At 33.2% G+C, this 72089-nt stretch overlaps 1 long non-coding RNA gene across 2 annotated transcripts; it reads left to right on the top strand.

Annotated features, from left to right (window-relative positions):
- The first annotated feature begins 32939 nt into the window (after positions 1-32939).
- On the top strand, positions 32940-34079 carry LOC140695218 (uncharacterized). 2 transcript variants are annotated; one of them, XR_012070912.1, is made up of 2 exons: positions 32940-33081; positions 33997-34079. It is a non-coding gene; the product is annotated as an uncharacterized lncRNA (long non-coding RNA). The 2 variants fall into 2 exon arrangements; XR_012070913.1 differs by having other exon boundaries at positions 32963-33218.
- The last annotated feature ends 38010 nt before the right edge of the window (positions 34080-72089 follow it).

Genomic DNA, 72089 nt, shown 5'->3' with positions numbered 1-72089 from the left:
ATGTCAGTATTGAAAATCAAATATTTCTTACTATTTCTCAATCTTGAAAGAAAAAATATTTCCAAAAAAGAAAAAGAGGATTTGTTAAGGTATGTATTTACTCAAAAAGAATTTGGAAGCAAGAATAAGAGGTTTCAAGAGAGAAAGAAGTGAGAAAAAAGGAGATAATCTAGCAGGAGAGAATAATTCATGCTTAAGAATGTTTTCATGGTACCCAATGCTAACTGCCAGGTGGCTGGTTATATCAGAAAATACTGGTATAATTGATAACATGGAAAACTTTCAAAGCTTCATGCTCTTAAATTTCATTGAGGATAAAAATGTCCTGATTTTGTATATAGGCTAGATATCCTCATATGTGTGTGTGTGTGTATGTATGTGTGTGTGTGTGCACACACACATATATATATCTCCAAATTTCAGTGGATTAAACAACAAAGATTTAGAATTTACTCAAGCAAAGTCTGTATCCAGATAAGAAGCGAGATGAACTGTTCCACAACCAGAAACTCAGTGATTCAGAACAAGGAAAGTACCACCATCTTGAAGCAACATCATATGGAGCTTACTGCCTCCTCATGGGCATCTCAGAAAAAGAGGCACCTGCAGAGCCATTGCTGGGTTTTCCATGCTTTGTGCCAAAACTTACACATGTAAATTTGACTCATGGCCATTGGACAAAGCTAATTACATGACCTCAATTATCTTCAAGTGGATAAATAATATAGTCTTGCTTATGCACAGAAAGGATACTAATGAACACTGATAATAATTTTTCCATAAAGCTTAATATTTGAAATATTTGACTTTGGCATAGGGCTTTATGGTATTGGGTATATTATCTGTTAAATTATCTGTTCCTCAATTTTCTCACTAATAAAATGGAAGGCAGTAATATTCCACTATTAGAACAATTAGGGGATCAAATGCAGGCATATAGCACTCAATAATATTAAACATTATCAAAATCATCATTATCATCATCATCATTCTCTATATCTCTAGTCTTTGACAACATGTATCACTGAGGCTGATAGATTTTGACAAAAAAAAATATTAGCGTTGAAAAGAATTTTAGAAATTACGTACTCTGGTCCTGTCCTTTCATTTATGAGAAAAGAGATGTCCATCAGTTAAGTGACCTTCCTGGGCCCAAATCTCCTTAACAGCAAAATTGGAAACAGATGTCTAAGTCCAGTGTCCTTTGTTCTCAAGATAGGGAAATTAGAACTTTCTATCAAGCATAGACTGAAGATATCCAACTCTTTTGTATATTGCTAAATCTGTTCCATGTTACCTTTGCTCATTTTACTCAATCGATTAATTGACATTTTGTAATTAATGAAAATCTTCCCAAAGGTGCAAGCTTAATGACTTTATAAGCATGGCAGAAATATGTTGATATAGTAAAGTGCTTATTGCCTGAGCAAATGCATTTTCCAATTTCTAAGAACTAGTCACCCAAGGAAATTTTGCTTACTGTGCTAAAAATTAGGGATATTCATGGGGGGAAATGAACAAGAAAAAATTAAAAAGAGAAACTGTTATTAGATAAGCTTACTTAAAATATTTAATTATTGAAAGAAAGTAGTATTTGACTGATAATGATACAAATGATTTTTTATTCTCCCATTTCAACCAAAACAGAAAAAAAATGCTATTAGAATTGTATGGATCAATAAAACCTTACAGAACACAAAATAAAGAATATAACTAACATTCTTGCCATTATGAACTTTCTTTGGGGAAGAAATTTGTACCATCTGGAAATATATGAATAAGACAGAAAAGGCCAGGTGACAAAAACACATAAAATTGCTTAATAAATGGATAAAACTTAAAATGCTAAATGCCAAAATGTCAAAATTCCACTTCAAGTTTAGAAATGCTATTTTAAAAGACTTTCCAAAGCATTTTACCACTTTTATATGAAATAAAAAATTCCCTTTTAATCACCTACAGATGCACAAGAACCTCATTTAGACTTACAAAAAGACCAACCAAGAAATATGTTTGCTATATCCATGGCATGTTGCTGACACAAAAGAGAAAAAAAGAGAGAGTGTTGACTTGGTGTGTGTGTGTGTGTGTGTGTTTGTGTGTGTATGCATGTGTTTGGGGAGGGGCAGGAGGTTTGAAGGTGAAGTAGACAGGGAAAAACAGGCTTTGATTATGGTGTTTTAAACTTAAGAGATAATAAAAACACTGATGTAAATTTATTTAAATCTGCAATGTTTCATCATTACAAAAAATGGAAATCAAAATGCATTAAGATTAAAGAAACCTAGATGCTAAAAATAGATAGATGTTTTGCATAAATGAACTGCATCTAAAAACTGTTATTCTCATTAATGTGTATTAAGAATCACAATTTCAATTTATTTGTCAATTATTCATGAGTTAAATGAAAAATAAAATTAAAAAGTCACAATACACTCTGTTATATCTTTCAGAACAGAATGAGTCTTTAAACAGAACAACTTTCAAGCAATGAATTGGGGGAAGTACATAAGGCAGAAGTCAGAAATGCTAGGTAGGAAAGTACTGTAGTTGACCAGGAGAGAATGTAAAGTGTTATAAAAAGCTGGATTTATTGAAGAATTTTTAAGGAGATAGAATTGATGGGCTTATGTACTATTTAAAATTAGGACATGAAGTTGACAAATATAGATTGACCTTCATTCAAGATTCTTGCTGGAGTAACCGAGTCAAAGGAGTGACTTACAACAATAGAGAGAGTGGGGAAGAGACAAGAAGATAGGGAAATGCACCAAGTGTAGTGAATTCAGTTTAAGATATGTTGGGTAATCTGTGCCTGATTTTAGAAGGCATATGCAATTTCGGTATATAAATGAGTACTAGTTTAAACCACAGATTTTGATATTATTCTAAAACTGTATATAAAGGACGATCCTCAAGAAGACCAGTATTTTAGGCATTATAGGGGATGGTAAATTCAAATTTTTTAGAGACTCTTAAAGAATCATAATAAAGATGAAAAAGCCTGGAAAGAATAGTGGATTTGATAAAGAAAAGAAAAGGCTATATGTTAACCGATGAGGCCTGCAAAATACCACAAACTACGTGGCTTAAGCAGCAATTTATTGATTAGGATACTAAAAGTCTGAGATCTAGGTTTTAGTGGGGCTGATTCCTTCTAGGGTTTCTCCCCTAGTTTCTGGTGGTTTTCTGGCAGTCCTGAGAATTCCTTGGTGTGAAGAAGCATTGCCCCAATCTCTACCTTCATTTTCACGTGGCATTGTCCCTGTGTCCATGTGTATCCATGCTCTAATATTCCCTTATCACAGGGACTCCGGTCATATTAGGTTAGAGGCCCACACTAGTCCAGCATGATTTCATCTTCACTAATCACACCTTCAACAGCTCTATTCCATATAAGGTCACATTCTGAGGCAGCCAAATTTTAGACTTCACATACAAATTATACAGGGACACAGTTCATTCTATAACAAAATTCTTGCTCAATGGTAGAGTGCATGCTCAGTATACACAGGATCCTGGGTTCAATTCCCAGTATCTTCATTTAAAGACACAAACAAACAAACAAATGATAAATAGATAGATAGATAAACAAATAAATAAATACCTCCCCCATCAAAACAAAATTTTAAAAATATGATCACAAGGAAAGTCATTTTTACTAACCAATTTTAATTGGTGGTAGAGGCTGATGTTGAAAATCATTTACTTAGTTTAAAACATAAACTAGAGACAATAAATTTAAACTCATTTAAAAAGGCACTTGGATTTGAAGTGAAGGTCAAATATAAAGACACGGTTAGAAGAGGGAGATTGATCTTGAATTAAATATGAGAAAAAGTTAGATGTTCATTTTTTTATTTAATTTGGCCTACCTTGAAATTTCTTTTGAGAAAGTATTCTGTGGAGATAGACCTGGACTGCCGGGATCTATTTCTGGAAGTAGCATGGTCTAGCAGAATGAGTAAGAGATTTTGAGTCACAAGATTCACTGTGTGGTTCTGGATCTGAAATCTAAACTGTGCAACTTTGAACATGTTTACTGACCTCTCTCGGACTCACTTCTCTTCAATTGTAGATAATAGCATTCCTGTACCAGAATGTTATGAAAATTAAATATTATAATGTTGTCTAAATGCACTTTTATCAAAATATTATATGTGTATAATATTTTTATATTGTCAGCATCATTTTATTCTGTCTAGCTATAAAGCTTTAATAAACATTTAGAAAATGGAGAATTTGACTTCCTCTGATTGCCAGAGCATAAGAAGGATTGTTAGAAACATAACCATCTTTCCAAAATAGTACAACTTTTTGTCTTAAAATACTAAAGGAATGTATTACTATAAAAATGTGTTGTATTGTGGCAATGGCAGAAACAAATCTTAAGAAAACTTTGTGAACCTCACTCAAGACACAGAATGTGCAAACCAAATGGGCAGCAAAACAGAAATATTTTTGAATTTAATAAAATAGTACAATTGCATTCTGGTGCATGGACATCAACCCACAGGAAATATTAATAGCTATTATACTCACATTTATAATTCAATAAAATGTAATTTTATATCTTTTTTAAAATCAGAAAACACTAATAAGATGGATTGATTAAATTAGATGTGAGTAATGACTATGATGCCATTGAGAAAATGGTAAACCACAATGTTGTTTCAATCACAAAAGCCCTCGATGTTTGCTTCCCCAAAATAAAGCAGATAGTGCCCTTTAAAGATTGATATGAAAATTTTGAAATTGTGACTTTTCTCATCTTAAAGTGCTTTTTTCTATACAGTGAATTAAAGTGTGTTAAATTTATATTCTATTTACCTGTAACATCAGGTTGTCTGACAGACTATAAGACTGCATAATTTATCCAAAAGTTTAATTGAATTAAACTAAATAAGGAGATATATTATATATATCTATATATAATAATATTATATATATGTATATGTATATAAAAATACTAAAAAGTAGCTTATTTTTGGGGGGGTGCACATTGTAAGAGGAGAAGAAATCTATCGTGTCATATTCCAGAGCATTCTGTGCCCACCATCCCCTCCAGCCATCCACAGGTCGTGTGATTGCCCTGATCACCTACTCCAATTACCCCGCAAGCAAGCTGCATGTAAGGAGCATGACCTCAGTGTTTCACATACAAAAGGGAAACTTAAATCGTCTTAGTGCTGTACTTAGACATTTACACTGAATCTGTCATTCTAGCCAGTGGCAGAATTCTCCAGTTGAGTATGCTATGGAGTTTCCTATTGAAACACTCATCTTCACCCAGCATCTTCATGATGTGTTCATGTTAGTGATCAAAATGCTCAAGTACACTTCTACAAGAAAGTACATGTATTGAGGAACACATAAAAACAGAAGTACCCTAAACTCATTTGCCTTATTGATTGAGTATATTTACATGTTGTCTCTTTCCCGAAACAAGTGGAAACATTTCTTCTTCTACTTTCCCTTTGAATGCAAATTACTAAGGATTTATCTCCTGGAAAATGGGAAGAATGTATTACTCACCTCTACAGTAAAGTGTATAGTATAATACATTATAGTATAATATAATATGTAGCATATATGTTATAGCATGTATAACATAACATATTCTATATGTGGCATGTGTATGTGTGGTAAAGCTGTTCATGTTGGTTGTTGAAATACTTGTCATCTTCTCATTGTACTATGGGCGCCTGGGGGTCTGTAACACATCACAATTTTATGTATATTTTGTTCTCTCCTAAAGTAATTATCAGGACTAACACAGATCTTCATATGCATTAAGTCCGATCAAAATTTACTCAATGAATAGTATCATCCAAATATATTTAAAATAAAATACAACTACCTGTCCCATGCTCTAAGCACAGGCTTAAAGGAACCAAAAATAATTATAACAATCTCATAACATCCTGAAGGCCTTCAGTGTCGAGGACAGAGAAGTGTCTAAAGTTTCTTTAGAACACAGTTCATCTCTTTCACAATAGATCAATTTTGCTTTTGGCATATGATAGTTTCTCCTCTGAATGAGCAGCTGACTTACTGAGAGCAAGTGACGTTAGAGCAGAGGAAGGCAGGACACAAATGCTTACTCTTGATTCTGAAACTCACTTTTCTTTTCTGTGAGACAAGGGTTGAGAGTCATAAAACTACAGGTTTATGAGGATTTACACTGATTCTTTGTTAAAGGAGTTGTGGGCCAGACTGCCAGTTTTCTATCATTCAATGTCTGCTGCTCCTTTCCTGGGTAGAAATGATAGTTGTTCTTATCTGGGAACATTTCCCAGCATGACTTGTAGCTAGATTTATTGACTAAATTGTAGTCAGCCACATATAAAAGTAAGTGTTACTTGTTCTTTGAGTACAGTTTTAAAGGGTTTCAATGCCCTTCTTCATCCTTCTTCTTTTCAGCTGCCCCGGATACATATGCGCTGGCTTGAGGACCAGCATATTGAAAGAACTTGAAAATGGAATCCCACCTCCACCCTACTGCCCTCCTTAACAGAAAAGCAACAGGACTGGTTCCTGACATTGTGCCCTGTGGAGCTGTCATTACAGCTTAATCATTCCACTCACCAGAGAACTCGACATATCACATCACATGTCTTAAGACTATTTAGGATGATGGCACACATTCCAAGCCAACTTTATGATTTCCTTATTGGTGATCTCCTACTATTGAAAAGTAAAATGTCCTCCCAAAGTTTGTTTTCTGACGTTGGTAAAGTGTCCACTATCAGATTGCCATTCTCCCCTCTCTTTTCTCATGTTCTCCTCTGAATGGATAGCCATCCCTTTGTCATCATTTTGTCTAGTTTTCTAATATCCTAACCATTCTCTTAATTTGCAGTTCCATATCCTGCATACAAGGAACATTATTCTGGAAGACACTTCCCTGAAACATGAGTTTCAACAGAAACTTGGGGGCAAGGGTTCTGCCCATACAGTGAGAACAAGCAATTATAACCTTAAGAGAGCATGGGAATTCTGATGTCACTACTCCATGATTCTTTATTTTCAGTCAATAAATAACATGTACCTCTGATGATGGCTGTATGGTCAGGCAACTCAAGATGGCTGCTCTCTATACATCTCCTGCTTGACTGGTGCCTGCTTCACCTACACACAACTCACATGACTGATCTTTTTCCTTCATATTTGCCCCAGGCCCCAGCTAATGACTGTTCTAGATTTAGAGCGGAACTCACCACTATGCTTATCATAGGGGTGGTAAGAGCCATGACCCTCTGCTGATTACCCTGGTAACCAATGAGCCAACCTGACATCAACTCCCCTATAACTGGTAACCTTTTCTTCCCTAACAGGAGCAAAGACTGCCATCATGTCCTGCCCTCCAACTCCCACACATGGAAGGATTTTGCTCCAGGACTTTGCTTCAGATGTGCAAGATCACCCTAATCATTAAACTATTGATTATCTCTGTTGCTGACTCTGGGCTTTTTGTCAGGTCTTGAAGCTGGGCAAGTACAGGGCTTGTAGACCTGCAGGGTGCAGTCCAGTGCTGACATAGCTAATTAATATCCTCACATAAAACACTTTGTTTTTATAAACATAATGTAACTAGTAGCCAAATTGGGTTCAAAAGAATAGAAATACATGGAGATCAGAAGCAACCTTAGCTCTAGGGTCCCTCAGTAGGATATCATGTTACAGCACAAGGCTTGTGGGGAGAAATGAATAGCAGGCACAGCTTTGTCCATCTCTTATCTAATTCTCAATAGTTCCTTCCGCTATTGGACCAACCTGGGATGTGTCTATGTCCATCCAAATACTATCCCTTTCTGAAACTCTTATGAAAATTTCAGTGCACAGTCATGTTAATTATGATGTTTCACTCATGATGCCACTTAAACATATCATCATCTTGCATTGTTTCAAAATATTGAAAGTATGTAATTACTCTAATTATTTATGTTGCCTTATTTTAGTTGTAATGGCTATATGTTTTTCCAGGTTTATTTTCTTCAATTGTAAAACTGCTGAAGCAAAGTAGATCTACCCAGTGTTTCACAATGATACCCTGTACACTTTGCCTTCCCAAAATGTTACTTTAAATATTCTATTTGAAGAGTTTTCTCTCTCTTCACACTCTGTGTGAATAGTGTTCATCCTTCAAAACGCAGTCAATGCCGGTGACTCCAAAAGTGTCATTCCTCTCACAAAAGAGTATCTGACCTTGTGACTATGCTTTTTCTCAGAAAAAAACATGAATTTGCATAATTTGTTTGGAAGTTTCTATATACAGGTATATCTTATTTTATTGTGCTTCACTTAACGGTACTTTGCAGATATTGAGATTTTTCCTTACAAGATGAAAGATTGTGGCAACCTGGTCTCTGGAAGTCTATCACTAACATTTTTCCACATTGTATCTCTCTGTCACACTTTGGTAATTTTACCAGTATTTAAAACTATTTCATTGTTATTATATTTGTTATGGTGACCTGTGGTCTTTGATGTTACTATTGTAATTGTTTCAGGGTGCCATGAACCCCACCCACATGAGATGAAAACCAGATTCACAGATGATGTGTGTGTTCTGACTGCTCCATTGACTTGACTGTTCCCCCCTCTCTCTTTCTTTTCTTGGGCCTCACTATTCCCTGAGACACAATAATATTTAAATTAGATGTGTTGATAAACCTACAGTGGCCTCTAAGTGTTCAAGTGAAAGAGGAATCAATCAATATTTCACTATCAATTATTATTTATTGTTATTTTAAGAAATTGCCAGACATCTCAACTTTCAGCAACTGCTAGCCTGATCTGCCAGCATCGAGGCAAGACACTCCACCAGTAAAAAAATTATGATTCACTGAAGTCTCAGATGATGGTTAACAGATTTTAAAGTATTTTTAATTAAGATATGTGTATTGTTTTTTAGATATAATACTATTGCAAGCTAAATAGACTACAATGTAGTATAACATAAATTTTATATGCACTTGGAAGCCAAAAAAATTATGTGGCTCATTTTACTGTGATATGTGCTTTATTGTAGTTGTCTGGAATTGAACATGCAATATCTTTGAGATATTCCTGTATACCTTCTTCTATCATGTATCTAATTATGTCCCTATGAATCTAGTTTCATATCTACCCATATATCACTTAGTTTGTAAATGCTAAGAAAGTTAATACAATTTTAGGTACCACTTCACACCTACCAGGATGGCTATCATTAAAAAATAAAAGATAAGCAATAACAGGAAAGAATGTGAAAAAATTGGAAACATCATACATTGCTTTGAGTCAAGGGGATGTAAAATAGTGAAGCCAATTTGTAAGGCAGCTGGTTCTTCAAAAAGTTAAAGAAAGAATTATCATATGATCCAGCAACTCCACTGTTATGCCCAAGAAAATTTTAAAAATACGTTCAAAAATTTGTACACAAATATTCACAGCATCAGTATGCATGATAGCCCCAAAAAGAAAACAAGCCAAAGTCTATCAATAAGAAATTGGGTAAATAAAATGTGGTATATCCATACAATACAACATTATTTGGCCATAAAAAGAATGAAGTTCTGATTATGCTAAGTGAAAGGAGTCATACACAAAAGGCCATATATTGGATTCCATTTATATGAAATGTTTGGAATAAGTAGGACGACAGAGAGAGAAAGTAGGTCAGTGACGGTCAGGGTCAATAACCAACTGATATATGGTTAAATAGAGGACTGACTAAATTATAAATAATAAGCTAAAGTGTACTTTGAAAAAATCCAATCCAATTTTCCTTTTTTTGTTTATTATTTTTGTTGGCCTTCTTTTTCCCTTTTAAATTTTTTTAGTTTCTTTCTTTCTTTCTTTCTTTCTTTCTTTCTTTCTTTCTTTCTTTCTTTCTTTCTTTCTTTCTTTCTTTCTTTGTTTCTTTCTTTCTTTCTTTCTTTCAACTGAAGTAAAGTCAGTTTACAAAGTTGTGTCAATTTCTGGTGCACAGCATAATGTTTCTGTCATATATGTATTCATACATATATTTGTTTTCAAATTATTTTTCATTTTAGGTTGCTACAAAATACTGAATATACTTCCCTGTGCTATAGAGAAGAAGCTTGTTGCTTATCTATTATATATATAATAGTACATATATCTACAAACTCCTAATTTATTCATTCCCACCTCCTTTCACCTTAGTAACCATAAGTTTACTTTCTATGTCTGTGAGTCCATTTCTGCTTTGTAAAGAAGTTCATTTGTGTCTTTATTTTTAATTTATTTTAGATTCCACATATGAGTGATATCACATTTAATTTTTTATTTCTTTCTGGCTTACTTCACTTAGAATGATAACCTCCAGTTCCATCCATATTGCTGCAAATGACATTCTTTTATTCTTTTTATGGCTGAGTAGTTTTCCATTCTATAAATATTCCACAGTTTCTTTATCCAGCCATCTGTCAATGGACACTTAGGCTTCTTCCATGTCTTGGCTACCTATATATAGTGCTGCTATGAACACTGGGGTGCATGTATCTTTTTGAATTAGAGTTATCTCCAGATATATGCCCAGGAGTGGGATTGCTGTATAATATTGTAACTTTATTTTTAGTTTTTGTTAAGGAATCTCCATACTGTTTTCCATAATAGCTGTACCAAACTACATTCTCACCAGCAGTGTGTGAAGGCTCCCTTTTCTCCACACTCTCTCTTGCGTTTATCATTGATGGACTTTTTAATGATTGCTTTTGGTAGTGTGACCATTTTAACAATATTAATTCCTCCAATCCAAGAACATGGGATATCTTTCTATTTCTTTGAGTTATCTTTAATTCCCTTAATTAATGTTTTCTAGTTCTCCTGATAAAAATCATTCCCCTCCTTGGTCAGATTTATTCCTAAGAATTTTTTTTAATTGGATGAGATTTTAAAAGAGATTGTTTCTTTATTTTCCTTTTCTGATATTTCATTGTTAGTGTGAAGAAATGCAACTGACTTGTCTATGTTAATCTTGTATCCTGCTACCTTGCCAAATTTTTTATCAGCTTTATTAGTTTTAGTGTAGAGCCTTTAAGGTTTTTTATATGTTGTATCATGTAATCCACATTTAGTGACAATTTTACTTCTTCTCTTTGTATTTAGATTCCTTTTATTTCTTTTTCTTGTCTAATTGCTGTGGCCAGTACTTCCACTACTCTGTTGAATAAAAGTTATGAGAATGGGCATCTTTGTCTTGTTCCAGATTTTAGAGGGAAGGTTTTCACCTTTTCACTGTTGAGTATTATGCTGGCTGTGGGTTTGTTATAAATAGCTTTCATTATGTTGAGATATGTTCCTTCTATGACCACTTAGGTAAGAATTTTTATCTTAAATGATTTTTGAATTTTATCAAATGCTTTTTTTGCATATATTGAGATGATCATGTGATTTTTGTCCTTTCTTTCGTTGATGTGGTGTATCACATTGTTTGATTTGTGTATATTGAACCATCCCTGTGATGAATCCAACTTGATCATTGTATATGATCTACTTATGTGTCGTTGGAGTCTGCTAATATTTTGTGAGGGATTTTTGCATCTATGTTCATCAATGATATTGGCCTATAATTTTCTTTTTTGGTAGTATATTTACGTGGTTTTGATATTGGGGTGATGGTGTCTTTGTAGAATGAGTTTGGTAGTATTCCCTCCTCTTCAATCTTTTGGAAGATTTTGCGAAGGATCAATAGGAGTTCTTCTTTGTATGTTTGGTAGAATTCCCCAGTGAAACCAAATGTAAATTTTCTTTGCATTCTTCATAGGATGTGTTAGAGCCTTTATGACTACCACTCTAAAGCAAATAGATATACTAATGGGCTAACATAATTAAAAAACAGGGTAACCACAAATCAAAAGCAGGGTACACAGACCTACGGTTGATGCCAAACACATCCCCAATGTGCACCAAATCTCCACTCATTTGTCTTAGAGGCACAGTTCCACAAAGGCACCAGGAGAGCAAATCCACCACCTCTGCCTGGGACTGGAATGACAGTCTTGCCTGTGATGTTGCAGGGCCCCTGAGTAATGGTTCATGTTTCAGCCCCTCCTCTGCCCAGAAGACGAGCACCAGCAGTTGTACCACTCCAGAGCATGCTGAGAAGATGGCTGTGACTGAACCCCTCCTCTCTTCTCACAAGAATGCTCATCAACATTGGTGCAAAGCAACACCCTGTGCACTAGTAGAGATGGCATCTATGAAGGTTGCAATGCACCCCTCATCCCACATGCAATGGTGCTTTCTATGGAGGGACCCAGATTGATTTGCACTCTCTTCTAGCCACAGCCCGCACCACACTCCAGGCTCCTGAGGCTGCCTGTGTGCAGTCAACCCCAGTCCTCTCCCCAGGCTCATCCGTGTAAGCCTGAGTTCCAGCAGCCCAGCCCAGCCTGTCCCCACTGGCATGCATCTTAGGCTAGGATTCAAAGTGACTCTCACTGCTGGTTTCTCTTAGTTCTTTCTGCTAAGCAGCTGCTGCTGCCTCCTCTGAACCTCTGAAGCTCCTGTTCTGTCCCTGTGGATCTCCTTGCTGGAGAGGGAGCTTCCCAGGGTGAGGGCACTATTCTTTCTATGCTGCTCTCTTTCTGTGAAGAATATCATGCACCAATTTCCTTTTTCTTTCTTCTTTTTTCCTCTACCTGGTTTTGTGGGGCTTTCCTTGTATTTCCAAAGTAATAGAAATTATGTCAAATTTCAGGAGTTATTCTGTGTGAATTGTTCTGTATTTGTATATAATTTTTGGTGTGTTCATGAGACAGGGTGGGCCATGTGTCCTTCTAGTCTGTCATCTTGTCAATCCCTTTTCTGGTTTCTAATTGCCATACATTTTCTTAACAAATAACACCAAGTGTAAGTGCATAGCACTTATATGACTGTCCACTGCTGAGCTTCCCTAAAGAGTCTTAAAGAATGTGAATGGATCTACACTTAAAAGTGCAAGTTTTCAATCTTTGATCTCAATTTTTCAAAGGCATTCCTTGCAGTTGAAGTCAGTGCTTGGCTGTGTGGCTGAAATGCGTGAATTCAGTCGGTGAGTTTATTGACGTTGAACAGCAGGAACTTGTAAATACAGACAGTTGAAATTGTCAGTTTACTGATAAACCCTTGCATGGGTAAGCAGTTGAAAGTCCCCTGCAGTCAGCCTTGCAGAGCAATCTCTAGTAAAACGGTAGAATTTCTTAACTTTTTCTCCCCATTTTCTGCCCTAAAGAAGTCAAATACAATTCCTTGGTTTGACCCATTTTAATTATTCACAAGAAATACCATGCACAAAATTTTGCAAATGATGATTTAAGATTAATATAAAATAAGGAGAAACAAAATATGAGGTCAAGCTATGGCCAAAGGTGCTATTTTAAATACCAACATCTAAAATTTAATATGGAAATATCCTATCTTTTGTTTCTAAGTTATTAAATGGAAATAATTCACCTTTTCCCACAGAAAAACCACATAACATTCAGATATGAAGATACAAATATGTCTATGTCCTTTTTAAGACTCAAATAAGCTGAATCATCTATAGAAGCAAGTACTGATATTGCCAAGTACTGCACTTCTTTCCATTAAGGCTTTTTAAAATTTGCTCATGACAGGTAGCTGAAGTATATTTTAAGTTAGTGTGTTATTTTTTCTTTCTAATTTGTTGGTAGAGATTCCATATCCTTTCACTCATATCAATTTTTATTTAACATGCAAAATCATTGCAGGGGAATGAGCAAACTGCATAAATGATGGTCATTTATTTAGATGGCCAAACTCCCTTAGCCAAGCACTTCCCTTTAGCATAGTTTAATTTAGTATAGTTTAATTTTGTACTGAGAAACAAAGCTGACCTTATGCTTGTGTTTCAGAATTTGCATTTATGCAAGTTTAGTAAAACAGGAATAATTCTATTTGTATTATATTATCACAACCTTTCAAAAGTGTATCTCAAAAAAGTAACTATTTTTATTATTAAGAGATATCCCAACAAGACGTCATAAAAAATGACATGTAGAACAGACTGTGAAATAAATATTTTAAGGAACAATTAGGCCCTTTGTCCCATTCAATTTCTTGCTGATTAATTTTAACTACCATTAATTGAATTTATCTTCAGCATGCTGAGTAAAAAATATCTTAAAATCAAATGTTTTGTATAGGAAATATTTTTTCTATTTCTACTGTTACAATGGTGAGATAAAGAGACATTACATCCTGAGTTTTTGCTGGTGATTATCATAGTTACAGGAAAGTGGGTAAATGATAAAAATAAATAGTAGTAAATATTTGTTTAATCAGTCTATGTTTAAGTAACTTTTGTTGTCCAGATATAATAAAAAGTCAATAGTTTAAAGTACTGTTTCTTCCTTCATTATTTATGTATTCACAGAAAGTTTATTTAATATTCTTAAGCCTTGATGTTTTCACCTTGGGAAAAAAAAGCTAAAATAAATTCTGGGTACAATAGAACCAGTGTTGGAGAATTAAGGAAAGAATTTATTTTAGGGCCTGACATGTAACAATTTGACTACAAATCGTTCCTTCCTTACCTTCTTTTCCTCTTTAACTCCCTCTCATCTTCCTCTTTCCCTCTCTTCCCTACTTTCTTCTTCCTTCCTGAATTTAATAATCAGATTTACTAGCTAGCAGGACCATTTTACTACCTCTGTAGATCCAGTCATCCACAATTATAGCCATCTTATTCCACATTATATTAGTGTGATAAGCACACATATAGATTACTTTTATCAAATATGCAACTTATAGTTTTGATTTTAAGTTAATTAGCTATTTAATTCAGATTGTCCATCATTTCTTAGAAGTCACTGAGTATTCTTTCCAACACTTAAATGAGATATGTAACCAATGGAATTTTTTCAACAGAATAGTGAAATTGAATTTTAACAGTGACATGCAATAGTTTTGTGGATATTTATTGGTAGAATTTTGTAAGATCTCTTCTGTAATGTATACAGTATTTACATTTTTCCACCTGTCAAAGAACTCCAGGATTTGATAAGAGAGGTTCTAATGGATCATGTGTTAAACTGCATTGGTTGCTTGATCCTTATAAAAGCATGTTTAGTCATTGCTGTTTTTGGTAGTGGCTTTACCAAAAATTCTGACAAATTTAATTGTGATAGTTAACAAATAATTGATATATTATGTGTTAACATATAACATAGAATGAATAATTGAATACAAAAAATTCAACATGACTACTTCTACTCTATTGAAGTGTTCATATTGACAACTACCATCTCCTTACACAATAGTTGCATTTAGTTAAATGTCTTGAAAAACATTATTTGGAAAACTCAAGGTCGTCGGGAGCCAGAAACTTTAATGTGCAATTCATTTTCACAATTTATGGTTCTAATAGAGTTGCTCCAAGTCAAGATGAGGGAATCTGTTAATCAAAATTGGCAGAGAGGTACAGAGAGGATTGCTTCCAGGTAGTTTTCTTTTTTCAAAGACACACAGGCATTGTGTGAACAAGACACTACTGTTGTATTTGTTTTTGAGTTAAGATTTTATTGATGAATTCTGATCAAAATAATTTATACATTTTAAACTTGCACTGAATGAAGGGAAAATCTGCACAAGATGGATTGGTTAGATTGAACTTTGTATTCTCTTTTGACAAGTGTGTGTCCCTATACTTTTGCATATAGATCAAGAACAATATTTCAAGGCATTCTCACCAACAGCAAGCAGATCTCCAATTTAGAGTGTCTTGTCTTGCTTTTAACTTGCGTTTAGAGTGTACATTATTCTAGTTGGGAAGTTGTAGTCTCACTTCTGTAAGTGGAATAGTGAAGCTGTTTATATATCTGAACTTGTTATATGTTGGTATCATTGTGTCTGTTGGGGCCTGGGAAATAAATAAGCTTAATAAATTGATTCAATTTTGAGTGTGTTTGAATTTAATGAAACCTAAATTGTACTGATTAATTTTCAACACTATAATTACAGGTTAATTTCAGATCACTGAATTGTTTTACTTACATCAGTGCATCACAGATAGGCTAGAATTATATGTTGTAATATTTTGGATACAGTTATTTTGGTTTTCACACTAATTAAAAGTTTTACCTCCATCTCTGCCAAGGACAAAGGGACAAGAATACAGTTGTTTAGAAAATGATACATTTGTATACCATCTGATGTTTCCATAGAACTGCATGAGCATTTGCTTATAAGAAGGAATTATGCCCCTCTTTTTACTGTACAGGTTAAAGACAAATCAGGAGAGAAAATATTAACACAGACAATGAGAGGGCAAAAGCAATATGATTTGTTAATTACTACAGGAATGTAAAATAAAGGTGAAAAGGTACATCAGTGAAGGTTAACCTAAATCTTGAATTGTGAAACAAGCTATAACCATGTAATTAAGCTGAACTATTTACAATTGTTCAAATGCTTTAAATTTTTTTAATCTCAAAATCTTTGCTCAGAATGTTCTTGCCTGTTTCCTATTAGCTTGTTATTTATTTTGAAGATTTTTCAGAATTGCTCCATATTATCCTACTGTAACTCTCCTCTGAACTACCCTCAGTAGAGTTAAATGTTTCTTCCATTGTGCTCCCTTAGTAGCTAGTACATACCTTTATCATATAACTATTCAGATACTTGTTTATCTCTTCAGCTTGACCTTAATCCCCTAGAAGTCAAAGCTTTGTTCTATTTTTTCCATATCTCCATTTCCTAGTGCATGCTCCCAGATTTTATTCCTCTACTCAAACCTTACTATTGAATCTATACTGGAAGTATCTTCTCTAGACACTCTTTGGGGAGCCTGATTTTATGACTTATACTATCAGCCCAAGACATCTCTCATTTTACCTCTAACTTCAATCTGATCACCTCCTCTGAAGTTTGACCTATACTCAGCTTTCCACCTGACATCTCTGCTTTAGTGCCAGAAAAGGTGTCTCTAACACACTTTGCAAACTCATCTCATTCCTTCCATAAACTATGTCCCCTGTTTTGCTGCTTAAGCTCAGGTTTAGGGGTCATCCTTGATACTTCTGTATTCCTTAGTCCTCACATAAAAAATACCACCAATTCCTGATAATTATATTTCCAAAAAACACCTTCTTGATCTTCAACATCATGGCCACCACCCAGCATCTTCTAATATCTTTCTCTCCTTTTATTCACTGAATTTCAGTTGCACTGGACTCTGGTGTACTGAAGACTGTGACTTTTACCCATCTCAGTACTTAAATGTGATGATATTCTATCAGAAAAACATGAATTTGAATTCTTGGGCATGGCTATATCCTACTCTTCACTCAGCTCTCAGGTTGATTTACTTCTTTTAAGGACAATACTGGGCTACATATTCTATACAAGAATCTGCTACCCTGATTGTTTTCTTACAGAGAATTTGTCTCTTTCTTAGTGCTTAAAATCTCATTATTTTGTATTCAGGTCTGCCTTTATTATATAATATTCATTTCCCCATTCTAACTTAAAAAACACGAAGATAGTAATCATCTCACCATTATGTACCAAACATGTAGAACAAAGCCAAGCACATAAGAACACCATAAATATTTGTTAAAAAGATGAATACATAGATTGAGAAAGAATCAAGAGAAACACCATAATCAGAAGGATAGAGGATGCTATAATACAAGCTTCATGGAGGGAAGCATATTTTGTTTTAAACATTATATCCCTTTGTCTAAGGACATCCTGATGTGTTATATGTATTCAATATTTGTTGAATAAATGTAAGAATTTAGAAAGCAATGCTTAAAGCAGTTTTGAATGACAACATCAATGTCAGGATATAGATTCAAGAAAAATAAAATTAAATTCTTCCACATACATGAGACACTTCAGTTTTTACAAAATTTCTGCTAACTATATTCACTGCCTTATCAATCAGTGAATAAAAGGGGTAACAGCAGTTTTTTGTGTCACGGTATAAGATAATGTAATCAAGATAATGAAGAAGCAGAAACAACTTAAAATCTAGGAACACAGTAATAAATGGACTAATTATCAAAATGACTTTCATGGAGAAGAAAAAATAACAAAAAGCACTCATTTTAAATTTTGATCTGTAAGTAACAAAAGCAAAAACAAGAATTTAAAGAAAAAAATTAAGTATGCATTTAATGGTGTAAAACTTCTATTAATATTGGTTTTCTGTCATTTCATACAGTAGTTATCCAACATAAATTTGGAAAAGCCAAAAAACAGTTGTTGCATTACTGATTACAGACAAAAGTTTCTTTAAAACAAAGACCATAAAGAAAGAAAAGGAAGGACATTTTATAATGATTGAAAGAGTGATACAATATGAGGATAGCACAATCATTAATACTTATGCACCAAATAAAGGAGCACCTAAGTACATAAAATAATTACCAACAGATATAAAGGGGGAGTCATATTTGTAGATTTCAACACTGCATTAACATCACTAGATAGATCATCGAGACAGAAAATTAATTAGGCAACAGAAAAATTAAATAATACAATAGAAATTTTACACTTGGTGGATATTTTCAGAGCATTACAACCCCCAAAATAGGATATAAATTCTTTTCAAGTACACGAGGAACATTTTCCAGGATTCATGATGTACTTGGGCACAAAAGAAACCTCAGCAATTTTAAGAAGATAGAAATTACCTCAAGCAACTTTACTGACCAAAATGCCATGAAGTAAGAAATCAACAACAGAGAAACAAAGGAGAACAAAGGAAAAAATGGGGATTAAACAATATGTTAGTAAAAACCCAATGGGTCAATGAAGATATCAAAGCTGAAATGAAAAAGTACCTTGAAACAAAAGAAAATGAAAGCAAAACCATACAAAATTTATGGGACACAGTAAAAGCAGTGCTGAGAGGGGAGTTTGTAGTGATACAGGCGTTCCTCAAAAATGGACATCCACAAATAAACAATTTAACCCACCAGCAGAATGAACTAGATAAAGAAGAACACACAACCTAAAAGGCAGCACAAGGAATGAAATCATCAATAATGGGGAGGAAATAAATAAAATAGAGATTAAAAACACCATAGGAAAAAGTCAACAAATCCAAAAGCTGGTTTTTCCAAAAAGTAAGTAAAATCGACAAACCTCTGTCCAAACTCAAAAAGAAGAACAGAGAGAGAGCACAAATTAGCAAAATAAGAAAGGAGAATGGAGAAATTACAACAAAAAATAGAAATATAGTATATCATATGAGAATATTTTGAAGAGTATATGGAATCAAACTGTATAACCTAGAAGAGATGGACAAGTTTCTGGAAACATACTGTCCAGCAAGACAGACTGAAGATGAAACTGACCACTTGAACAAACAGAGCACAAGAAATGAAATCAAAATAGCAATATAAAACCTCCCAACAAATAACAGTCCAGCAGCGGATGGATTCACAGCGGAATTCTACCAAACAAAAAAACTCATACCAGTCCTTCTCAAATTTTTCCAGAAGATTGAAAAGGAAGGAATACTCCCAAAGACATTCTATAAAGCCACAATCACCCTGATACCACAACCAGGCAAAGAAACAATCAAAAAAGAGGATTATAGGCCAATATCACTGATGAACACAGACGCCAAAATCCTCACCAAAATAGTAGCAAATACAACCCAAGAACACAGAAAAAAATATTATGTATCATGACCAAGTGGGGATCATGCCAGGGACACAGGGGTGGTTTACTTAAGCAAATCAATGTAATACAGCACATCCACAAGAGAAAGAACCAAAACCACATGATCATCTCAATAGATGCAGGAAAAGCATTTGATAAAATTCAACACCCACGTATGATAAGAACTCTCACCAAAGTGGGCATAGAGGGAATATATCTCAGCATCATGAAAGCTATAGATATCAAACCTACAGCCAGCATAGTATTCAAAGTTGAGAAAGTCAAATCCTTCCTACTAAAATCTGGGACAGTAAATGGATGCACACTATCACGACTCCTACTCAAGATAGTCTTGGAAGTCCTAGCCACAGCAATCAAACAAGAGAGACAGGTAAAAGGGATGAAAATTGAAAAGGAAGAGATAAATGTCAAACTATATGCAGATAATATGTTACTATTTATAGAAAACCCTACAAGATCCAGAATGAATTTACTACAGCTGATCAAAGAATTCAGCAAGATAGCAGGTTACAAGATTAAGGTTCAGATATCAGTGGCATTTCTTAAAGCTAATGATTCAGATAATACTATAGAGCTACAGTCAACATGACAGCACTGTATTGGTAGTTAAACATACATATAGGCCAATGGCACAGAATAGAGAGCCCAGAAATGAAACCGAAAATGGTGAATTAATCTTAGACAAAGGAGGCAAGAAATTACAATGGAAAAGAGATAGTCTCTTCAGCAACTGGTATTTGGAAAACTGGACAGCAGCATATAATTCAATGAAGCTAGAACACCATGCACAAAAATAAACTCAGAATGGATCAAAGACTTAAACATAAGGCAAAATACAATAAACCACCAAGAGGAAAATATAGGCAAAACGTTATCTGACAAAAGTCTCGAAAATTTTCTCATAGAAGAAATAAAAGCAAGAATAAACAAATGAGACCTCATGAAACTTACAAGCTTCTGCACAGTAAAGAAACCGGAAGTAAAACAGAAAGACAACCTACGGAATGGGAAAAAATTTGCATATGAAACCGTCAAAGAGTTGATCTCCAGATTATATAAGCAGCTCATCCAACTGAAGAAGAGAAAATAAACAACCCAATGCAAAATTGGGCAGAAGACCTAAACAAGCAATTCTCCAAGGAAGGCAAACAAATGATCAAAAAGCACAACAGAAAATGCTCAATATCACTTATTATCAAAGAAATGCAAATCAAAACTGCAATGAGGTATCACCTCACACCAGTCAGAATGGCCATCACTGAAAAATCCACAAATGACAAATACTGCAGAGGCTTTGTAGAACAGGGTACCTTCCTTCATTGCTGGTGGCAATGCAGCTTGGTGCAGCAACTGTGCAAAACAGAATGGAGATTCCTTAAAAGCCTAGGAATAGACTTATCATATAACCCAAATCCCGCTCCTGGGCATAAATCCACAAGAAACCCTAATTCAGGATGACACCTGCACACCAATGTTCATAGCCAGCACTATTTACAATAGCCAAGACATGGAAATACCCTAAATGTCCATCGAAAGTTGACTAGATAAAGAAGAGGTGGTATATTTATACAATGGAATAGTAGTCAGACTTATAAACTGACAACATAACGCCATTTTCAGCAACATGGGTGCTCCTGGAGAAAATCAGTCTACGTGAAGTAAGCCAGAAAGAGAAAGAAAAATACCATATGAGAATGCTCATTTGTGGAATCTAAAAACAAAACAAAACCAAACAAAAAACGCAAAATACAAAAGAGAAATAGACTTACAGGCAGAGAATACAAAGTTTTGGTTGCCAAGTGGGTGTGGTGTGGGAATAGATAGGCTTGGAGTTCAAAATTGTAAGATTGATAAACAGGATTGTACTGTATAGGACAGGGAAATATATAAAAGATCTTACGGCAGCTCACAAGGAAAGAAATGGGACAACAAATGTATATATGTTCATTGTAAATAAATAATTGTGCTCTACAATGGAATTTGAGACAACTTTGCAAAATGATTAAAAGTCAATAAAAATGTTAAAAAAGAAAAATACATGAACCTAAATATTACAGGTGTAAATATATATTAGAGAGAAATACAACTATGCAAAAGAGTAGTAAAACCAAAAATTTTGTTTTTGTTTTCTTTTAAAGATAAGCAAAATCAAAAAACCTCAAGCCAGGTGCATCATGAAGAAAAAAGAGATGCTCCAAAGAAATAAAGTCAGAAATAAATGTGGAGAAATAACAATTGTTCCAACAGATATACAATAAAGGGATTATTTTGTCAACACTTACATGCCAATAAACTGGACAACTTAGAAGAAATAGACAAATGTCTAGAAAGAGACAGGGATAAGAAGAAACAAATAATTTGAACAAACTGTTTACTAGAAGAATGAAAGAATCTGCATTTAAAAAAATCATTAAAAGTTAGTGCAGATTTAAACAGCTCCCGTGGAAAACTGTACAAAAATTCAAAGCAGAACTTATGCTCTTCAAACTATTCAAAAACAGTGAAGATGTGGGAAACTCACAAATTAATTCTATGAAGCTTTCATCACCCTGATAGCAAAGCCAACAAACAAAGTACAGGCAAAGTGAATTTCAAGCCAATATCTTTGATTGATATAGATGTAAAAATTCTTAAAAATATTATTAGCAAGCTAAATCCAGCAATACCTAAAATGAATTATACACCATGATCAACTTTAATTCATTGCAGGATCATAAGAGAGGTGGAACACACATGAAATCAATCAGTTTGATACATCACATTCACAACAGAAAAAGGGAAAGTGACGTGGTCATCCCAATAAATCCATAAAAACAGTTCAAAAACTTCAACTTTTCCTCATTGAAAAAGCAGCAACAATAGCAACAACAAAAAACAACAGAAACAACAACAACAGAAACCTCTTACCAAAGTAGGATTCAGGAAATATATCTCAACATAACTAAAGTCATAAATAACAGACACACAGACAACATAATATGCAAATGTGAATAACTGAAAGCCAAATTAAGGAATAAGACAAGGATGCCCACACTCACCATTTCTATTAAACACAGTATGGGAAGTCCTTGCAACAGCAATCGGAATAGAAATAAATTTATTCAAGTTGGATTGAATGAAGTAAAACTGTAATTATTTTAGATGACATAATAACCTATATAGAGAACCCTAAAGATTCTCCAACCCAAAACAAATAAAACTAATAAAGACACTTAGCAAAGTAGCATGATTCATGATTTATATACAAAAACTGTCACATTTCTTTACACTAACAATTAAATATTCCATAATTTTAAAAAGTCCATATGATATCAGGTCAAAAATGAAAAACCTATTAATAGGTTTGAATGAACCAAGATAATAATATCAATAGGACACTGATAAATAAATTTGAAGATGATGCAAAACATAGAAAGAAATCTCAAGGTCTCAGTTTAGAGGAAATAATATTGTTAAAATATACATAAAACAATGATATCCTCAAATATAAAGTGATTCATATCGAAATACATGATATATTCCACAGAAATTAGAAAAGTCCTAACATTTGTATGGAACAGCAAAAGTACCAGAACTTCAAAAGAAACAATGAGGAAATAGAAGAAAGTTGGAGTCACAACCCATAACCCTCCCAGATATCAGACTCTATTACAAAAAAAGTAATCAATACAGCACAATACTGGAAAATGAACAAACGTGTATATCACTGGAACAGAACACAGAGGCAGAAATAAAACATCACACCTATGGTCAAATAAATTATGACAAAGGAAACAAAAATATACAATGCCTATAAGACAGTTTTCAGCAAGTGATTTTGAGAAAGCTACACAGCTACATGTAAATCAATGAAATTAGAACACTCCCTCACACTGTACAAAAATATACTCAAAATGTTTTAAATATCTGAATCTAATACATGACACAATAAAACTCCTGGAATCTAACATAGGCAAAACAAGACATAAATTGTAGCGAAATTTTCTTATGTCAATCTCCCAAGCTGAAAACAATAAAAGCAAAATAAACAAATAGGTCCTAATTAAACTTAAAACCTTCTACATAGCAAAATAAACAGAATGAAAATATGAACTTCCAAATGGGAGAAAACATTAGGAAACAGTGCAATCAACAAGAGGCTAATTTCTAAAATACACAAATCATTCATATAACTCCATTTCAAAAATCTACAAACAACTGAGCCAGAAAATGAGCAGAAGACAATTCCCTAAAGAAGACACACAGATGACAATCAGAAACATAAAAACATGCTCACATAGCTAATCATTATACAAATGCAAGACAAAAATTTAATAATGTTTTAACTCACACTAGTGAGAAGGGCTGTCATCAAAATGTCTACAAATAATAAACACTGGGGAAGTTGTGGAGAAAAAGGGACTCTCCAACCCTGTTGGTGGGAATGAATATTGGTGCATCAACTTTGGAAACAGTATGGAAGTTCCTTTAAATAATTAAAATAGACCTATCATATGACACAGCAATCCCACTCCTGGGTACATAAAGCATAAAACATGAAAACAAAGAATCCTAGGGTAAAATATAAGAAGTACACTCTGACATTGGACTTAAATTGATTCTGCATGTCTCCTCTGGCAAGGGAATCAGAAGCAAAACTAACAAATTATGATTGTATCACTCTAAATAGATTTACACTGCAGAAGAAATGATCAATAAAATGAAAAGTCAACCAACACATTGGGAGAATATATTTGAAAGTGATATTTTTCAATTAAGTGTTAATATCCAAATATATGGCAAACTCTTATCGCACAACAGTGACAAAAACCAATCTATTAAAAAAAGTCCATAGGAAGTGAATAGATATATCTGAATCAATTATCTGTAGAAAACATACCGTTGGCTAAATGACACATGTAAATATGTTCATAGTTATAAATTATTAGGAAAGTCATAAACCAAAAATTAGACAAGACCTCACAATTTTCAGAAGGTTCTCATCAAAAAGATAAGAAATAGATTTTGGTGAGGTTGTGAAGAAAAAGGAACACCGTGGGCACTCTTGATAGGAATGAAATGTATTGATTCCATTGCATATATACATCAAATTTTGTTCATCTATTTTTCTGTCAAGGAATGTTTGGTTTGCAGGCTCCAGTCTGAAGGCTCTAGAGGATAAGCCCATGGGCTGAACTGATAAACAAGCTGTGAGGAATGTCACATATCCAGGCTGGATAAGAAATGGCCTGCTCATTGCATGGCTGGAGAGCCTATGCTGGATAAGATCCTCATAGGGGGACAACCTAAGACAGGCACAGCCAGCTGGATAAGAGATGGCCTACTTAATGAAGTTCCGTGATGAACTTTAAAACAATCCTTGATCATTTCACATCCTGTGCTTACTGCAGGAGCATGGGGACATAAATAGCTAAAGATTATTAACATTGTTATAACTTAGATGATATGTGAGGCATTGTGCATGTCATATATAAACCCTTTCTCTAAGAATCAATAAAAAGAGAAATGCTCCGCTTCTCTCCGCACAGTGTTTGTGTGTATTTGATATCGTGCCACTGACATGGTTAATTTAATTTGTTGGGAGTATCTTAAAAGGATGTTGCATTGTATACAATGCTCTTTTTGCACCTGTTGAAATGATTATGTGAGTTTTATTTCTCATTCTATTAGTGTGGCATGTCACCTTTATTGATCTGAGTATTTTGAAGTATCTTAAACCAAGGGATAAATCCCTTTACTCATATATGTGTATGATACATTAAATGTGTTGTTGAATTCATTTTCCTTCTGTTTTGTTGAGAATTTTGACACATATTTTCATCAGGGATAATATTCCATATTTTGCATCTAATGTCCGTTCTAACATTGTTATGCAAATAAACCAGGCATCATAAAAGAAGTTTGGAAACTTTCACCCCTTCAAATTCTTGGAAGATTTTTGGAAGAATTAGTGAAAAATTGTCTTCAAATACATGACAGAATTCACCGGTAAAGTCAACTTGTAAATTTTTTCTGGTTTGTGAGGTTTGGATTACTGATTTACTCATACACACTTTTGCCTTATTTAACTTTCTAATTTCTTCTTGATTCAGTATTGGAAGACATATGTTTCTGGGAATTTGTCTTTTGTTCTAGGTCATTCAAATTGTTGGCTAGTGTTAATTTCTTATGTGCTATGCATCTCTACAACATCAGTGGTAATATCTTCTCTATTATTTCTAATTTTATTTAAGTTTTTATTTTCTTAGACAACCTAAACGTTTGTCTACTTTATCTTTAAAAGAAACAGACTTTGGTATTTATGTTATCTTTTGAATTGTTTCTCTTGTTATTTGCCTTACTCTCATTGATTCAATTTTCTTCTTTATTCTTTCTGTTTTCTCCTAGATTCTTGATGTGTAAAGTTAAGTAGTGTGAATATTTGTATTTCTTTTATTACATTATTAATTAATTAATCTATTTATTTATTTACATATTTATTTTTTTATTTATCATTGAAAAATGCCATTTATAATGCGTCAATCTGTGGTGTATAGCATAGTATCCCTGTAGATGCATATATTTCTGTGCCTATAAAACATTACTTCACAATATTTAACATACTGCCCTGTGTCATACAAAAGAAATTTTAGAAAATATCTATTTTTATATATAGTGGATAAATTTATAAATCTACTGCTCCCAAATATATCCTCTAGCAGCCCCTTTCCGCAGTAATCATAAAATTGTTTAGTAGATCTGCGAGTGTATTTCAGTTTTGTAGATGAAATCATTGTGTTCTTATCCAAATAATTTTTTAAGCTTCTTCATATGTAATGTCATGTATTATATTTCTTTCTTTTTCTGGCTTACTTCAATTAGATTGACACTTTTTGTGGACATCCATTTTGCTGCAAATGTCATTGTTTTATCATTTTTTATTGCAGAATATTATTCCATTGTGTAAATACGGCATAACATCTGAATTATGTCATCTGTTTTTGGACAATTAGGTTACTTCCATATTGTGGCTGTTGTATACAGCACTGCTAAGGACATTGTGGTGCAGGTGGCTTCTTGAAATAGGGTTCCCTTTGATATATACCCAGAAGTGTGATTGCTTGTTCGTATTTTAAGTTTATTTCTATCCATTAGAGGAAACTCCATCCTGGTTTCAAAAATGACTGCACCAAACTACATTCTACCAGCAGTGTAGGAAGGTTCCATTTCTCCACAGCTTCCCCAGCATTTATTGTTTGTGGACTTTTGAATGATGACCATTGTTACTACTGGGAAGTGATATATCATTATAGTTTTGAATTGCCCTTCTCTGATAATGATAGCAATTTTTTTTCCATATATCTGTGTGGCATTTGAATGGCTCTATTGGAGAATTGCTTGTTTAGGGATTCTGCACATTTTCAGATTGGGTTTCTTGTTTTTTTTAATATTATTAGGTTGTATGAAGTCTTTATATTTTGGAAATTAAGACTTTGTCAGTTGCATCACTTCTAAATATTTTCTTTAATCCTGTAGTTTGTCATTTTGTTTGGTTTTGGTTCCCTTTGCTGTGCAAAACGTTATAAGTTTTATTAGGTCCCATTTATTAATTTTGCTCTTACATCCATTACCTGAGTAGGCTGTTATAGGAGATCATTGCTGCTATTTATGTCAGAGTGTTTTGCCCATGTTTTCTTCAAGGAGATTTACTGTGTCTTACCTTACATTTAATTCTTCAAGATATTTTGAGTTTATTCTTGTGTATGGATTCAAGGAGTGCTCTAACTCCATTTCTCTGCATGCTGCTATCCAGTTTTCCCACAAGTTGGTGAAGAGATGGTCTTTTCTCTGTCATATTCCTGGCTACTCTGTCAAAGATTAATTGAACAAAGGCCTGTAGATTTATTCCTAGGCTCTCTACTCTCTTCCATTGGTCCATATGCCTGTTTCTGTACCAATATCATGTCAATGTCATTATTGTAGCTCTGCAATAGTGTATGGAGACCTGATGGATTATTCCTGAAGCCTCTTTTTTTTACTTTAATATTGTTTTGGAAACTATGGTTTTTTATGGCTCTATTTAAATCTTAGGATCATTTGTTTCAGTCCTAAAAAGAAATGTTTTGCATAATTTGATAGGAAATGAAATTTTCTTGCCTGATCATTGTGGCTAGGACTTCCAAGACAATATTGAATTGAAATTGTGAGAATTGGCAACCTTGTCTTGTCTCAGGTTTTTGTGAGAAGGGTTACAGTTTTTAACCATTGAGTATTTTGCTGGCTATATATTTGTCATAAATAGCTATTATTATGTTGAGATATGGTCCCTCTGTACCCACTGTGATAAGAATATTTTTTGCAGATAGGTGTTAAATGTTATCAAATGTTTTTTCTGCATCTACTTAGATTATCATATGGTTTCATGTCCTCTGTTTAGTTGATAAGTTGTATCACTATTGATTGATTGATTTGCATATGTTACACCATCCTTGTGTTCCTGGGATGAACCTAACTTGATAATGGTGTATGATTTTTTTTTACTTGATGTTGGATTCTGTTTGTTAATAATTTCTTAAGGACTTTTACATCTATGTCTATCAATGATATTGGCCTATAGTTTTCTTTTTAGGTAGTGTCTTTGTCTCGTTTTGTTATCAGGTTGATGTTGGCCTTAAGGTGTGAGTTTGGGTGTACTCTATCCATATGAATCTTTTGGAAATGTTTGAGGAGGACTGGTATGGATTTTTCTTTGTATGTTTGGTGAAATTCCCCAGTGAAGCTATTTGGGTCTTAATTATTGTTTGCAGGGATTTTTTATTTTATTGATAATTGTATTCCATTCTGGTGATCTGTCTGTTCAAATGATCATTTTCTTCTTGATGCAATAATGGTGGGCTGAATGTTTCCAGAAACTTCTCCATTTCTTCTAGGTTATCAAGTTTGTTTTCATGCAGTTGCTCATGGTATTACCTTATGATATTTTGCAAATTTGATGTACTCTTTTAGTTTCTAAATTTTCATTTCTTATGTTTTTTGTGTTCTCTCTCTTTTCTTGTTGGTGAGCCTGTTCTGAGTTTTGTCAATTTTGTTGACTATTTCAAAAAACAGTTTGATTGATTTTTTTCTATTTTTTAATCTTTATTTCAATTCTTTCTCCTTTGATCTTTATTTTCCCACTTTCTGCTGACTTTTGGTTTTGTTTGCTCTTCTCTTCGTGATTAGTTTAAGTAGAACTTTAGATTAGTTATTTTAAATTGCTCTTATACTTTGAGGCTGACATTGTCAGAGTGAACTTCCCTCTTAAGACTGCTTTAACTGTATTCCATAGACTTTGTGTAGTGTTGTGTCATATTTCTCAAGATATTTCTTAATTTCTTCTTTAAAATCCTCACCTCCCCAACTTTTTATAGTACCATTTTTTTAATTTACATGCTGTCATTTTTTCTCCCTGTTTTTCTGTGATTGATTTCTAGTTTCATGGTATTATACTCAGAAAAGATGCTTGAAATAATTTTTATCTTGTTAAATTTGTTGAGGCTTTTCCTGTGCCTCAGTACATAAACTTTCCTAGAAAATGTTCCATGTGTTCTGGAAAAGAATATATATTCTGTTTTGGGGAAAAGTAGTGTTTTGAAAATATCAACCAAATCCAATTATTTTATCATATCTTTTGGTATCTTTGTTCCCTTATTAATTTTCTGTCTGAAAGACCAGTCTAGTTATGGTAATGGGGAGTTATATTCTCCTACTGTGATTGTGCTCCCATCGATTTCTTCCTTTTCATCTATTAGTGTTTGCTTTATGTATTTAGGTGCTCTTATATTGAGTGCATATATATTAATGAGTATAATACCCTCATTGTGTGTTGCTCCTTTAATCATTATATCATGTCCTTGTTTATCATTCTCTATGGCCTTTGTTGTAAAGCCTATTTTGTGTGAAGTCAGTACTGCTAGTCCTGCCTTCTTGTCATGGCCATTTGCATGGAATATATTTTTCCATCTTCTGACTTTGAATTGATGTGTGTTCCTCTTTCTAAATTGGGTCTCTTGTATGCTTCATAATGTAGGGTCCTGTTATATTATCCAATCTGGCAATATATATCTTTTGATTGAAGCACTAATTCCAATATCATTTGTAAAAATTATTGATAAACTGGTGTTTATTTCCATTTTGAACTTCATTTTCCAGTTGATTTGGTATTTCCTTTATGTTCATTTCTTTATCTTTCTGTGGCTTTATAAGTTTTCTTTTATTATCTTGGTTTTTTTCTGGCTTTGTGACTTCATTGTAAGATTTTGACTTATGGTTACCCTGTTTTGTATGTATATTGACCCATTACTATATCTGTTTATATTAACTGAAATGAATACAAACTCAAACGCATCATACAGAGAACAGAAACAAGAAGAAAATACTCTGTTTTGTCCTGTTTCATGCTCTGACACATAAAAATTTTGATGTCCTTTTTTACATCATATTTATACTGCTGTAAGTCATTATATCTATTGCCTTTCTAATTATGCCTTTCTCCTTTCTATAGCATCCTGCTTCTTTATTTTTAGAGTAGATGTTTCATTATTTCTTTTTCTGTTACCGAATAGTTTTAGTATTTGCTTTTGTGGAGATTATTTAACTCTCCTTCTATTCTAATGGATACCTTGCTTGATATGTTATATTAGATATCAGATTTCTTTCATTCTGGACTTTGAATTTGTCTTGCCACTGCCTTCTGCCTGTTGTATTTGTGTGGGAAACATTTTTCAAAATATAATGTATATAATTATATGTATGTAAAGAATAAGTTCAAATGAAGTAAACAAATTAGGAGAAAACCTATACGTTAAAAAACAGAAAACATTGATGAAGGAAATTAAAATTGATCCAAAGAAATGAAAAGATCTCTTATGTTAATGATGTGAAACAATGTGGTTGAAACAACCATACTTCCCAAATGAATCTACATTTAGTATGATTCATGTCAAAATACCCATGAGATTTTTCCATTAAATAGAAGAAATAATTTCAAAATTTATATGTAACCACAAAGATCTTCAGTTGCCAAAATAATCTTGAAAAAGAATTTAAATATAGTAGTGTAAAGTTCTCTGATGTTAAACAGTCCTACAAAGCTTTAGTAACTTAAACTACATGATACTCGCTCAAAAACTGACACCAATCAAAAGAAGAGAATAGAGTAACCAGATATATTCCCTCACACCTATGATCAATTAACCCATGAAAACGGAAGCAAGAGAATGAATTGAAGAAATGAGATTCTCCTCAATAAGTAGTGCTGGGCAGATTGAACAAGTGAAAGATAGATTAGAGTATTTCCTCACATTGTATACAATCAGTAAGCACAGAATTCCTTTCATTTATTAAGTTTACTTATATTCCTTGCACCTGTAATTTATAGATCTATGTTTAGAACTGTTGTTTCACTTATCAAATATATTCCTATTTTATTCTTTTTGGTATAAATTTACACACAATTGTTTTCCTAATTTCTCTTTCTGATAATGTTCTGTTCCTATATAAAAATGCAATTGATATTTGTTTATTGATTTTGTATTCTGCAAGTTTACTAAGTTTGTTCATTATTTCTAACAGTCACTGGAGGAGTGTATGGAGCTTTCTATCTAGGTATATTTAAGTCATCTGTAAAAATTTTACTGCTTGTTTACCAGTTGAATGCCTTTTATATTTTTTCTTGACTAGTTATTCTTGCTAGAACTTCTAGTAGTGTAATTTAGGACTTGTGAAATTGAGGTACTTTTCTTATTACTGGACCAGAGGAAAAATTTCCTGTATGTTAATATTGAACTTGAAGATAGTCATGAGTTTTTAATATATGGCTTTTATTATGTCTTGTCATATTCTATCTAGAGCGAATTAGTTAAGAATTTTTTTAAAAGTTAAGATCAGATCTGTTAATAATTTTCCTACATATTTTGAGATTGTTATTTTCCAATTATTTGTTATTTAACAGATGGTATCACATTTATTGATTTGTGTATGTTAAATAAAATTTATGAATCAGGATTAAGTCCAACTTAACTATACTTTATAATACTTATAATATGCCATGAATTCAACTTGCTAATATTTACACAGAATGGAATATACAAATACTGAAGGAAAAATTTACATTGTAAATTGAGTGAATATTTATTTATTTCAAAATTTTATCTCTCATTTTGAATTTGGCTTATGTTTAATGAAATTTATGTCTAAATAAAGAATACAAATTTTGGTAGAGCTGGATTTACTACAGTTTAGTGATACAAAACCTAGCTTTTATTAACAATTAGTGTACAAAACACTTGCCTTAAAATGCCGCATTATGCTAACAATGCCAACTGTTTCAGGTCTGAGAAACATATTGCTTCCTATAATGCATTACCTGGTCTTTTCCACCGAAACCCACATATACTGTTATTTCTTTGTTTTTGATTGTTTGTTTTCCCCTTAATGAAGGCACTGTTTATTGAACCCAGGATCTTGTTTATAAGTGTATTTATCAACCTCATTTTGGAACACTTAACAGAAGCCCCAAGAGTATGGATTATAAAGATGACAAGAAAATTTATTCCTTCTAGGACTGAAAAACTTCTGAGTGAAAGAATGGCAAAAGGTGATAATTCATGAATTACAAACAAAATAAATATGTTATTTGTTTTACTTATAGCACTGAATTACAATTTAAAACAAAAATTACCCCCTTAGGGATTTCTCAAGTTTGATTGATTACTTTAATCTATTTTTATTTCATAAATATTTACCATTTATTAATAAACATACCAAATACACTGATAATTATTCTGCTCATGTTTTGAATATAGAGCTACTTATTGTAAAGTAAACAGATAAATAACTACTTCCATTTCCAAATAAAATTGTTTCACTTTAATTACAAATTATAATGTAATAGGTATAAATTTTCTGTACAGGCTTAACACAAATTTCACTTTAAATTCCATAACTTTAAAATTATTTTATATATTTTGTGCATTATTTATACTCTGTTCATAAATCTGTTATAAATTTGTGTACAAAAGTATGGAGATTGGTTTTATTTCATAGACCCAAAAAATTAAATTATTTAAAAAGATTTTGTGGGGATAATATTTGCAGATCACACTATAAAAATAAGTATCCTATATGTTTCATTTTAACTGGATGAATGAGAAATAAACACTGGCTTAATGTTACACTTGAGTTGCTAGGAGACCAGTCGTTTTGTGATGTCGCATTTTCTCAAGTTGAGAACCATTGTGATGGCCTAGCAGTTTATCTGTGCAGGCCTGCCAGAACAGCATTTGTAGCTGCAGTGCTCAAAAACATGCAGATTAGAAAAGTAGCAGTAGAAAAAGTTATTTGAGATGACACCTGTTTCTTCAGAAATTCAAGATGTGTCTCATAAAGACGGACCAACTGGTTCAGGAAACTCTGGTAGATCTCTATTGTGTGATCAAACAATCTCTGGGGACTTGTCTTGAAGTCTATGTTTGAAGAAAATGCTTTTCAGACTTTGTCTGAAGAATCCTTGATAAAAAGACAATGTTACATACATTGTGTCTCAGAATCAGGTGAAGATAATGATTTTCGTTCTCTGACATTTCCAGGAAAACTCTGGAAAATGGCTGGGAGTGACCAATTTAAATCCATCTGGTGGGGTTATACTGGATCTTCCATAGTGATTGGTGAAGCTGTCTTTAAGAAGGAAGTGTTGGAACGATAGGCCCCTTTCAGATTATTTGAAACTGGAAGTATGAAAAGTTTACTTAGACAGCTTAACATTTATGGGTTTAGTAAATTGCGGCAGAATTTGCAAAAATCTTCTTGTCTAGCTGACTTTCTGGCAGAAGAGAAAGAAGTCTCTGTTTTAAGCAAGGAATTCAGTAATTGTAGTTATGACTTGGTAACGTATATATAAAATTTTATTTTGTATATCAAAATATGGTAATATAAATGTAAAGCAAGATTTTGAAATTCTATAAAACTACAAAGGCTGAAATTCTTTATTTTTTCTAAAAATTAAGACAGTGCCTTAACTATTCAAGATTATGCAAAACGTTCCTAGCAACTATGAATCTTAAAAGAAATCTAAATGAAGGTATTAAAGCTTTTTTTTAAAAAGTTGCTTTCACCGTTGCTGCAACTGCTAACTTCTTAAATTTGATGACTATTCTATTTAAATGTGTATATTCCAAATATGGAATTTCAAAATATAGTCAGCATTGTACACATTTTTATGATAATATCATTGCATAGTAAACGTGAAATCTGAGATTTTATAGGTTAGGCTTAATATAGTCTTGTGTTTTGTTTTAAAATATTACTAAAATTTTTCTCCTTTGGTTTTAGCTACAGTTCTGCCATAATCGAAATCTTAAACGAGGTTGTCCCCAGGTTTTAGTGAGAATAAAAAGAAGAGTTGTGAATAAAAATGGCTCTCTGGTATTTTCATTGGCTTAAGATTTCAAAAAGAAGCACTTTAAAGCAGAGGGTAATGTGCATAACCATAATTCTGGTTTTGTGGCTGACACTAGTGTAGAAAGTTCATTTTTACTTTCTGCAAATTTAAACATGCCTCTAATAAGAAAGCCGTCTACTAGCCACGTACTTGGTGATACAACTAACCTGATCAGAGGTGATTTTTCTCCTCCATCATCAATGTCATTTAGACCACCAGAACAATATTGCAGTGGATCAACGTGCTATTTTAAATCAGTTGACCACTGTCCACGGGCACTCTCAAAGCAGCTACAATGAAGCAAATGGCTGTGGTGTGAACTTCATTACAACTACAACTTCTAGTTCTCAGTAAAGCATCTTGTCTCCCATACAGAGCAATTATTTTGGACTAATGGTGGAGCCTTCTACTTTTCCAAAAAGATATCACAACATATCTGCCAATGAAGGTCTTTTCCTAAACTTCAACTGGGCGTACCCCACGGTTTCCAGTGCCAGTGATAGCTGATACATCAGCTACCTCTCTTTCAAGGCCAACTTATCAGCCAACCTCAGTTTATGAATGTCATGCTAATTACAACTGATCTAACAGAGGACTACCAGATTATGCAGGATAACAAAGATTAATATTGATTTGGCATATGTCAACAAATATCTGCAATTTTCTTATTTGAACAACAAACATAGATGTGTACCTGTATTTTCCTTATTTTTTTTAAAATAGAGTAAAGAGTTATACTGGAGACTAAGATAACATTTAAAGAAAAAAAGAGATATTTGATTGATATGATCATTTGATGGAACAATATGGGTATAATTTTAAATAATTTCTTGGAAGGAAGAATAGAAAATGGAAGAATTTGGAAAAAGAATATAACATGGAGAGAGGTAAAAGTACTAAGTGATTTCTGGTTCATCCTGGAAAGTATTAAAAGTGTAAAGTCAGGGTAGTTTGGAACGGATGATAAATGCAGGAACCGGCCCAGGGATCATGGTCTCTTTTATGTGAATCTTGGAATCATAAAGGTCACATGATGTAGTCTCGGATGGCACAATCAGAATGTGGTAGAATTTAAGAAGTAATTTTATCTATGGTCTTCTTTGTGCTGTTCTCAAAGCATTCCAATTGATGCTTTTTTTCCTGTCCTGAAGAATCTATGCTCTATTTTATAGTCAATAATTTATGTTGCTTTTATGTTCCAGCCAAAGGCAAGCTTACATCCTCAGGGTGGCAGTTAATGCCTTTCCAACTCTAAGCACACAAACTAAACATAATTTAGTCATTCCTTTATAGATCTGGCATCTGACTACCTTAGCATTTCTTTATGTTTCACTATTTCTGGAGATACATCGATTGAAACACTTGTCAAGAGAGTTAGCTCCAAACTCACAACTTTTGCTCCAGCTAATCCTTGGAGTTAGGATGTACTCCTTTTACCTACTAAGATTTTCCCAGTCCCAGCACAAAAACCACCTCCTCCAGATGTTTTCTGTCTATCCCCCTTTCCTTGTCTAACTTGGATAATAACACAGTAAGCAAAGCACATGCCACAGGATGAGTTTTAGTACTTAGTGAATGAAAAATACATGTTGAATTTAAGCAAAATCTACTTTCCTGAAACAACAAAACTCTCATAGTTTTCAAACTATTTCGTTATGGTCTATACACTTCACCAAAAACTAGCTGTTTTCATAGCACAAGGACTATTCATTCAAGACAGTAAGTTGAGGTAGGTACAAGAGGTAAAGTATTATTTTCCTTTTAATTCATGCCTCCAGAGACCTAAAGCATTCCATTCTCATTTGCTGGATTTTTTTCCTGTCTCTTCATCACCCACCCACACAAAAGCGCTGATTCTCTTCCCCTTACCAATAAGTATACTGCCTTCTAATTAATTTACTTCTTAGAATCAGAGCATTGTCCAGAAGAGACCGTGTCATTGCAAACATTTAATGCAGGAATATACACCCCACATAAATTGTGTCCTTTCTAACCTTCACACAGGAAGTACCTAAGTGGTACTAGACCCTTGGTTGGGGTGGTCGCATTCAGTAACCAAATTGCAATCTAAAATGTGTGGACTAGAACAAGGTGAGGGTGGTAGAATTAAAAATTTGTCCAACTGCAAGAATACCAAATGTATACAGATTTTAGGAAATATAAAATATTCATGGAAGACTTTGACTATTTCCCATTAATTTAAAATAAAAGGTGAAGCATTTTCAGAATGTGAAATACCCTGAAATGCTGGAAAATTGTTGGCAAGGTCAGGGAGCCTAAGGCTTCTGCTCACAATCATGCAGAAAGTGTCAGCTGATAAGACTGGAATGGCAACATTGAGTCCTGAAAATGTGTCACCATATGTGAATAAGCCTTTGATAATCTGGAGAATGGGCAAATGAGCCAGGGTAAGCTCTAGCAACATCTCACCAATATGACATCTACCAAGAGAAGAAAAGAGCCCATTTGCAGCAGGAGATCTGTGTCTGGACAGCAGTGGTTTCTCCTGAAATGAAACATCAAGCTTTTAAGTTTGTCAGCTGAACTATGATGGTGATTATTTTGTTGCTTACATTAGCAGTCTGGGGTTCAGATTGTCTGGTTCAGCAGGTAGTTTCCAGCTCTATTATCACACAGTGGGTCTTAATGTTATCATCATGACAAGTTTCTATACTGGTAAGTCAAAAGCTACACTTTAATTTCAAAATTAGAAATCCTAAAGAAGAATATTGTTTGTCCATCTGTAGTTTTCTACCTGGGAAAATCTAGACTATTGGCAAAAGTACAAAAGTTGACTGGTGTTTGAAAACTATACTCTGATCTCTGCCCACTGAATTCTTCATACTAAATACTACAAATATTTGTACCACTGTGTGTGTGTGTGATGATGGATTGTTAAGCTGTAACTAAGTTTGTCTTAGTTGAGTCATCAGTGAATTATTCCTCTGCATCTGGCAGAATCTCTGTGAATTAAGAATTTCATTGATCCACCAGGTTTTCTCCTGATCAGAGAGAGGTAGATTATCTTTCTCCCAGTATACTATTTGTTACATGTTTATTGAAACCCAAGCTAATGCTAGGGCCAAGCCACTGAACCCTTGAATTGGACAGAGGCATATACAAACTCCAGTCCCCAGAGCCCAGCACAGGACTGTGTCCCCCTTTTAATTTAAGCTTATATCAAATTTTTTTTTAATTCTCATTGTTGACACAACTTATTTTGTCTTTGAACACCCCTTGAATAATTTATAGAGACTGAACCGCTGATTTATTCCCTTTAAGCTACAAATTGCAATAACCTTTCTTTCCTTGGACTACCTGGATTAGAGTGAGTGTAGTCATCATTTTGAAAGCAGTCCTCAGTCCTGATAATGCAGAACCTTTACATTCTTTGCCCAGCGCTTGAGCGATAATGTATGTTGTGGATCTCAGTTATTATCCTCACATCCCATAATGCAACCATGAGAAAACAGCACATTGTTATCCAAAATCAAGTTTTTGTCAGTATTGCATTCCCATTGAAAAACAGTTAAGAATTGTAGGAGTTCTGAGATTTTAACATTCTGAGATTTTTAGCAACCTAGCATGTTCATTTCTTACAGATGCTCTTGTGGAAATGAGACTTTCGGTCTGAGACAGTGAACTTTATCACTCACAGTAAGAGCAGTCAGTTTTAAATTTGTATCCATTCCCTAATCTCAGATGAATACACGAAATGAAATGTTGTTGCCTACAGAAGCAGTGGGCTGTTAACATGAAGAAAGTTTAAGGCATGGCAAACACTAATTTTATTGGTATCCTTATGTATAATTTATTAGAATCACTTATTTATTAGTATCTTTACCTAGGATAAGTATATCATTACTAAAGTTTACTTGATGCAAAAAGAATCATGAGAAATGACATGGGAAAAAGTGACAATTGACTTTCCTTTTTTTCTTCCACTTTTATTGAGATATAAATTGCTTAAAACATTGTGCAAGTTTAGGTGCACAGGATAGTGATTTGATTTACAAGTATCATGAAATAAATATCATAGCAACTTTAGGGAGAATTCATTATCTCATATAGATAAAATTGTAAAGTAATACAATGTGTCTTTTGGTTGTGATGAGAAACATTATGGTCTACTCTCTTAACAACATTGATATAGAACATAAAGCAGTATTAATTTTAATTTTCATGTTATTACGGTGCATCCCTAGAACACGATTATTTTACGGCTGGATGTTTATAGCTTTTGAGTACATTAATCAAATCCTCCTTTCCCAAACCCTGCCTCTGTTAAATACAAATCTAATTTTTTTCTATGTGTATGTTTGTTTGTTTTTGAAGTGTATTTTAATCTAAAACACTGTGTTAGTTTCTCTTACACAACATACTCTTTGCTGTTTTTAATATAATTCAAACAGATCACCAGAATATATCTAGATATGTTATGTTGCTATTTAAAATATTCAATAGTTATTGGCTATTTCCCATATAGTACATTTCTTGTCCCTGACTCATTTAATTTGCAACTGGAATATTTTCTTTCTTAATTTCCTCAAATTTTCTTTTCCACACCCCATTTCCCTCCTTCTTGTGAACAACCTCTTTCTTTCTATATCTATAATTCCTTTTCTGTGTTGTTATGTTCATTTGTTATAAATTCCAAATATGAGTAAAATCATTCACCATTTGTCATTCAATTTCTGACTTAATTCACTTAGCATATTATCCTCTTGGTCAACCCATTTGTTGCAAATGGCAAGAACTTATTTTTACAGCTGAGTAATAACCCATTGTATTTTTATGTGTGTGTGCATATATATATATATATATATATATATATAAATTTTGTGTGTGTATATATATATATAAATTAATCTGTACTTAAGATGGGTAGATATATATAGTATAAACACACATCTTCTTTATCCATCATCTATTGATGAGCAATTAATTTGCTTCTATATCCTGTCTATTGAGGATAATGCTGCAGTGAATATAGGGTTGAATTTATCTTTTCTAATTCGTGTTTTATTTTCTTGGAATAAGTATCCCGATATGTATATTTTGGATTATATTTCATTATTACTTTTTATTTAAAGCTCCATGTTGTTTTCCACAGTGGCATCAGATATTTACATTCACACCAGCAGTGTATCAGGGTTGTTTCTCTTACATCCTAACCAACAGTTAAGTTTGTTATCTTTTTGATAATAGTCATTCTGCCAGGAGCAACATAAAATCTCACTGTGTTTTGGACTTGCATTTTTCTGATGTTTAGTGATGTTGAGTAGTTTCATGTGCCCGGTGGTTACCTTTCGCCCACTGTATATTCATTTTTTGTAATGGGCTTAATGACCATAATTGTCTGATTTCATTTTCAGGCATTCTGTTGTGTTCCATTATTCTGTATGTTCTGTGCCACTACCATATTCGTTTTAATACTGCAGCTTTGTATTATAGTTTAAAATCAGGGACAGTGATACATCTTCTTTGTTTTTGTTAAAGTTGTTTCTCTTTTTAGTTTGTTTCTTTTCTTTCCTTTTTTTTTAAGTGATTTCATCTCTTTTGGGTTTACATGTAAATTTTAGAATTATTTTTTGTAAGTTTCTGAAAATGCCCTTGGTATTTTGAAAGGCACTGAATTTAATTTGTGTATTTCCATGGCTTATTCTGTCATTTAAACAATATTATTTCCTCATCTATGAACAAAGTATATTCTTTCATCTGTTTGCATTATCTTCAATTTCTGTTATAAATATTTTATAGATTTCTGAGTACAGGTCTTTTACCTCCTTGGTTGGATACATTTCTTGATTTTTTTTTTTGTAATGCAGTTGTAAATGTGATAGTTCCCTCACTTTCTCTATCTGTTAGCTTGTTGTTAGTGTGTAGAAATGCAAGATTTCTGTATGTTAAATTTACATACGGAAAGCTTACCAAATGCAATGATAAGCCCTAGTTGTTTTGTGGCATCTTCTTTAAGATTTCTGTTTAAAGTATGTAATCTGCAAACAGACACTTTTGCTCCTATTCCTAATTAGCTATATTTTATTTACTTTTATTTTGGATAGCTATGGCTAGAATTTCCATACTATACTGAATTAAAGTGGTAAGAGTGTGCATTCTTGTCTTCTTCCTGCTTTTATTGGAGATGCTTTCAGCTTTTAATCAGTGAGTGTCATGTTAGCGGAGTTCTTGTCATATATGACCTTAACTGTGTTGAGGTGTGTTTCCTCATGTCCACTTTGAGGAGGAATATATTCATAAATAGATACTGAATTTGTCAAAACATTTTATGACTCTATTTAGGTGACCATATAATTTTTATTCTTCAGGTTGTTTGTGTGGTGTATCATACTCATTAATTTGTGGGTATTGAATCACTTTGCATCCCTGAAATAAATGGACTTAATCATAATGCATAATCCTCTTAATGTATTGTTTGATTTGCTAACAATTTAGTGGTGTTTTTGCATCTATGGTTACTAGTAGTATGTAACCTGTAATTTTTGGAGATATTTGTTCCAGTTCTAGCAGAAGTGTGATACAGAAATGTGGGATAGAAAGCCTCCCATCCTCTCGAAATTTTTGGAATACGCTGAGAAGTATAGTTAATAGCTCTTCTCTAAATGTTTGTCAGAAATCATCTGTGAAGCTGTCTAGGCCTGGAATTTTGTTTCTACAGAGATTTTTTTAAATACTTATTCAATTTCATTAGTGATAAACTGTTCATGTTTTCTTTCTCATTCCATTCTGGAGATTAAGTCTTTCTAAGAAATGGTCCGTTTATTCTAGGGTTGCCATTTTATTGGTATATAATATGTTGTATCATCATATGATGTTTTCTATTTCTTTGATATAAGTTGTAATTTCTCATTAATTTCTGAGCTTATTAATCTGTAACTCTCTTTTATGCTCATGTGTCTGGTTAAAGTTTATCAACATTATTTATGTTTCAAAAGCCATTATTTAGATTGATTAAATGTTTATATTTTTAATCATTATTTTATTTAATTATATTCTGTCCTTTCAGCTGGCTTTCCTTCTACTAACAAGTTTCTTTTTATTATATTGATATGTCTTTTGGTGGTAAGAATATGTTATAAGAGAGAGATGTTTCTTATTTATATAAGTGGGATTATTTTGCTATAAACATCCCTATTAATACTGTTTTTGTTATACCCCATGGATTTTGTTTTTGCTGTCATTTATCTTTATATATTTTTTATTTGATTTCTACAACAATCCAGTTGTTGTTAATAATGTTTGTTTTACCCTCCACACTTTAGTATTTTTCTCAGGTTTTTTCTTTTTATAAATTTCTATTTTCACAGAATCCATAAGTTTCTTCACAAAGCAATGAGAAAAATAATAAAATTTGAACATATATCTGAAAGTCCCAAATTTTCTAAAATTATTTTGAAAAATGAATGAAGCTGTAGGTATTACCCTCCCTGAGTTTAGAACATACTACAAAGTTACAGTAATCAATTCATCAAAATATGGCACTTATAGAAACACAGAGATCAATGGAACAAAATAAAGAGTCTGAAAATAAACCCACACACTATGATCAGTTAGTCTATAATGAAGGAGAAAAGAGTATAAAATGGAAAAAAGGCAGTCTCTTCAAAAAGTAGTTCTGAGAAAACTGGACTGTACATGTAAAAGGAAGATGAAAAAGTACTTCCTTCAATAGTACAAAAGAATGAGATAAAAATGGATTAATTACCTAAATGTAAAGCATGAAACTATAAAATATTTGACCAAGAACAGGAACAGAACTGACTTTGAGATAAATCATAGCAATCTTTATTTTTGATCTGTCTCCAAATTAAAAAAAAAAGGAAAACTAACAATTACAGTTTTTAGTTTACTGAGGAAAAAATAGATGTATTCTGCGATAAAGGGATTCTATTTCTTTTATAAGTGTGAAATGCAAAAACTTTTGCAGAGCAAAGGAAAACATCAACAAGACATATGATAACAGACAGAATAGAAGGAAAAATTTCAGACAATGAGAACAATAAGATGTTAAAATCCATAATATATATAGCATATTAGACTCAATATTTAAAAATTAAAGACCTCAAATTAAAAACAGTTGAAGAATCTTCATGGAAACTTTTCAAAAATAGACATGTGGATGATTTTTAGACTGATATAAAGAAACATAACTTTGCTATTCATTAGGAAACCATAAATCAAAACCAGAATGAAATAATCTTACAGCAACCAAAATGGCTATTAACAAAATATCTACAAATGACAAATATTAATAAGAATGTCTATAAGAGGGAACCCAGGAACAATGATGGTGGAAATATAAATTGATGCATCCACTAGTGTAAAAGTGAGGACGGTGCACAGAAAACTAGAAAAAGAAGCATTATATTTTGCAGCAATTCCAGTTTTTGGTATAAATCTGAAAAAAATGTAAACATTAACTTAAAGGATATATTACCCCCAGTGTTCTTAACATCATCATTTATAGTAGTCAGGGGTAGAAGCACAACTCAACTGCCCATCAACAGATGATTGGCTGAAATAGATGTGAGATATAGATAACATAATAAATACTTCATCATTGTATAATAAAAAGTAAAATTCTGCCATTTGGAACAATGTGACTGGACCCAGAGGGTGTTGCACATAGGAAAATAAGTCATACAGGGAAAAACACTCTACGTTGTAACTTAAATTAGGAAAATAAAGATATAAGTGAAACAATCATAAGAAAACAAAAAAAGAATCACATATATATGTGTAGTGTACCAAGTAGTGGTTTCCTGTGGGGAAAGGGTAGAAGGATGGAGAAGACAGAAATGTTGAAGCTACAATTAATAAATTAGAGAACCAAAAGTACTATATTTACAGCACAGAGAATTATTTTAATAATTTAATTGATTTTAAAGAGATTATAGGGATATATTTTAGTAAAATGTGCATGTAGGTTGGTAAAACATTGAAGAAAAGAACCCAGGAAATTCAAAATATTTTGTAGTACTATGATATTAAGGGAAGTGATTTGTTCACTTTCTTTAGTGTTCTTATAATTTCCTAATTAGAATTTAAGCTTTTAGTTGTAAAACTATATAATTTCAAATGTGACACTAGTTGAAACTATTTTTGTCTCTCCCCTTACATCTACAGTCAGTAAAACGTTCACATCTGAACAAAAATAACTTCAACACAAAACAATACTCCAGAACGCATGTGAACAGGTGAAGTTCGGTGGACTAAAACACACAAAGGAGGCTGAACTGAGGGAAGACCAGAGTTGGTGTCTGCAACCAAGGCCCCCTGAATAGGATATCTGAGTCCATAAATTCAAAGAACCCAGTAGAAACAGGATCTCAGTGGATCACGCAGATTCGGCCTCCAAATGCACCAGTACTCATGGTCACAGTTAATTAGGAGGGAGCCACAATGGAGACAGAATTTCCATCTTTCGGACACTGAGAGATTCATGAAACTGTCCCTACTCTCCATTCACAGTGGTGGAGACAAGTTACCTTGCAACACTGGACATGGCAAAGGCACTTGCCTGATTCCAAATACCCACCTTTCTTTACACCTTTCCTCAATGTGTACACTGATTCTCAAGGGATATCAGATAAAAGGAAGGGTTCTCCTTCCCAGTGACAACAGTGGCATTAACTATCAGAGAATTCTAAGAAGTGACAATGAAAGCACATCTTTTATCCACACAGTAGCGTCAGGAAAGTGCTATTTTAAAATGTTATCAGAGGTAGCTCAGGTTAGTAAAACCAATAATTGTACAATATTGCAAGCTACCAGAAAACAAAACAAGGACTCCAACTCCCAATCTGTTATTTAGTGTCATCAGAGCAATAATCTATCAAGATCAAGACCAATCACAGTAACTTTATAGGGCACGCTAACACAGATAGACACACACAGACACCGTCACAGACACAGACACAGAAGCACAAGCACACACACCTGCACACACACACACACACACACAATGTCAATCCTGCAGGAAACAAAGTTAAAGTAATTGTCTATTGCCATATAATCAATAGAGAATCCAAATAGCTGTCATACAGAATCTCAATACAACAAACAAAACTGAGAAAGCAATTTAGTGAGCTCAGGAATAAATGAAATGATGAAAAGAAATACATTACCAAAGAGACTGAAAATATAAAATAATCAAACATTATTGGAGGACCTGGAGAACTTAATAAATGAGATGAAGGATGCAACAGAAAGCATTCGAGGTAGAATGTCTTTGTGGAAGAGAGATTAGCAAACTCACCAATGAAAAACTAGAAATGATAGGAGAGGGCAGAGATTCAAGATATTTAAAAGTGGGGAAATTCTACAGTAGCCATTGTCTTCCTCAGGAAGTGCACATTAGTGTGGAATCCTGGAGGGGGTAGAAAGTTAGAAGGCAGCTGATGGTTTATTAAAAGAAGTAAAATTGATAACTTCCCGAACCTGTGCAAGGAACTGATATACAAGTCCATGAACCAACAAAACACCAATAACTTTAAGACAAAGGGACCTCCTTCAAGATACGTCATATGCAAATTGACAAGACAATGTCAGAGTGAAATTTTAAAGGCAGCCAAAAAAAGTTATGATAATCTACTAAGGAACCCCCATTAGGCTATCAGCAGATTTCTGAGCAAAAAACATACGCCAAGCGTAAATAAGATTGTATTTTCAAACTACTGGAATAAGAAATCACTCACCCAATAATACTTACACTGTTATCACTTACATATAAAGTGAAAGTAAAGACTTTAACTAACAAACCTGAATGAGATGAAAAAGCAAAACCGAGACACCTTATAAGAGGTGTAGAATAGAAGTCTTCTAAGAAATATAAAATGGCAAAAATATGCAAAACATTGACCAAATGCTAAGGAGAGACCACGAGAAACTTTCAACACTTTCTTTGGGTATGTTCTTAAATGCTACTATACTATATGGATTAAAGAGTGAAAAAGAGGTAATCAGGGGCAATAAATATAGATACTTCAAACTGGTAGCATGTTCACAAGAGTAAAAGAAATAATTTGAAACAGTAGTCATAAAAATTAAAGTGTAAAATAAAACAATATTAAAGGAAGATGCTATCAGCGGAAAAAGGACTAAATTATACAGGATATGTTTTATTTTTATTTGAATTACAGTAGATGTAAAATATTGTGTAGTTTCAGATGTACAGTGTGGTGATCCCAACCACTTTGTAGATTATATTGCACTATGAATTATTACAGTAATTGTAACTTACAATTATTTTAAGCTATTGTATATAATTCCATATTCTATACAGATTATCCTTCTTGCTTCTCTATTAATGTATACTTCTTTGTATCTGTCAATGTCCTACCATTGAATTCTCTTTCCCTTCCATTTTGGTAAACATAAAATTTTTCCCATATCTTTGAGTCTGCTTAAGTCTTGTCTATCTAATCTCTTTACCACTCGATCATGTCTCTATCTATCTATCTATCTATCTATCTATCTATGTATCTATCTATCTATCTATCATGTACGTATGTATCTATACTTCTATTTTTCTGTCATCTGTCAATAGATAGCTATACAAAGATGTACACAGATATTTGTTATACTTTAGACTCCACGTATAAATTAAAATATATAGTTTTGTCTTCGTCTAAGTTACTTCACTAAGCACAACATTTACTAAGTCCTCTCATGATGCTGAAATAGCTATGTGTTATAGATTTTCATGGCTGAGAAATATTTATTGCATATTTACAGAAACATCATTTCTTCTTAAGTCCATAGTCTGCTGTGGACTCTTGGATTTCTTCCCTGTCTTGCATATTATAAACAGTACTGCTTTGAAAATTGGTTTTTCTAAATTTAGGGTGTTTTTTTCCCAGATATTTCCTAGGAGAGGTATTACTGGGTCATATGGTAGTTAACTTCTTAGTTTTTAAACAAATCTGAATACTGTTTACCTTAGAAGTTGTACCAATTTACATTACTACCAAGAGTATACAAGAGATTTCTTACCTCCACATCATCTCCAACACTTACTATTTGTAGACTTTTTGATAATAGCCGTTTGACCAGTGTGAAGTTATACCTCATTGTGGTTTGATTTGCAATTATGTAATAATTAGTAATGTTGTGAAATTTTATCACTTGCCTGTTACTCATCTGAATGTTTTCTTTGGAAAAATATTAACTCAGGTACTCTGCTCTTGTTTTTGATTGGGTTTTTGTTTTTCACCTTGAGTTATGTAACATAAATCAATGTTACATCTATTAACCTACATCTACTAACCCATGGTCACTTGCATTGTTTGCAAATATGTTCTCCAATTACACAGGCAGTGTTTTCATTTCATTGATAGTGTCCTTATCTGTGCAGAATTTTTCAAGATTCTTTAGGTCCCACTTGCTTATATTTGCTTTTATTTCTTTTGCCTTAGGAGACTGATACAAGAAAATATTCCTATGATGTATATACAATAGTGTATCACCTATATTCCCATCTAGCAGTTTTATAGTATCATAGTTTCTCCTTTTTCATTTATTATATTGTTTGTGTTCTCTCTCTTTTCTTGTTGGTGAGTCTGTCCAGAGATATGTCAATTTTGTTTACTATTTCAAAAAAAGATTGATTGATTTTTCTATTTTTTAATCTCTATTTCAATTATTTCTTCCTTGATCTTTACTTTTTCCTTCTTTCTTTTGACTTTTGATTTTGTTTGTTCTTCTTTTCCTGATTTGTTTACATAGAACGTTTGATTATATATTTGAAATTTTTCTTCTAATTTGAGGATGGCCTTGCCACTATGAACTTCACTCTTAAGCCTGCTTTAACAGTATTCCATAGACTTTGTGTAGTGTATGTCATATCTCTCAAGATATTTTTTAATTTCTTCTTTTACTTCAGCACCTGACCCCCTTGTTTAAGTACCATGTTTTTTCATCTGGATTCTGTTATTTTTTCTCCCTGCTTTTCTGTGATTGTTTTCTAGTTTCATGGTATTATACTCAGAAAAGATGCTTAAATTAATTTTTATCTAATTAAATTTTTTGAGGCTTCTTGAGTGCCTGAGTATGTAATCTTTCATAGAAAATATTCCTTGTGAACAGGAAAAAAATGTATATTCAGTTTTGGGGAGAAGAACTGTTTTGAAAATATCAATCATCTCCAAATATTTTATTATGTATTTTAGTATCTTTGTCCCCTTATTAATTTTCTGTGTGAAAGGCCAGTCCAGTGATGATAATGGGGAGTTATAAACTCCTACATTGATTCTGTTCCCAGAGATTTCTCTATTTTATATATTAGTGTTTCTTTTATGTATTTAGGTTCTCCTATACAGAGTGCATATATCTTAATGATTATAATATCCCCATTTTGATTTGCTCCTTTAATCATTATATCATGTCCTTTTTTATCTTTCTCTATGGCCTTTTTTGTAAAGTCTCATTGTGTGAAGTCAGTACTGCTTGTCCTGTTTCTTGTCATGTGCATTTGCATGGAATATATTTTTCTACCTTCTGACTTTCAATTGATGTGTGTTCCTCTTACTATAGTGGGTCTCCTCTATGCTTCATAATGTAGGGTCTTGTTATATTATCCCATCTGACAATAAATATCTTTTGATTGAAGCACTAAGTCCATTAACATTTGTGATAATTATTGATAGACATGTTTATTTCCATACTGAACTTCATTCTCTAGTTGATTTGGTATTTTCTTTTTGTTCATTTGTTTTTGTTTTTGTGGCTTGATAAGTTTTCTTTTATAATCTTGGGTTCTTTTTGGCTTTGTGACTTCATTGTATGCTTTTGACTTATAGTTACCTTGTTTTGTATGCATATTGACTTGTAATATATTTGTTTAATTTAACTGATAAGAATACAAATACAAACCCATACAACAGAAAACAGAAACAAGAAGAAAACACTCTTTATTTTCCTGTTTCATTCTGTGACCCTTAAAAATTTTGATCTCTTCTTTTACAACACCATATTTATTCTGTTGTAAGTCATTATAGATATTGCCTATATAATTATGACTTCCTCTTTTCTATAGCATACTGCTTCTTTTTTATTTATAGTAGATCTTTCTTATTTCTTTTTCTCTTGCTAAATTCTTTAAGTATTTGCTTGTGTGGAAGTTATTTATCTCTCCTTCTTCTAAAAGATAGCCTTGCTTGGTAAAGTATCTTAGATTACAGATTTCTTTCATTCAGGATTTTGAATCTGTCTTGCCACTACCTTCTGCCTGCTGTGTTTGTGTAGGAAACGAGGTTACAAATATTATGTATATAATAATATATATATGTAAAGAACACATATAAATGAAGTTAACAAATATGGTGAAAACCTATACGTTAAAAAACAGAAAACATTGATAAAGGAAATTAAAACAGATCCAAAGGAATGAAATGATCTCTTATGTTAATGATGTGAAACAATGTGTTTGAAACAACCATGCTACCCAAAGGAATCTACATTTTGTGTGATTCATGTGAAAATACCAATGAGATTTTTCCAATAAATTGAACAAATAATTTTAAAATTTATATGTAACCACAAAGATCTTGAGTTGCCAAAATAATCCTGAAAAAGTTTATTAAATCTAATGGTGTAAAATTCTCTGATGTTAAGCAGTCCTACAAAACTTTAGTAATTAAAACAAAATGATACTGGCTCAAAAACAGACACCAATCAATAGAAGAGAATCGAGCAACCAGATATAATCCCTCACACCTATGATCAATTAACCCATGAAAAAGGAAGCAAGAGTATAAAATTAAGAAATGACATTCTCCTCAATAATTACTGATGGGGAGATTGAACATGTAAAAGATTGATTAGAATATTTCCTCACATTGTATACAATCCATGAGCACACAATATCTTTCTATTTATTTTGTTTACTTATATTTCTTGCACCTGTAATATATAGATCTTTGTTTAGAACTTTTATTTCACTTATCAAATTTATTCCTATTTTATTCTTTTTGGTATTAATTTACACACAATAGTTTTCCTAATTTCTATTTCTGATAATGTTTTGTTACTATACAAATATGCAATGAATATTTGTATATTGATTTTGTATTCTGCAAGTTTACTAAGTTTGTTCATTATTTCTAACAGTCACTAGAGGAGTCTACGGAGTTTTCTATGTATGCATAATTATGTCATCTGTAAAAACTTCACTCTTTTATTACAAGTTGAGTTAATTTTATATTTTTTCTTGACTAGTAAGTCTTCCGAGGACTTCTAGTAGTGTAATTTAGGACTTGTGAAAATGAGCTACTTTTTCTTATTACTGGACCAGAGGAAAAGTTTCCTGTATGGTAACATTGAATTTGATTTAAGTCATGGGTATTTCATGTATGGCTTTTATTATGCTTTGTTACATTCTATCTAAATCGAATTAAATAATATTTTTATAAAAATTTAAAGATCAGATCTGTCAATAATTTTCCTATATATTTGGTGATTGTTATATTTGAATTCTTTTTTTTTAAAAGGATAGTATCACATATGTAAATTCGTGTATATTAAATAATATTTATGGATCTGGTCAAAATCCAACTTAACTATAGTTTATAATACTTATTATATGCCATGTATTCAGGTTGCTAATATTTATATAGAATGGGATTTACAGACACTGAATGAAAAATTTACATTGTAGCTTTAGGGTACATTTATTTATTTAAATATTTTATCTCTCATTTTGAACTGGGCTTATGTTTAATGGAATTTATTTCTAAATAAAGAATATAACTTTTGGTAGAACTGGATTTACTACTCTTTTTTGATACAGAACATAGCTATTATTTACAATTAGTGCAAAAGACACTTGCCTTAAAATGCCGTAAAATAATAAAAATGCCAACCGTTTCAGGACTGAGAAACATATTGCTTCCTAAAATGAATTACCTGGTCTTTTACACCCCAAATGACACATAGGATTATATCTTTGTTTTCTGATTGTTTGTTTGTTTGCCCCTTAATGGAGGCAATGCTTATTGAACCCAGGATCTTGTGCATAAGTTTATTTATCAACATCATTTTGGAACAATTAACAGAAGCCACAAGAGTATGGATTATAAAGAAGACAAGAAAATTTATTACTTCTAGGGACTGATAAACCTCAGAGTGACAGAATGGCAAAAATAAACATTTGTAAATTTACAATAAGATTCTCTCTTTTGAAATAATATTGTAGAATATTAAATTACTTTTGCTTCAATTAAACCATTGAATTACAATTTAAAACAAAAGTTCCCCCTTTGGGATTTCTTAAATTAGATTGATTATTTTAATATTTTATTTCATAAATATTAACCATTTTTATATACATACCATATAAACACATATTTATTCTTCTGATGTTTTGAATATAGAGGTACATATTCTAAAGTACACAGATAAATACCTGCTTCCAATACCAAATCAAATTATGTTTCACTTTAATTACAAATGATATTGAAATCGTTATACATTTTCTGTACATGTTTTAGGCAAATTTCAGTTAAAATTCCTAAACTTTAAAATTATTTTATATATTTTCTGCATTATTTATACTCTGTTCACTAATCTGTTATAAATTTGTGTACAAAAGGAAGGAGATTGGTTTTATTTAATAAACCCCAAAATTAAATTTTATAAAAAGATTTTTTTGAGATAATATTTGCAGATTACTCTATAAAAATAAGCGTCTTATATGTTTCATTTTAACTGGATGAGTGAGAAGTAAACACTGGCTGAATGTTACACTTGAGTTGCTAGGAGACCAGTTGTTTTGTGATGTCACAGCTACTCAGGTTGAGAACCACTCTGATGGCCTAACAGTTTATCTGTGTAGGATTGCCAAAGCAGTATTTGAAGCTGCAGTGCTCAAAATCATTCAGATTAGAAAAGTACCTGTAGAAAAAGTTATATGAAATGGCACATGTTTCTTCAGAAATTCAAGAGGTGTCTCATAAAGATGGACCAACTGGTCAAGGAAACTCCGGTAGATCTTTATTTTGTTATCAAACATTCTCTGGGGATTTGGACTTGAGGTCTATGATTGAAAAAAATGCTTTTTAGACTTTGTCTGAAGAATCCTTGATTTAAAGGCCATGTTACATACATTGTGTCTCTGAACCAGATGAAGATAATGATTTTCGTTCTCTGACATTTCCAAGAAAACTCTGGAAAATGGCTGGGAGTGACCAATATAAACCCATCTGAAGGGATGATAATGGAACTTCCATAGTGATTGATGAAGATGTCTTTAAGAAGGAAGTTTTGGAAATAAAGGCCCCTTTCAGAACATTTGAAACTGGAAGAATGAAAAGTTTACTTAGACAGCTTAACCTTTATGGGTTTAGTAAATTGCGGCAGAATTTACAAAGATCGGTATTTCTAGCAGACTTTCTGGCAGAAGAAAAAGAAGTCTCTGTTTTAAGCAAGGTATTCAGAAACTTTAGTTACCACTTCGTAACTTATATATAAAATTTTATTTTATACATCAATCTATGGTAATATAAATGTAAAGCTAGATTTTGAAAATTGTATAAAACTACTAAGGCTAAAATTCTTTATTTATTCTAAAAAATGAGGACAGTGACTTAAGCATTCACATTATAAGAAACATTGCTTGCAACTATGAATTTTATCAGAAATCTAAATAAAGGTATTAAAGCTGCTTTTCAAAAGTGGCATTCACCATTACTGCAAAAGCTTGTTTCTTAAATTTGATGACTATACTATTTAAATGTGTATTTTCCAAATAAGGAACTTCAAAATATTGTCAGTAATGTTCATATTTTGATGATATTATCTTTGCATAGTAAATGTGAAATCTGAGGTTTTATAGGTTAGGCTTATTATACTGATGTATTTTGGTATAAATTATTACTGAAATCTTTCTACTTTGGTTGTAGCTGCAGTTCTATCATAATCCAAATGTTAAACGAGGCTGTCCCCAGGTTTTAGTGAGAATAAAAAGAAGAGTTGTGATTAAAAATGCCTCTCTGATATCTTCATTGGCTGAAGATTTCAACAAGAAACACTATAAAGCAGTGGGTAATGTGGATAAACATAGTTCTGATTTTGTGGGTGACACTACTGGAGACAGTAAATTTTTACCTTCTGTAAATTTAAACATGCCTCTAATAAGAAAGCCCTCTACCAGCCACATAATTGGTGACACAACTACCCCGATCAGAGGTGATTTTTCTCCTCCATCATCAGTGTCAGTTAGACCACCAGAACAAATTGCAGTGAATCAACGTGCTATTTTAAATCAGTTGACCACTGTCCACGGGCACTCTCAAAGCAGCTACATTGAAGCAAATAGCCGTGTTGTGAACTTCATTATAACTACAACTACTACTTCTCAGTACAGCATCTTTTATCACATACAAAGGAATTATATTGGACAGATGATGGAACCTTCTATTTTTTCAAATAGATATTACAACATATCTGCCAATGAAGGTCGTTTTTCTAAACTTCATCCAGGGAGCAACCCACGGTTTCCAGTGCCATTGATTGCTGATACATCAGCAAAATCTCTTTCAAGGCCAACTCATCAGACATATTCAGTTTATGAACGTCATCCTAGTCACAACTGATCTACCAAAGGACTATCAGATTATTAAGGATAAAAAAGATTAAAATTGATGTTGAACAAATATCTGCAATTTTATTATTTCAACAATATACATAGATGTCTGCCTCTAATTATCTTATTTTTTTAAATAGTGTTAAGAGATAAATGGGAGACTAAGCTACAATTTAAAGATAAAAAGAGATACTTGATTGATATGATCATTTAATGGAACAATATGGTAGTTAATTTAAAAAAATTCTTGTAAGGAAGAAGAGAAAATGGAAGAATTTGGAGGAAGACTATAACATGGAGAGAGGGAAAAGTACTAAGTGGCTTCTGGTTCATCCTGGAAAGTATTAAAAGTGTTAAGTTAGGATTGGGTGGAAGGAGATAAATTCAGAAACCAGCCCAGGGATCATGGTGTCTATTATGTCATCCCTGGAATTATTAATGTCACATGATGTAGTCTCAGTTGGCACATTCAGCATGTGGTTGAATTTAAGATGAAATTTTATCTATTGTCTTCTTTGTTCTGTTCTCAAAGCATTCCAATTGTTGCTTTCATTCCCTGCCCTCAAGAGTCTACACTATATTTTCAGTCGATACTTTATTTTGTTTTTATGTTCCATCCAAAGACAAGCTTACGTCCTCAGGGTGGCTCTTAATGCCTTTCCAACTCTACGCACACAAACTGAACTTAGTTTAGTCATTCCTTTATAAATCTAGCATCTGACTACCTTGGCATATCTTTATGTTTCACTGTATATGGAGATAAATCCAGGCAAACGCTTGTCAAGTATGTTAGCTGCAACCTCACCACTTTTGCTGCAGCTCATCCTTGGAATTTGGATGTCCTCCTTTAACCTACTTAGACTTTGCCAGTCTCAGTACAGAAACTACCTTCTTCAGAAGATTTCTGTCTATCCCCCTTTCCTTGTCTAACTGGGATACCAGCACAGTAAGCACAGCATTTGCCACAGGATGCATTTTAGTATTTAGTGAATGAAAAATACATGTTGAATTTAAGCAAAATCTACTTTCCTGAAACAACAAATCTCTCATGGTTTCCACAATATTTCGTTATGGTCTTTACTCTTCACCACAAACTAGCTCTTTCCATAGACCATGGACTAGTCACTCAAGACAGTAAGTGGAGGTAGCTACAGGAAACAAAGTATTATTTCCTTCTTAATTCATGCCTCCTGAGGCCTAAAGCATTCCATTCCCATTTGCTGGATTTTTTCCTGACTCTTCATCACCCACCCAACCCATAATAGCTGATTCTCTTCATCATTTTAATAACTATACTGACTTCTAATTAATTTACTTCTTAGAATCAGAGCTTTGCCCAGAAGAGACAGTGCTAATGCAAACATTTAATGTAGGTTTATGCACCCCACATAACTTGTGCCCCTTCCAACCTTCACACAGGAAGTATCAAAGAGGTACTAGACCCTTGGTTGAGGTGGTCGTATTCAGTAACCAAATTGCAACCTAAAATGTGTGGACTAGAAGGAGGTGAGGGTGGTGGATTTAAAAATTTGTCCAACTGCATGAGTACCAATTTTCTGCAGATATTAGGAAATATAAAATATTCATGGAAGAATTTGTCTATTTCCTATTAATTTAAAATAAAAGGTGAAGGATTTATAGAATGTGAAATGCCCTGAAATGCTGGAAAAATTGTAGGCAGTGTCTGAGTGTCTAAGTCTTCTGCTCATAATCATGCAGCCAGTGTCAACTGATGACTGGAATGGCAACATTGAGTCCTGAAAATATGTCACCAGTTGTGAAGAAAGCCTTTGATAATCTGGAGAAAAGGCAAATTTGCCAGGGTAACCTCTTGCAACATCCCACCAATATGACCGTTTCCAAGAGAAGAAAAGAGACCACTTGCAGCAGGAGATCTGTGTCTGTACAGCAGTGTTTGTTCCTACAACAGAATCATCAAGCTTTTAAATTTGTCAGCACATCTCTGACCGTGGCTATGTTGTTGCTTACATTAAACGGCTGGGGTTCAGTTGGACTGGTTCAGCAACTATTTTCCACCTCTCTTATCAGACAGTGGGTCTTACAATGATCATCTTAACAAGGTTCTATACTGATAAGTCAAAAGCTACAGTTTACTTTTAAAATTAGAAGTCCTAAAGAAGAATATTGTTGGTTTCTCCATCTATAGTTTTCTACCTTGGAAAAGCTAGACTATTGGCAAAAGTAGAAATGTTGTCTGGTGTTTGAAATCTATCCTCTGAGCTCTGCCCACAGAATTCTTACCACTAAATACTACAAATCTGTCTGCCACTGTGTGTGTGTGTGAAGATGGATTGTTAAGCAGTAACTGAGTTTGTCTTAGTTAGGTCATCAGTAAATTATTATTCTGCAGCTTGCAGAATTTCTGTGAATTAATAGTTTCATTGAGCCACCAGATTTTCTTCTGATCAGGGAGAGGTAGATGATATTTCACTCAATATACTAATTGTTAACTGTTTATTGAATCCCGAGCTGATGCTAGGGCCAAGCCACTGAACCCTTGAATGGGACTGAGGCAAATATATTCTCCAGTCCCCAGAGCCCAGCACAGGACTGTGTCTCCTTTTTAATTTATGCTTATGTCTAATTTCTTTGTTCTTCTAATTCTCATTGTTGACACAACTTATTTTGGCTTTGATCACCCCTTGAATAATTTATAGAGACTGAACCACTGACTTATACCCGTTCACCTAGAATTTGTAATAACCTTTCTTTCCTTGGACTACCTGGAATAAAGTGAGCGTAGTCATCATTTTGAAAGCAGTCCTCAGTCCTAATAATGCAGAACCTTTACACTTCTTTGCCCAGAACTTGAGCAAGAATATTTGTTGTGGATCTCAGGGATTATCCTCTCATCCCCTAATGCAACCATGAGAAAACACCACATTGTTATCCAAAATCAAGGCTTTGTCAGTATTGCATTCCAATTGTAAAACAGTTAAGAATTGTAGGAGTTCTGAGATTTTACCATGCTGAGATTTTTAGCAATCTAGCATGTTCATTTCTTACAGGTGCTGTCGGGAGATGAGACCATCGGTAAGAGGCAGTGAACTATATCACTCACAGCAAGAGCAGCCAGTTTTAAATTTGTATCCATTCCCTAATCTCAGATGAATACACTGAGTGAAATTTTGATACCTGCAGAAGCAGTGGGCTGTTAACATGAAGAAAGTTTAAGGCATGGTAAAACACTAATTTTATTAGTATCTTTATGTATTATTTATTAGAATCACTTATTTATTAGTATCTTTACCTAGGATAAGTATATCATGACTCAGGTTTACTTGCTGCAGAAACAATTATATGAAATGACATGAGAAAAATTGAATATTGACATTCCATTTTTATTTCCACTTCAATTGAGATATAATTGGTGAGGAATATTGTGTAAGTTTAGGTGCACAGGATAGTGATTTGATTTACAAGTATCATGAAAGAAATATCATAGCAACTTTAAGGAGAATTCATTATCTCATTTAGATACAATATTAAAGAGATACAATTTGCCTTTTTGTTGTGATGAGAAAACTAAGGGTCTACTCCCTTAACAACATTCATATATAACATAAAGCTTTATTAATTGTAGTTTTCATGTTCTTATGGGGCATCCCGAAGACACATTTATTTTATGGCTGGAGATTTGTAGGTTTTGAGTGCATTAATGAAATCCTCCTTTCCCAACCCCTGCCTCTGTTAACTACAAGTCTAATTTTTTTTCTATAAGTATGTTTGTCTTTGAAGTGTACTTTTATCTATAAACTGTGTTAGTTCCTCTTACACAACGTACTGTTTGCTATTTTTAGTACATTTCAAACTGATCACCAGAATATATCTAGTTATGATATGTTGCTATTTAAAGATATTTCACAGTTATTTACTATTCCCCATACAGCACATTTCTAGCCCCTGACTCATTTAATTTGCAACTGGAAAATTTTCTCTTAATTTTCGTCAAATATTTCTTTTTCCTCACACCGTTTCCCTCCTTCTTGTGAACAACCTGTTTCTTTGTATATCTATATCTCCTTTTCTGTTGTGGTATGTTCATTTCTTTTAAATTCCAAATGTGAATAAAATCATACAGCATTTGTCGATCTCTTTTTGACTTATATCACTTAGCATATTACCGTCTTGGTCTATACCCAATTGTTGCAAATGAAGAACTTATTCTTTTTATTGCTGAGTAAAACTCATTTTATTTTTATCTGTGTGTGTGTACATATATATAATGCTGCAGTGAATATATGTTTGAATTTATCCTTTCTCATTTGTGTTTTTATTTTCTTGGAATAAGTATCCAGATATGGAAATGTTGGATTATATTTCATTTTTAATTTTTAGATAAAACTGCATTCTGTTTTCCACAGTGGCAGCACAAATTTACATTCACTCCAGCAGTGCCTAAGGGTTGTTTTTCTTACATCCTCACCAACTGTTATATTAGATATCTTTTTGGTAATATTCATTCTGACAGGACTGACAGAAACTCTTATTGTGTTTTGGACTTGCATTTTTCTGATGGTTAGTGATGTTGACTTGTTTCATATGCCTGATGATTACTTTTCCCTACTGTATATTCATTTTTTGTAATGGGCTAAATGTCCATAACTGTCTGATTTCATTTTCAGACTTTCTTTGTGTTCCATTATTTTCTTTGTTCTGTGCCACTACCATATTCTTTTTATTACTGTAGCTTTGTATTATAGTTTTAAATCAGGGAAAGTGATACGTCCTCTTTGTTCTTTGTCAGATATATTTGTGTTTATTGTTTGTTTTCTTTTCTTTTCTTTTTTTAGTGATTTCAACACTTTTGTGTTTACATGTAAATTTTATTATTATTTATTGTAAATTCTGAAAATGCCCTTGGTATTTTGATATGCACTGAATATAATTAATGTATTTTCTTGGCTAGTACTGTCATTTAAATAATATTACTTTCCTCATCAATGAACACAGTATATCCTTTTGTCTGTTTGCATTATCTTCAATTTCTGTTATAAATATTTTATAGTTTTCTGTGTACAGTTCTTTTACCTCCTTGTTTGGATATATTTGAAGATTTTTGTTTTGCAATGTAACTGTAAATGAGACAGTTCCTTCACTTTCTCTATCTGTTAGCTTGTTGTTAGTGTGCAGAAATGCAAGATTTGTGTATGTTAATATTACATTCTGAAATTTTAACAAATGCACTGAAAAGTCCTAGCAGTTTTGAGGTGCCATCTATAGGATTTCTGTTTAAAGTATGTCATCTGCAAACAGATACTTTTACTCCTATTCTTAATTAGCTGTATTATATTTCCATTTATTTTGGATAGCTATGGCTAGAATTTCCAATACTATACTGAATATCAGTGGTAAAAGTTAGCATTCTTGCCTTCTTCCTGCTCTTACAGGAGATGCTTTCAGCTTTTAATCAGTGAGTGTCATGTTAGTTGAGTTCTTGTCATATATGACCTTAACTGTGTTGAGGTATGTTTCCTCATGCCCAATTTGAGGAGAAATATAATCTTAAATAGTTAATGATTTTTCAAAACATTTTATGACTCTTTTGATGTGACTATATTATTTTTATTCTTTAATTTGTTAGTGTGGTGTATCATATTGATTAATTTGTAGGTAATGAATCACTTTTACATCCCTGGATTAAAATGGACTTAATCATAATATATAATCCTGTTAACGTATTTTTTGCTTTGCTAACATTTCAGTGATGATTTTTACATCAATGCTTATCAGTAGTATTTAACCTGCAATTTTTTGAGGTATTTGTTCCAGTTTTAGTAGTAGTGTGATAAAGAAAGATGGGGGAGGAAGCCTTCCATCCTCTTGAAATTTTTGGAAATCTCTGAGAATTATAGGTGATAGCTCTTCTCTAAATATTTGGCAGAATTCACATGTGAAGCTGTCTAGGCCTGGAATTGTATTTCTTGGGAAATTTTGTTTAATGAGTTATTCAAATTCATTAGTGGTTATCTGTTCATATTTTCTATTTATCATTCCATCATGGAGATTATGTCTTTCTCAGAAATTGTATATTTCTTCTAGGGTTTCCATTTTATTTACATGTAATTTGTTGCATCTTCTTATGATGCTTTGTATTTCTTTGATATAAACTGTAACTTCTCATTTATTTCTGAGCTTATTAATCTGTACTCTTTTTTCTCATAAGTCTGGTTAAATTTTATCAACTTTATTTATCTTTCAAAAACCATTATTTAGTTTGATTGAATGTTTCTATTTTTAATCATTATTTTATTTATTTATGTTCTGACCTTTCAGCTGTCTTTCTTTCTACTAACAAATTTTTTCTTATTTTGCTATAACTGTTGTTTGTAAGATTATGTTATAAGAGAGAGATGTTTCATATTTGTATAAGTGGGGTTACTTTTTATAAGCATCCCTATTAATACTGCTTTTGCTATACCCCATGGACTTTGTATTTGTTGTCATATTCTCTATACATGTTTCCTTTGATTTTTACAGCAATCCATTGTTTGTTTAATATTGTATGATTTATCCTCTGCATTTTACTATTTTTCTTATGGTTTTACATTTAATAAATTTCTATTCTCACAGAATCCATATGTTTCTTCCCAAACAGGGAAAAAGTAATAAAATTTATACAAAAATAGGAAAGAACCAAATTTTCTAAAATTATCTTTGAAAAATAAAACTGTGGATATTATCCTCCCTGAATTTATAAAGTACTAGAAAGCTACAGTAATCAAAGCATCATAATTTATCACTAAAAGAGACACATAGATCAATGGAACAAAATAAAGAGTCCGAAAATAAACCCACAAACATATGGTCAATTAGTCTACAATGAAGGAGGCAAAAGTATACAATGGAAATAAGGCAGTCTCTTCAACAATAGTTCTGGGAAAACTGGACAGTACATGTAAAAGTAAGATGTATGATCACTTCCTTCCATAGAATACAAAATAAGATAAAAAATGATTAATTTCCTAAATGTAAAACCTGAAAATGTACAATTTCTGACCAAAAACATGAGGAGAACTTTCTTTGAGATAAATTGTAGCAATATTTATTGGTGATATGTCTCCTAATTAAAAATAAAGGAAAATTATCAACAATAGTTTTAAGTTTATGTAGAAAAATTTAGATGTACTACATGATACAGGGATTCTACTTCTTGTATAAGTGTGAAGTGTAAAACCTTTTGCAGAGCAAAGGAAACCTTATACAACACATATGACAACACACAGAATAGAAGGAAAAATTTCAGACAATGAGACCAACAAGGTGATAATATCCATAATATATATGTAGCATATTAGACTCAATATTTTAAAACACAGGCACCAACTTTAAAACAGTTAAAGGATCTTCATGGAAAGTTTTCAAAAACAGACATGTGGATGAATTTCATTCACATAAAAAGAAACATAATGTTCCTATACATTAGGAAATCTTAAATCAAAACCTGAATGAAATATAATCTCACAGCAACCAAAAGGGCTATTAAAAAATGCTTCTAATGACAAACATTAATAAGAATGTTAATAAAAGGGAACCAAGGTACACTCGTGGTGGAAACATATATTGATGTATCCACTATTATAAAAGTGTAAACAGTGTACAGAAAACTAGAAATAGAAGCATTATATATTACAGCAATTCCAGTTTTTGATATAAATCTTTAAAAACATGAAAACATTAACTTTCAAGGATATATTACCCACAATGTTCTTAACATCATCATTTAAAATAGCCAAGGATAGATGCACAACTCAACTGCCCATCAACAGATGATTGGCTGAAGTAGATGTGAGATATAGATAACATAATAAATACTTAGTCATTGTCATATCAAAAAATAAATTTCTTCCATTTGGAAAAATGTGACTGGACCCAGAGAGGGTTGTACATATGAAAATAAGTCATAGTGAGAAAAACACTCTAAGTTATCACTTATATGAGGAAACTAAAAATATAAGAGAAATAATCATAAAGAAACAGGAACAGAATCACATATATATGTGTAGTGTACCAAGTAGTGGTTTCCTTTGGGGACAGACAAGAAGGAGGGTGAAGACAGAAATATGCAAGCTACCAGTTATTAATTAGAGAAGAAACAGGGCTACATTTACAGCACAGAGAAATATTTTAATAATTTAAATGATTTTAAAGAGATTATAGGCATATATTTTAGTAAAATGTGCATGTATGTGGGAAAACAATGAAGAAAATAACCCAGGAAATTCAAAATATTTTGTAGTACTATGACATTAAGGGAGGTGATTTGTTCACTTTCTTTAGTGTTCTTATAATGTCCTAATTAGAATTTAAGATTTAAAATGAAAAAGTATATACTTTGAAAAAAGTGACATAAGTTTAAACTATTTTTGTCTCTCCCCTAAAATCTTCGGTCTTTAAAACGTTCACATCTCAACAAGTATAACTAAAATTCAAAACAATACTCCAGAACACATGTGTAAAGCTGAGGTTGTTGGGCTAAAACACATAAAGGAGGCTCAACTGAGGGAAGAGCAGATTTGGTGCCTGCAACCAAGGCCCAGTTACTAGGGTATCTGAGCCCACAGGCTCAGAGAACCCAGTAGAAACAGGGTCACAGTGGTTCACACAGCTTCAGCCTCCAACTGCACCAGCACTTATGGTCACAGGTAACTAGGAGGGAGCCACAATGGAGACAGAAATTCCATCCTTCAGACACTCAGACATTCATGACACTGTCCTAACTCCCCATTCACATTGGTGGAGAAAAGTTACCTTGTAAAACTGGACATGGGAAAGGCACTTGCCTGATTCCAAATACCCACCTATATTTACACCTTTCCTCAATGTGTAAACTGAGTCTCAAGCGATATCAGATAAAAGGAAGGGATTGCCGTCCCAGTAACAACAGTGGCATTAACTACCCGAGAAGTCTAAGAAGTGACAATGAAAGCACATCTTTTATGCAGACAGTAGCGACTGGAAAGTGCCATTTTGAAATACTATCAGAGGTAGCTCCGGTAAGTAAAACCAAAAATTCTGCAATATTGCAACCTACCAGAAAAGAAAAGCAAGGGCTCCTACTCCACATCTGTTATTTAGTGTCCTCACAACAATAATTTACCAAGATCATGACCAATCACAGTAACATTATAGTGCACGCACACACACAGTTGCCAAGAAACAGACACCGAAACAGACACAGACACACACGAATACGCACACGCACACACACACACAAAATGTTTACCCTGCAGCAAACAAACCTAAAGTCATGGTATATTGCTATATAATTAACAGAGAATACAAATAAGTGTCATACAGAAATTCAAAACAAAAACAAAACTCAGATAGCAGTTTAGTGAGCTTAGGAATAAATTAAATGCTGATAAGGAATACATTACCAAAGAGACTGAAACTATAAAATAACCAAACATTATTGGAGAACCATATGAACTTAATAACTGAGATGAAGAATGCAACATAAAGCATTGGGAGCAGACTGCCTTTGTGGAAGAGTATCTAGCAAACTCACCAATACAAAACTAGAAATGATAGAGGAGTGCAGAGATGCAAGATATTAAAAAGTGAGGAAATTCTACAACAGCATTCAGACTTCTTCAGGAAGTGCACTTTAGAGTGAAATGCAGGAGGGAGAAGAAATTTAGAAGGTAGCTGATGGTTTATTTAAAGAAATAATAGTTGATAACTTCCTGAACCTATGTAAGGAACTGATATTCAAGTCCGTGTGCCAACAAAACACCATTAACTTTAAGGCAAAGAGACCTCCTTCAAGATATGTCATATGCAAATTGGCTAGTCAATGACAGAGTAAAATTTTAAAGGCACCCAAAAAATATTATGATAATCTACAAAGGAACCCCCATTAGACTTTCAGCAGATTTCTCAGCAGAAAACATAGGCCAAGGGTAAATTAGATGGCATTTTTAAACTAATGAGAAAAGAAATCTCTCACCCAAGAATACTCTACCTTGCACAGTTATAACTTAGCTATAAAGTGAAAATAAAGACTTTACCAGACAAACAAAACCTGAATGAGATGAAAAAAACAAACCTGAGACACCTTACACGGGGTACAGAAAAGAACTCTTCTAAGAAATATAAAATGGCAAAAATATGCAAAACATTGAATAAAATGCTTAGCAGACACCATGAGAAATTTGCAAATGTTTCTTTGGATATGTTCTTAAATGCTACTATACTATATGGATTTAAAAGGGAAAAATATGAAATCAGGGGTAATAAATATATATACATCAATCTGGTAACATGTTCACAAGAGTAAAAGAAATTATTTGAGACAGTAATCATAAAAGGTAAAGAGCAAAAATAAATCAATATTAAAGAAAGCTTCTATCAGCAGAAAAATTACTAAATTATACATGAGATGTTTTATTTTTAATTGTAGTACAGTAGATGTACTATATTGTGTAGTTTCAGATGTACAGCATCGAGATTCCAACCACTTTGTGGATTATATTGCATTATAAATTATTACAATACTTTTAACATTCAATTATTATAAGTTATTGTGTATAATTCCCTGATCTATACAAATTATCCTTGTTGCTTCTATCCTTTATGCATACTACATTATATCTCTCAATATCGTAACATAAAATTGTCCTTCCCTTCCACTTTGGTAAACATAAATTTTTTCCCATATCTTTCAGTCTGTTTCAGTCTTTTCTATCTAATCTCTCTATCTCTCTACCATGTCTCTATCAATCAATCAATCAATCTATCTATCTATCTATCTATCTATCTATCTATCTATCTATCTATCTATCTATCAATCTATCTACCATGTATCTATGTATCTATCCTATTTATCTGTCATCTATCAATAGATATCGATAGATAGATGTACATAGATATTTGTTATTCTTTAGACTCCACATATAAATTTTGTTATATAATTTTGTCTTTGTCTAAGTTACTTGACTAAGCACAATATTTACTAGGTCCATTCAGGATGCTGAAATAGCAATGTGTTATACTTTTTCAAGGCTGACTAATATTCCATTGCATATTTATAGAATCATCATTTCTTTTTAAGTCCATACTCTACTGCGGACTCTTAGATTGCTTCCCAGGCTTGCATGTTATAAACAATGCTGTTGTGAACTATTGTTCTTCACAATTTAGGGTTTTTTCCCCAGATTTTTCCTAGGAGAGGTATTATTGTTTCATATGGTAGTTATGTTTTAGGTTTTAAAGGAATCTGAATACTGTTTTCCATAGAAGCTGTACCAATTTACATTCCTACCAAGTGTAAAAACAGATTTTCTACCTCCACATCATCTCCAACACTTTCCATTAGTAGACATTTTTATAATATCGATTTGAAGAGTGTGAAGTGATACCTCATTGTGGTTTTGATTTGCAATTACCTAATAATTAGTAATGTTGAGCAATTTTATCATCTACCCGTTACTCATCTGTAAATTTTCTTTGGAAAAATACTATCTCAGTTACTCTGCTCTTGTTGTTGATTGGGTTTTTGCTTTTCACATTGAGTTGTATAACCTAAATCCATGTTACATCTACTAACCTACATCTATTAAACCCTGGTCACTTGCATTGTTTGCCAATATGTTCTCCAATTACACAGGCAGTGTTTTCATGTCATTGATTGTGTCCTTAACTGTGCAGAAGTTTTCAAGTTTGTTTAGGTCTCACCTGCTTATTATTGCTTTTATTTCTTTTGCATTTGGAGACTGATTTAAGAAAATATTCCTATGATATGTATATATATAGGGTATCACATATATTCCCTTCTAGCAGTTTTATACTATCAGGTCTTACATTTAGGTCCTTAATAAACTTGTAGTTTATTTGTGTAAATGATGTCAGGGAATGCTCTCATTTCACTGTTTTACATGTAGATGTCCAGCTTTCCCAACACAAAACTTTGATGAGACTGTCGTTTCTCCATTGGGTACTTTTGCCTCTTTTATCAAAGATACATTGCTCATAGGTGTGTGGAATTGTTTCTAGGCTCTCTATTTTTATTAGTTATATCTCTGTGCCAATGCCATGTTGTTTTTATTACTATAAGTTTGTAGTAGAGTAAGGTATCTGGGAGGGTTATATCTCCATATTTGTTGTTTTTCTCATGATCATTTTGGCAATTTTTAATGGTTTTATGTAAAACTTAGAGTCACTTTTTCTGCTTCTTTGGAAAATTCTACACCTTTGTAACATTAATTACATTAAATCTGTTGGTTTCTTTGTGTAGTATGGCCATATTCACAATATGAACTCTTTCAATCCAAGAGCACAGGACATCTTTCCATTTCTTTGAATCATTTTTATATACTTTGTCAATGTTTTATAATTTTCAGTGTGTAGATCTTTCACATATGTGGTTACATTTATTCCAATATATTCCAGGGAATGTGATTATAAATAGAATTGCTTTCAACGTCCATTTTAGGATATCTCATGATTAATGTGTTGAAATGCATCAGATTTCTTTACATTAAACTTGTACCCTGCTCCCTTGATGAAATTATTTATTGTTCATTACAGTCAGTGTGGAGACTTTAGGACTCTCTGTGTAGATTGTTATGCCATTAGTACTGGTGACAATTTTGCTTCTTTCTTTCCATTTTGTATTTCTTTTACTTCTTTTTCTTTTCCTTTTCCTTCTTGTATTACTATGGAACAGATTTGGTGAGAGTAGGAGTCCCTGTCTTCTTCCTAAATTTACCCAGAAGGCTTTCAGCTTTTTCCCCTGATTATTATAATTTGTTATAAATGGCCTTTACTGTGCTGAGAGATATTCCCATTATACTCACTTTCATGAGAGTTCTGGTCATGAATGTATGCTGAATTTTGTCAAATCCTTTTTCTATGTGTATTAACATGGTGCTGTGAATTTTGTCTTTCCTTTATTAGATATGTGGCATGCTGATTGTGCATGTTGAACCATCCTTGTGACTCTGGAAGGACTCCAACCGATCATCATGTGTAATCATTTCTATGTATTGCTGGATTAATTTGTTGATGTTTTTTTGAGGATTTTTGAATGAATATTCATCAAGGATAATGGTTTTTCATTTTCTTTTCTTTTTTTGTTAGTGGTTGGTTTGTTATCAGGTTAATGGTGGCCTCATGAAATAACTTTGGGAATTGTCGTTCCTTTTTCATTTTTCACAATAGTTGATGGGAAAGAGCTTTTATTGAAGGCATCCAGACATTTTGTTCAAGGGATGTTTTTAAAATTATACATTGTATTTAGCTTATATTGATTGCCCTTTTCAAGTTTTCTGTTTTCTCTTTTTTCAGTGTTGGCAGGCTGCACGTATCTAGAAATGTGTCCATTATTTTTAGGTCATCCAATTGGTTGTCACGTAACTACTCATAGTCCTTTCATAATCTTTTTTTTGTATTTCTGTAATATCAGATATTATTTATACTCTTTCATTTCTTATTTTGTTTGGGTCCACTCTGTGTATTTCTTGACAAGCCTGGCTAAATGCTTACTAGTTTGTTAATATTTTTAAGAGAAAATATAGCTCATGATTTTAGGACTTTAAACTTATTTTTTGAATTTTTTCATTTATTTTCAAACTACTAATTAAAGATTCCTCATTCTAATGCCTTTGGGTTTTGTTTGTTCTTATTTCAAGTTATTTTGTGTGGTATGCTTGGTCCTATGTGTGAGGTTTTCTTGTTCTTTGTAGAAGGCCTTAATTGTTCATAACTTCCCTCATAGATTGGTCTTTGCTGCATCCCATACATTTTATGAAGCTGTGTTTTCATTGTAATTTGTCTCTAGGTATGATTTTATTACTTCTTTGATTTCATCATCGACCTTGTTTTATTTTATTCTTTATAAGGATGTCGTTTGAACTCATGTTTGTGCTTTTCCGATTCTTCTTTCTAGAGTTGATGCATTGTTTCATACTTATGTGTATGGAAAAATAATTGCTGTAATCTATATTTGCTTAAAGTTCCTGAGGCATTTTTCATTACATAATTTGTGGTTTTTTCCTTACATAACATCCAGTGCACACTTCAAAAGTTAATGTGTTCTGCTTTTCTGATGCAGTGTCCAGTAACCCAGTTATGCTCAAATAATCTAATATACTATTAAGACCTCTATTTCCTTACAGATATTCTTTCTGGATGATATGGCTATCAGAATAATTAGGTGTTAAATTCATCTACAATTATTGTTTTATAATCAGTTAATTCCTTCATGTCTACTAATATTTCTTAATATAATTAAGATCTATGGTTTTCGGTCCATATAAAATTTAATGAGTGTAATACCCTATTTGAATATTGATCTCTTTTTCATTATATAATTTCATATATATGTTTCATTGTGGCCCTTATTTTGATATGTATTTTGTATGAGTTGAGCATTGCAATATGTACTTTCTTATCATTTCCATGAAATATCTCTTCCATTTATTTCAAGTCTGTGTTTATCTTCCACTATAAAGTGAGATTTTTGGGGGTGGAGACCAAGATGGTGGAGTTGAAGGATGCTCGATACTCACCCTTTCCCACAAATGCACCAAGACTCACATCCACAGACCCACTCAGCTAAACAGAGAACCTGCAGAACACTGGCAGAACATTGTCCTCTTCAATAGGTAAAGATACGTAAAATTTGGAAGGAGAAAAGGAAGAAAGAAAGAAGAAATGGCAAAACAGAGTGGACCAGGTCCCACAGGGAGGGAGCTGCAAAGATGGACTGGCGCTCATTTACTGGGTCTCCCCTCTCCAACTGAGAGTTCGGCAGGATGGATGGGGAGCGTCCAAGGTTTGGATCTGTACAGAGAATAAGTTGACTGACAGAGGTAAGTTAAACAGGCACAGACAACCAGCCCAAGATGCAGCCCAGAGGCTGGGGGCAGGGCCAAGCTGCACGAGCTGGGTTGAAGTTAGGAATATCTGCACTGAGGCAGTCCAGGGGAATGGAGGCTGCTGTGTGTCATTTCTGTGGGTGCACAGGGCAGAACAACCTGGGCCCTCTATCAAACCACAGAGCAGATTTTCCCTGTGGGTGGAAGGGTGCATACCCATGTCTGAATATCCACAAAAGTTTCTAGGTGAAGAGAACTGGGGTCAGACACAGCCACCATACCCTCTGATTCTTTGCACTCAGGCAGTAGTGGGGGCAAAATCTGCATTCATGTTTAAGTACTTAGCAGCCTTATGGGTCTGATGGAGACTTTACAGCCTGAGACAGATAGGATACTTCTGTCCTGGTTCCTCGGAGAACTTGCTTCACCAAGACAAACAAGGAGCTGGATTTTGGGCCAGATCAGGGACAGGGCTGTTCCTCAGTCTTCCCTGAGCCCACTTCTGGTGTGCAAACCCGAGGCAGACCATATAGTGGCACAGAGCAGCGTAGTGACTGGCACCCTGAGGGGGCGTGTGGCCCCCAGCTTTTCTGCTGAAATGCAGCCCCTGACCATGGTGCTAGGAGAGGGCATGATGTCCACTCCTGCCTGGTCAGCCTGCAACATCTCACTGCAACATCGGGCAGGGCAGTGACAAGCCAGCCCTAAGTAAAGAGATCTGCCCTGGACTCTGTGTTTGGGGTAGGAGTGATCTGCTTGCTGACAGGCAATGGGAGTGGCACAGATGAGGTCTCCAGTGGAGGGCCTCCGAAAATAGGAAGATGAGCTTCCAAATAAGGATGAATACAGAAAGATTCACATTAAATATACACAGTTTCCAGGAAGACATAGACCGCCCCATTGTTTTAATCTGTTTTAACCTGTTCCATTTTCTGTTACCCTAAAATTTTCACTTCTTAGGCAATTATACATACCCCTATTTTCATCCCTTTGAAATATTTAAAAATATTTTTATTATTATTATTTTTCAACACTCTGCTTCAACTTGCTCTTCTATTATGCATAATAAAATGTCTTCAAAAATTTATTTTCCCCTTCTTTAAAATTCCTTGTCTCTCTCTCTCTCTTTTCTCTTTTCTAAGTTGTATTACTACATAGACACTAGGTAGAGAAACTCCCTTAGGACCACAGTAGATAACTAATATGCCAAAAACCACAGTGCCCGAGAGGTAGGAGCAAGATGAAGAGGAAGAGAAACCATTCACAATTAAAAGAACAAGAGAAATCCCCTGAAAAATGATCAGTGAAACAGACATTGATAGCCTACTAGATCAAGATTTTAAAAAAAGATGTTATCAAATTACTGAAGGAAATTAAAGATAGTGTTTTGAGATTTAAAATATGTCAAAAATGAAATGAAAGCTATAAAGAAATGCCGAGTAGAATAGGTAAACTAGTTGACTGAGATAAGGAAAAATATAAAGGTGTCAAAAAGCTGACTAGATAATGCAGAGGAATGAATTAGTGACTTAGAATACAGTACAATAGAAAGCACCCAATCAGAAGAGCTACAAGAGAAACAAATGAAAAAAAGCATAAGGGACCTATCTGATAATAGAAAGCATGCCAAAATTGGCACAATAGAAGTTCCAGAAGGGGAGGAAAGTTCAAAGGGGATTGCAAAGGTGTTTGAAGAAATCATGACTGAAAACTCCAAACATAAATAAGGAATCAAATATCCAAGTACAGGAAGCTCAGAGTGTCCCAAACAGGGAGAACCCTAATACAACCACACCAAGACATATAATTAAGATGGCCACAGTCAAGGATAAAGAAATGGTCCAAAAGGAAGCAAGAGAAAGGCAAAGAGTGTGTTACAAGGGAATCCCCATAAGGCTCCCAGCTGATTTCACTACACAAATACTACAGGACATAAGGAAGTGGCAAGATATATTCAGAGTCTTGAATGAAAAAAATGATATACACTAGGATAATTTAACCAGAAAGGCTATATTTATGGTAGAAGGAGACATAAAGGATTTCACAGACAATAAAATGCTACAAGAGTTTAGCAACACTATACCCATGATAAAAGAAATATTGAAAGGTATACTCTAAAAAGAGAAGTAGCAGGATGTTACAGAAATGAGAATCTCACAGTTGGAAAGGTGATAACTCATGAATTATAAATAAAATAAACACAAAATTTTAAGATAAGACATACAAATCATTGAGAGAGGGAGAGGAAGGCAGGAAAATAGAGAATATTTTTTTTTGGTCTTTCCTTTTAAAAATTTTTGTTCTCAATAGGATGGTTTTGAGATCGTGTTACTATCAGTTTAATAAAAGCAGTTATAATAATGGTCTAAAAGACTTATATAAAAGGGTAACAACAAGACAGTAACTTACCAGGTTGTCCCTAAAACTAAATAAATTTCATATTTCAAAGGAAAATGACCAAACCATAAAGGGAAGATGAAATGAACAAAGAGGAAATACCAAATCAACTGCAAAGATAAGGACAAAACGGCAATAAACCCAAACATATCATCTATTATTGTAAATGTTAATGGACTAAAAGCTCCAGTGAAAAGTCACAGAGTGGCAGGCTGGATAATAAAACAAGAACCTTCAATATGCTGCATACAAGAGAACCACTTCAGGGAGAAGGACATATATAGATTGAGAGAGAAAGGATGGGAAAGTTATTCCATAGAAATGGAAAAGCCAAAGAGGCAGGTGTTGCAGTACTGTTATCTGACAAAAGAGTCTTTAAAACAAAGACCATAAAGAAAGATAAAGAAGGCAATTTTATAATGATTGAAGGAGTGATACAAGATGAGGATAGAACACTCATTAATACATATGCAGCAAATAGAGGAGACCCTAAGTACATAAAATAATTACTAACAGATATAAAGTGGGATAGTGATGGGAATCTAATCATAGTTGGAGATTTCATCACAGCATTAACATAACTGGAAAGATCATCTAGACAGAAACTGAATTAGGCAAAAGAGAAGTTAAATAATGCAATAGAAATATTACACTTGGTGGATATTTTCAGAGCAATGCACCCCCCACAAAATAGTATATACATTCTTTCCAAGTGCACATGGGACATTTACCAGGTTTCATGATATATTTGGGCACAGAAGAAACCTCAGCAATTTTAAGAAGATAGAAATTACCTCAAGCATCTTTACTGACCACTGTACCATGAAGCTAGAAATCAACAACAGAGAAATAAAGGAGAACAAGAGGAAAACATGGGGATTAAACAATATGTTATTAAAAAACTAATGGGTCAATGAAGAAATCAAAGCTGAAATGGAAAAATACCTTGAGAGAAAAGAAAATGAAAGCAAAACCACACAAAATTTATGGGACACATCAAAAGCAGTGCTGAGAGGGGAGTTTATAGCGATACAGGCCTTCCTCTAAAAAGAAGAACAATCACAAATAAACAATTTAACCCACCAGCAGAATGAACTAGAAAAAGAAGAACAAAAAACCCCAAAAGGCAGCAGAAGGAAGGAAATCATAAATAATGGGAGGAAATGAATATAATAGAGATTGAAAAAACCATAGGAAAAAATTACCAAACTAAAAGCTGGTTTTTTAAAAAAATAATTAAAAGAGAAAATCCTCTGGCCAAACTCAAAAAGAAGAAAGAGAGAGGGCACAAATTAGCAAAATAAGAAAGGAGAATGAAGAAATTACAACAAATAAAATAGAAATAAAGAATATCATATGAGAATATTATGAAAGTTTATGGAAACAAACTGGATAACCTAGAGGAGACGGACAAGTTTCTGGAAACATACTGTCCACCAAGAATAAATCAAGAAGACACTGACTCCTTGAACAATCAGAGCACCAGAAATTAAATCAAAACAACAATATAAAACTTCCCTACAAATAACAGTCTAGAACCAGAAGGATTCAATGTAGAATTCTACAAAACATACAAAGAGGAACTCTTACCAGTGCTTCTCAAACTCTTCCAGAAGATTGAATAGGAAGGAATACTCCCAAAGTCATTCTATGAAGCCACAATCACCCTGATACCACAACCAGGCAAAGACACTACCAAACAAGAGTATCATAGGCCAATATCATTGATGAACACAGATGCCAAAATCCTCACCAAAATAGTAGCAAATAGAATCCAAACACAGAAAAAAGATTATATTTCATGACCAAGTGGAGATCATGCCAGGGACACAGGGGTGGTTCAACATATACAAGTCAATCAATATAATACAGCACATCAACAAGAGAAAGGACCAAAACTACATGATCATCTCAATAGATGCAGGAAAAGCATTTGATAAAATTCAACACAAACATGTGATAAATTCTCTCACCAAAGTGGGCATAGAGGGAACATAACTTAGCATCATGAAAGCTATAGATAACTAACCTACAGTTATCATAGTACTCAAAGGTGAGAAAGTTAAAACCTTCCCACTAAAATCTGGGACAAGACAAGGATGCACACTATCTCCACTCCAACTCAAGATAGGCTTAGAAGTCC

Source organism: Vicugna pacos, unplaced genomic scaffold (assembly GCF_048564905.1).
Source record: "Vicugna pacos unplaced genomic scaffold, VicPac4 scaffold_191, whole genome shotgun sequence".
NCBI lineage: Eukaryota > Metazoa > Chordata > Mammalia > Artiodactyla > Camelidae > Vicugna > Vicugna pacos.
This window is presented reverse-complemented; position numbering and strand designations above follow the sequence as displayed.